At 37.7% G+C, this 63,200-nt stretch overlaps 2 protein-coding genes and 1 long non-coding RNA gene across 3 annotated transcripts; 2 read left to right on the top strand and 1 right to left on the bottom strand.

The window, feature by feature from the left end:
- Positions 1-11,495: 11,495 nt before the first annotated feature.
- On the bottom strand, positions 11,496-13,481 carry LOC136846385 (uncharacterized). The gene is made up of 2 exons (XR_010855363.1): positions 13,280-13,481; positions 11,496-11,715 (listed from the first exon to the last, which is right to left on the bottom strand). It is a non-coding gene; the product is annotated as an uncharacterized lncRNA (long non-coding RNA).
- Positions 13,482-41,722: 28,241 nt separating this feature from the next.
- On the top strand, positions 41,723-42,469 carry LOC136846276 (uncharacterized). Its single transcript, XM_067117082.1, has one exon. The coding sequence runs from the start codon at positions 41,723-41,725 to the stop codon at positions 42,467-42,469; it is 747 nt and encodes a 248-aa protein (XP_066973183.1).
- Positions 42,470-43,193: 724 nt separating this feature from the next.
- On the top strand, positions 43,194-60,522 carry LOC136846275 (golgin subfamily A member 6-like protein 25). The gene is made up of 3 exons (XM_067117081.1): positions 43,194-43,520; positions 56,970-57,063; positions 58,961-60,522. Exons 1-3 carry the CDS (start codon positions 43,194-43,196, stop codon positions 60,520-60,522), a joined length of 1,983 nt encoding a protein of 660 aa, XP_066973182.1.
- The last annotated feature ends 2,678 nt before the right edge of the window (positions 60,523-63,200 follow it).

The following is a 63,200-nucleotide window of genomic DNA, read 5'->3' as shown; positions in this document are numbered from 1 at the left end:
GACTGAAGGTGCTAGAATCAGAAGAAAACTTACTTAGGCTGCAGATACAGGCTGATAAAGAAAAAGAAGAAGAGAAAAAGCAAAAGAAGAAAGAGAAAGAGCAAGGAGGCAAGAAGGAGAAGAAAGAGAAAAGGAAAAAGAAGAAAGAAAAAGAACAAGGAGGCTAGAGGAAGAAGAAAGAGAAAGAGCAAAACATGAAAGGGAGTTGGAGTTAATCAGAGCTCAATCCATACTACCTGTAAACCCATATAACTATATCCAAGGTAATGCAGACCCTGTGTTTGATGTAGCAAGAGTACAGAAGTTAATTCCAAAATTTACAGAAGAAGCTCCAGATGAATTTTTTGATCACTTTGAAAAAGTGGTTTCAGGTATGGGATGGTGTTACGAACCCATGAGTTCGTATTTATACATATATTTATATATGTTGTTTGTTTTCCTGAATTGGTATTATCTGCCTTTAAGGGTTTATTTGTTGTCACTTGTCAATGATAGTTTAGTCACTCGTCAACGATAGTTGGTTGTTTATCAGTTGTTGACATCCGTATATTTGTTGCTGCAGTGGTTATTTAGCTGCTTTACTTTCATAATCATGGCAGTTTAACCCTTTTGACTAATTGTTCATTGATGGCCGTAAATTATTTATTAATATTTATTATTCTCGTTTAGTTGTTCTCTCGTATAATTGGCTGGTTAAGACTGATACTTATTTCTCCTCTTTGGTGGTTGGTTGATGGGCAACCGAGTTGATGAGTGGCCTGGAACTGCAGTTGGATGCAGAAGTCACCTACTTACTCCCGTGAGGAGAACTTGACTGGATTTTAGAGAAGTCACCTACTTACTCCCTTGAGGAGAACTTGGCTGGATTTGAGAGAAGTCACCTGCTTACTCCCGTGAGAAGAACTTGACTTGGATTTGTATCTTGGACGCAGTGCAGACTTTGAAGGCTGTGATTTTGGTGGATCCCTCGTGGTGGCCTCGAACTGGATCCTGCCCTTGCTGGAAGTTGTTCCTGAGTTTCCCCTGATTCTGAAGGTGGCTTCCCGTCGTAATTGCCATACGACGTAAAACATCACGACAGAGCTCGCTATCGAACTACTGAAGACCCAGTAATGGAAGATCTTGGACCTATCCATCGTCATCCAGATATCTGAAGACCATGTGACAGAAGATCCTGGACCCATCCATCGTCATCCGGATACCTTATCTATCTAAGGTCCTGTATCGTCTTACCAGCCAAAGCTAATTATTATTGTTATTATTATAATTTATTTTTATAGTTATTTATTCTTATTATCCTTCACTTCTTTCTTGACGTAGCCCTGGGATCCCAATTGAACCCATAAAATCCATTCAACATCTTTGGGTTTTAAATTAAACAATTTTTGTTACTGCCTTCGAGGCTGATACGTAACAAATGGCATCCTCAGCGGGATTATCCAGTGCTCTTCAGGTTTGAGGTGAAGGATAGAATTTAGGAGTTAGGGTTTAGTATTTTTTTTTTTCTCCATCTGGTTCTTTTTAAAAAATGGCAGTTCTAACCAGTATCGAAGATGTACAACCATTTATAAATAGGGAAACATTGGAGGTTGACATTGAATCATTAAAGAAAGATGAACTTTTATTAATAGCAGAATATGGTGGGCTAGATGTAAGTAGAGCTGATAGGAAGCAAGTAATCAAGTCGGTGGTTATGAAATATCTTTGTTTAGAGGCAGATTCTATTGATGAGGATAAACCAGTTCCAGATAGGAAGGATGAAGATCCTAAGCCAGTTCAAAGTAGGAGAGGTAGTAGAGGTAGCCGAAGTAGCCTTGTGGAGGGTGATAATGTTGATGATGATGATGAGGTCAGTGAGACTGGTAAAGATAGGGATGAAATAACTAAATTACAGTTGCAGATTAAGTTGAAGCAATTAGAAAATGAGGCTAAGGAGAAAGATAGAGAGGATAGAGAAAAGGAAAGGAAACATGAGGAGAGACAGAGGGAACATGAGGAGAGACAGAGGGAACATGAGGAGAGACAGAGAGAGCACGAACTTAAACTAGCTCAATTGAAGTTTGGAGGTAGGAATAAGGGAAGTGATGAGTCTTTTGATTTGATCCACAATATTAAGTTAGTGCCTAAATTTAGTGAGAGAGAAGTCAGTAAGTTTTTTGCCAGCTTTGAAAAGGTGGCTAAACAGATGAAGTGGCTGGTAGAAAACTGGACTATAATGTTGCAGGTAGTGTTAGTTGGGAAGGCCCAGGCAGCATATTCAGCTTTGTCAGTTGAGGATAGCGCTAATTATGAATTAGTGAAAGATGTTATTTTGAAAGCATATGCCTTAGTGCCTGAGGCCTATAGGCAGAAGTTTAGGGAGTTAAAGAAAGCAAGTAATGAGACTTATTCAGAGTTTGCTAGATGCAAAGAAAGGTTATTTGAAGACTGGTGTAATTCTAGGAAAGTAGGAAATATGCAGGATATGAGGGAGCTAATTTTGTTGGAGGAGTTTAAAAACTGTGTACCAAAAGATTTAAAAGCTCATTTAGAGGAAACTCAAGTAGAAACATTAAAAGTAGCCGCTAGAACCTCAGATGAATATAGTTTGACCCATAAGAAAGTGTATGAAGGGGAGACAAGAGTTGAGGCAGGAAAAAGTAACATGTCCCTTCCTAGACATTTTAAGCCTTCGTCTCCTCGTAGACATTTTAAACCTCCCTCTCCCAATAGTTATAATTTTTATAGGAGAAGTAACCTACCCCCTAGGGAGATAGTATGTTATGGGTGTGGTATGAAGGGTCACGTTATGGCTAGGTGTTATAAGTTAAAAGGTAATCTTCCTAGTAAGAAAACGATGTTAGTTGGGGCAGATAAGGGTTTTAGGCTTAGAAAAGCGAGAGAGATAAAGGATAGGGAGTTATTGAAGGATTTCGGTCCTTATGTATCCCATGGTACAGTAGATTTTATGAATAAGCCAGGTAGTGAGGAGGAAGTAGTAATTTTAAGGGATACTGGTGCAGCTCAGACATTAATGTTAGAATCTGTGGTACCCCCAGATGTTGAGATTTGTGAAAATGAAGTAGTATTATTAGGTGGCTTTCCTGATAGTGTTGTGTCTTGCCCATTGATTACTGTTAAACTTAAGTGTAGTATAATAGAGGGTGAGGTAAAAGTGACAGTGGTTAAGAATTTACCTATTGCAGGAATAGGATTAGTGTTGGGTAATGATTTAGCCAAAGGTAAGGTGGGAACTGATCCCTTATTAATTTGTAACCCAGTAGACAGTGAGTTTGAGAAACCCTTAGACTTTGTAGATGAAGTTCTTCCAGTTAGTGCTGTTACCAGAGCTCAGTCGAAAGAGTTAAAAGCTGAGGAGGAGTGTGAGATAGGAAAGTTTTTTGAGGACCAGGAGAATGGCAAAAATGAGTTAGAATTAAATGGTGGAGAAGTAGTATCTAGTATGGAGGCCGATGAATGGTCTAGGGAGTCTTTAGTTAGAGAGCAGAAAGGTGACCCTGAGGTTAGTCGTTTGAGAGAAATAGCAGAGAGAGGAGGTGAGGTAAGGAAGGAGATTTGTATTACTTGAAGGAGGATATACTGTTTAGGAAATGTAGTTCTGGAGAGTGGAGGAGAGTTGACCAGATAGTAGTGCCTGAGAAATTCAGAAGTCATATAATGAGAAGGGGACATGAAGATATATTTGCAGGACATGTAGGTATAAGCAAAACTTTAGAACGTATCAGGCATAACTTTTATTGGACAAAAATGAAGAAAGGCATTGCTAGGTTCTGTAAATCATGCCACATATGTCAGTTGACTGGTAAACCCAATGAAATAGTGCCCAAAGCTCCACTAATACCTGTTCCTTCTATTGGTGAACCTTTCCAGCACATCTTGATAGACGTGGTTGGCCCGCTACCAAGAGCCAGTGCTGGCAAAAGAATTCATTTTAACTATATTGGATAGAGTTTCTAGATATCCAGAAGCCATTCCATTGAAATCAATTAAGGCTCCCGTAATTGTTAAATGTCTGGTAGATTTCTTTTCACGTTATGGTCTGCCTAAAACCATCCAATCAGATCAAGGCAGTAATTTCATGTCTAAATATTTCAAGGATCAGATGAAGCAGTTAGGAATCAAACATATAGTCTCTACAACCTACCATCCAGAAAGCCAAGGAGCTATTGAAAGGTTCCATCAGACTTTGAAAAGCATGATTAAGAAATATTGTATAGATAATCATAGTTCTTGGGTAACAGATCTACCATACTTATTATTCGCTGTTCGATCAATGCCTAATGACTCTCTAGGTTTCTCTCCCTTTGAGTTAATTTTTGGACACCATGTAAGGGGCCCATTAGAGGTGCTTAGAGATAGTTGGGAAAGTGAGGAACCAAATTCCAATATTTTAGAATGGGTGTCAAATTCCAGAAGTAGACTTTTTGCAGCTTGGGAATTAGCTAAGGATACTATAGTTAAGTCACAAAGAAAAATGAAAGAGGTGTTTGATGTGAAAACCAAGTGTAGGACATTTAAAGAGGGAGACAAAGTCTTGATATTATTACCTTTAGTTGAGAATCAATTGAAATTAAGTTCGTGGGTCCTTATGAAATTGAGAAGAAAATTAATGACTCTAATTATGTGGTTAACACACCTGATAGGAAAAAGAAACAGTGGGTTTGCCATATTAATATGCTTAAATTATATTGTGAAAGGAAAGTAGAGCCTAGTATGTTAGTTCAGAAGAAAGCGGAAGAGAGTGGCGAGGAATTTGTGGAAATAGGATGGACTAGTAGTAATCTAGAAATATCAGAAACTGCATTGTGTACATCGATGACGTAGTTCTCTATAGTAATACGTGGACTGAACATATGCAACAGATTAAAGAATTTTTTGAAGCTATTCGAAAGGCTAATTTAGTTATTAATCTGGGTAAATCTGATTTTGGTCATGCTAAAGTCACTTATCTAGGGCACGAGGTAGGCTATTGTAACATACGCCCTAAACATAGCAATGTGGAGGCAGTTATGAGTTTTCCAGTGCCAAAAACTAGGAAAAATGTTATGCAGTTCTTAAGGTTAGCTGGGTATTACCGAAGATTTGTGTCAAACTTTTCTGATATAGCTCAACCACTGACCAATCTATTAAAGAAGGACGTTGCTTTTAGTTGGAATGATTCATGCCAGGATGCTTTCAATAAATTGAAATCTATTCTAGTTAGTGATCCCATTGAAGTCTCCTGATTTTTCACAACCATTTAAATTAGCTGTGGACGCATCTGATGTGGGTATAGGTGCAGTATTAATTCAGGATAAAAATGGTAGTCTACATCCTGTAGCTTACTTTTCGAAGAAGTTGAATCCTCATCAGCGGAAATACTCAACGATAGAGAAAGAGGCTTTAGCTTTAATTTTAGCTTTAAATCATTTTGATATTTATTTGTCCCCCAATGTAGGCAATATTGTAATTTTCACAGACCATAACCCATTAACTTTTTTTAAGTCGTTTTAAAAATAAAAATCAGAGGTTAACTCGTTGGAGTTTGATTCTTCAGGAATATAGTTTGGAAATTAAACACATCAAAAGCAAAGAGAATGTAATACCTGATGTTTTATCGCAGGTGCATGAATACATTTTTGCAGTCCTTGATAGATAGTTGTTTGAATAGATGTTCTGGAAGTCTTATTGGTCGGTTGAATCGTGGTTACCCCGTCTAGCCTACCAATGGGACTTTTAGTAATTATTATATTAGAATAGGTATTTTATTTTTAAAGAAAAGAAATTTTTTTCCTTTTCTTTTCTTAAGAGGAGGGTGTTACGAACCCATGAGTTCGTATTTATACATATATTTATATATGTTGTTTGTTTTTCCTGAATTGGTATTATCTGCCTTTAAGGGTTTATTTGTTGTCACTTGTCAATGATAGTTTAGTCACTCGTCAACGATAGTTGGTTGTTTATCAGTTGTTGACATCCGTATATTTGTTGCTGCAGTGGTTACTTAGCTGCTTTACTTTCATAATCATGGCAGTTTAACCCTTTTGACTAATTGTTCATTGATGGCCGTAAATTATTTATTAATATTTATTATTCTCGTTTAGTTGTTCTCTCGTATAATTGGCTGGTTAAGACTGATACTTATTTCTCCTCTTTGGTGGTTGGTTGATGGGCAACCAAGTTGATGAGTGGCCTGGAACTGCAGTCGGATGCAGAAGTCACCTACTTACTCCCGTGAGGAGAACTTGACTGGATTTTAGAGAAGTCACCTACTTACTCCCTTGAGGAGAACTTGACTGGATTTGAGAGAAGTCACCTGCTTACTCCCGTGAGAAGAACTTGACTTGGATTTGTATCTTGGACGCAGTGCAGACTTTGAAGGCTGTGATTTTGGTGGATCCCTCGTGGTGGGAACTGGGTCCTGCCCTTGCTGGAAGTTGTTCCTGAGTTTCCCCTGATTCTGAAGGTGGCTTCCCGTCGTAATTGCCATACGACGTAAAACATCACGACAGAGCTCGCTATCGAACTACCGAAGACCCAGTAATAGAAGATCTTGGACCTATCCATCGTCATCCAGATATCTGAAGACCATGTGACAGAAGATCCTGGACCCATCCATCGTCATCCGGATACCTTATCTATCTAAGGTCCTGTATCGTCTTACCAGCCAAAGCTAATTATTATTGTTATTATTATAATTTATTTTTATAGTTATTTATTCTTATTATCCTTCACTTCTTTCTTGTCGTAGCCCTGGGATCCCAATTGAACCCATAAAATCCATTCAACATCTTTGGGTTTTAAATTAAACAATTTTTGTTACTGCCTTCGAGGCTGATACGTAACAGATGGCCAGAGGATAAATGGTCAGTCTTGTTACAGAGTGTTCTCATTGGTAAAGGAAGAAGTGCCTATTTAGCCATATCAGCTGATCAGTGTAAAGAGTACAAGGTACTCAGACACAATGTGCTACAAGTTTACCAGATGACCCCTGAATATTACAATGAAAGATTCAGATCTTTGAAGAAGGATGACAAGATGACTTTCATGGATTATGCCTACAAAGTAAGGAGATGTTTTAGACGATGGCTGGAGGCGGCTAAAGTCAAGTCTATGGACGAACTAGAAGAATTAGTGGTCTTACAGCAATATTTGAGAGAGAGAGAGGTGAAGAAACTTGATAAAGCTGCTACTCTGAGTGAGGATTATAACATAATATCCAGCAAAAAGAATTATAATGTTAAGTACCAGAACCAACAATTCACAGGTTATAGGTCTCAGTCCAGTTTTAAGAACAGTACTGTGAGAAACCCCTCTAATAACTATACCAGTACGAAGCCAGGATATGCCCCACAGCAGTGGAATGTTAAACCCGCCCCTTCTAGTCTATTCTCAAGACAGATGCAGAAAACTAATGTTGTTTGTTACAAGTGTGGAAAAGTAGGACATTATAGTCGAGATTGCTTCAAGGTGCACCAGCAGATTAAACCAGTTGGACAGGTGATAAGAGGTAACCAGGTAAAGCCAACTACAAAGAACAGTGTGGGAAAAAATGAAACCAGACAAGCAGAGTGCTTAGCAACCAGTGGAAATGCAACTTCCAGTAGTGAGTGGCTGAACAGTGAGGAGGCTTTTAAGCCATATATCTATGAAGGAATGCTGACAACTCCCTCTTTGAGTGTACAGGTACCAGTGAAGATATTACGTGGTACAGGAAGTAACCATAGTGTGGTAGTTCTTGGTGCTCACCCACAGTTGGAGAAGAATCTCACCGGAGATTCGGTTATTTTAAAGGGCATAGGAGGAGAGGAAGTAACTCCTATATGCCGCTTACATTTGTCATGTGAATTAGTGACAGGAAACACTGATTTTGCAGTAAAGGACTCACTAGCTGTTGAAGGTGTGCATGTTTTACTGGGTAATGAAGTTGGTGGTGTTCCCTTCATTCCTTGTCCTGTAGTGACAGACAAACCGTTAAGGATTAGTCCTACAATAGAATTAGAGAAGAAAAACCCTCACCTATTTCCAAGTTGTGTAACTACCAGGAATATGAAGAGAACTGAGCATAGAAGTGAAGAGACTGAAGATTTACTTGCACCAGAAGGATCAAGTGAAGGATTCTAGAGCTTAGAAGAGCTGTTCCAGGAAAGTGAAGTTTCCCCTAGTGTTAGTAATGAAGAGATTTCCGAAGAAGAAGAGGATCGTGTTTTTATTAAAGAGACTCCGAGTAGTCAGTGTTCCTGAAGACAGTAGTGAAACTACAGAAGCAGAGTTAACAGATATTGAGAGTTCAGCCCTTGAAGTTGGTCAAGTGACTAGAGAGAAGCTAGTGGAACTGCAGAAGAGGGACACAACATTGGCTGATCTGTTTTTCAGAGTTGTTGATCAAGAACAGATGCAACAAACTTCTGCCTGCTATTATCTAAAGGAAGGATTGCTAATGAGGAAGCATCGACCTGCAGATATACCAGGAAATGTTGAATGGTGTGAATATCATCAAGTTTTGATTCCATATCCATTGAGGAAGCAAGTGGTAGCAGTAGCGCACGAGTCTGGACATATAGGAATCAGGAAGACTGTTGAGAAGGTTATGAAGTATTTTTCTTGGCCTGGACTTCACAAGGATGTTAGCAAATTTTGCAGAGAGTGTCATACATGCCAGATAGCTGGAAAACCAAATGAAACTATTCAAACTATTCAAAGAGTTCCCCTACAACCAATAGAAGTTAGAGGAGAACCCTTTAGCAAGGTGACAATAGATGTGGTTGGTCTGCTTCCGAAAACGAAGAAAGGACATGAATATCTGTTGACGTTAATGTGTCCCGTAACAAGATATCCTGAGGCGATTCCTGTGAGATGTATAAGTGCAAAGGTAATTGCTGAGAAGTTGGTGGAATTTTTCTCCAAGTTTGGAATTCCAGAAATTGTACAAAGTGATAGAGGAACGAACTTTACCTCAAAATTATTCCAGGATGTGATGAACTTGCTAGGAGTGAAACAACAGTTATCTACCGCTTATCACCCAGAGACTCCAGGATCCTTAGAAAGGTTCCACCAGACTTTGAAAAGTATGTTAACCAAGTACTGTAATGAGTCGGGAAGAGAATGGGATGTTGATTTACCCTTAATGTTATTTGAGGTTAGAAATACTTATCAAGAAAGTATGGGATGTTCGCCAAATGAAATGGTTTTCGGCCGAGACGTGAGAGGTCCGTTGAAAATTCTTGTAGAGAACTGGGAAGAAAATCAAGAGGAATTCCATGGAGAATATGTGAAGAACTTGAGGAAAAGGTTAAAAGAAATTAGGAAAATTCTCCTAAGAAAATTTGAAGACAAGCCAAAAGAAAATGAAAAGAAAGTATGATGCTAAGACTAAGCTAAGAAATTTTAGTGTTGGACAGCAAGTTCTAGTGTTTTTACCAGTGAAAAGGTTTCCCCTTACAAATAAATTTCAAGGTCCTTATAGGATAACAGAAAAGTTAAGTGATCGAACTTATGTGATTGAAACACCAGGGAGAAGGAAACGACAGAGCAAGATACATGTAAATCTTTTGAAACCCTACTTCTCAGAGACTAGAACTGAGGTTATGTCTATAACCCAAACAACTTCATCTACAGAGGATGATGATGGCTACGAGCTGGGAGCTGAAAACAAGATGAACAATTCCTCAATATTAGATAATTTAGAAAACAAACTAAAACATCTAAGTGTTGAACAAAGCAAAGAATTAACTGAGTTGATTCAAAGTTTCCCTGAGATTTTTACAGACATTCCTAAATGTACCGACTTGACAAAGCATGAGATAAAGGTCAGAGAAGATGCTAAACCATTCAAGCAAAGAGCTTACCGTGTATCACCCTTTCATCGAGATGTTTTGAAAAAGGAAGTTGAATATTTGTTGCAGCACGGATTGGCAGAGCCCAGTTCAAGTCATTACAGTTCTCCTTGTGTGTTAGTGAAGAAACCAGATGACTCGTTTAGGATGTGTTTGTAGCTGATAATTATCCCTTACCTCTTATTGATCAATTGCTTAATAATATTGGGCAAGCCAAGTTTGTTTCCAAAATAGACCTATTAAAAGGATATTATCAAATTCCCCTAGATGAGGATGCCAAACTGCTGTCAGCTTTCATTACTCCTTTTGGACTATACCAATATACTGTCTTGCCATTTGGACTGATGAATGCCCCTGCAACTTTCCAACGAGTGATGGATCAACTACTAGGGTCAATCGAAGGAGTGGGTGTATACCTTGATGATATTGTGATTTATTCCAATACCTGGGAAGAACATGTAAGGGTTTTAAGGAAGGTCTTCAAGAAACTACGAGAGGCAAGATTAACAGTCAACCTACAGAAAAGTGAACTTGGGAATGCAACTGATCAGTATCTAGGGTTCGAAGTTGGAAAAGGCCTTCTCGCTCCTCTTGACGCTAATTTAGAGGGTATTCGTAAAGCTGCTCCTCCTACTACTAGAAAACAACTACAAAGAATTTTGGACATGGCTGGATTTTATCGCCGCTTTTGTCCAAACTTCTCAGCTGTGGTAGCCCCGTTAACTGCCTTAACAAGTCCAAAAACCAAGTTTGTTTGGACCCCAGAATGTCAAGAGTCTTTTGAGAAAGTTAAAGCTATTTTAACTTCAAAACCAGTGCTGTAGGCTCCAGACTTCAATAAAAAGTTTGTGATACAAGTTGACGCATCTGAAAGCGGAATTGGGGCTGTTCTTCTTCAGGAAGATGACTATCAAATTATGCACCCTGTGTGCTTCATGTCATCAAAACTAAAGAAACATCAGAAGAATTGTTCTACAATTGAAAAGGAGACATTGGCATTAATTACAGCTCTCTCATTATACCATTTTTTCTGTCTGACATCAGGATTAGTGCTCTGTTTTAGTTGTTCAGGTTGAATGGAATTCAGATCTGGTTGATCTGGATTTCCATCAACTATTGGACCACCATATCTCAACCCAGGGCACTTGATAGGTGCCCATTTATACTATCGGGCGAAGGAATAACTTACATATACAATGGTTTGTTTGGATCTTGGATGTTCTTGACTCAAGATAATACTATGATCTAGATGAAGTTCTTGAACACCTGCACACTGAATAAGATACATCACTATGTTCATAGCCATCAGTGCCGTGGGTCTTATTTTTTATTTCGACTTCTATCAGTGCTGTCACACAAGCACAGTCCACTTTGCATCAAGAACTTTGGATACGAAAAATACTCAGTTAATGGTGGAAAAATTTGTTAGAAAAAATTTCGAGATCACTTCTCTTTTGCAAACGGACTGATTTCAGTCAGTACAGTACTCGAGTCTGGATTCGATACTCAAAGAAAATGGTCCAAACTTCTCTGTCACTTCAGTAATCGAGAGTCTTCTTCATATTCTCAAGTACACAGATCTACACCAAATGATGTAAAAACCAGTATGAATAAAGCTGTAAAGAGATGCTTTTTGAAACAGTTACTTAAGTATAAGAATAGGGATGAAATCACAAGGAGTTACTTTGCATGCTAGATATATTTGCAGAATAATCATAGAACATATTTCAGAAATAACAAAAGTCTTCAGTTTATGATTATGATGAAAAGAATGTTTTCAATCAATTTAGGAATCCTAATGGTCTCAGTTTAGCAGGGGACAAAGCCAGTTCTCATTCCTCTGGTTGCAAAGGTTAGCCACTTTCGTTTGGAGATGGGTTTGAAAATCCTGAAGCCTCTCCTGAAAAAAGATAAGATCAAAGGCTTCAAAAACATGACGTCAAAGAACAAGAAAAATTCTTAAAAATAGGCATCAGTCATCGCTACAAGTACAGTACGATTCTTTGATTAAACTCTTAGAAGGATTTCTATACTATGATACTTACCAACCAAGTCTGATAAAAATCTGCTAAAAAGAGGAAAAAAAAAGAGATTAAAAAGAATGGCGATAACAACAACACCAATGACTTACGTCATAAGCAAATGGTAACGACCCAAGAGGGAATCTTGAATGAATAGCCATAAGAAGAAAAGGTCCCGTGACCACCTGAATAAAGCAGTGCTTTTCATTTCAAGGCCTAATGGAAAGAGTAGAATGAAGGGGAGGGATAAGGAGTGGGAATTAAACTGGGAGGAAGTGGTAAGGGAAAAACAGAAGACTAAGGGTGGGGAAAATCAGAAGCAGTAAGAAATACCGAGGCAGTTGAGAGAAAGAAATTCCCCAAACCATACAATCCAAGTATTGTTTATTTCCACTCAGTAAAAGTGTGAAGCGGTGGTTTGTTGAGTCGAGAACATCAATTTCTGATAAGAGGGAAATCCTCTCATGAGTCTCAAGAGAATGGATGCTGCCAACAAGATTCCCTTTAGGAAACTGAAAATAAGACCTCTCGCAACAAAGGAGAGCAAGATTTAGAGAAAGGTTGACACATGATAGAAATCAGGACCTAGAGGAGAGGTGACAAGGACACTAGGACCTTCAGAAGAAGTGACAAAAGAAAGTATTTCCTAAAAAGAGGTGACAAAGGAAAATAAAGCCTAGACACGACTTGAGGCAAGACCAATGATCACATGAACTACCTTTCATTAAATCCTGTTAAGAAGAGGATAAAGCTTTAATGACCGGATCGAAAAATATAGATCTAGTAGTTTGAGGGTCAGGAAAAATTGATTTCAGGGTTGTCTCTTTGACCCTGAACTTTGACATCAACATTTGAATATGCACTCAGGATCCAAATTCAGATTCATGGAGTAGGAAAAGCCAAGTCAAATGCAAGTGCGGTTGACAGAAGAAGGAAAGAAGTGAGAAGGGTTAAATCACCAGGGGAATGTATGAACAGAAGTAGAAGATTGGGAAAACCATTCGCAAAGAGGAGAGAAAGAGTATTTGAAAGAACCTACCCATGACGATCACCGCTAACAGCAATCAGAGTGGAGATTTTGCGCTTTCAACCTCAATAAAAATAGCAGATAGACAGAGAGTCTCTATTATTCTTCAGAAGATGAACCCTATTCATATGGAACAAGCCCACCAAAGGGGTCATTGACTTGAAATTCAAGCTTCCAAAGATTGTTATGGTGTTCATTAGGAAGAGGTAAGAGGAAGTAAAGGGAAATACTGAAAGAAGAAATCTCACTAATTAAAAAAAGAAAAAATAAATTAACAAAAAAATAAATAGATCAAATCCTATGCAGTCACACAGATGAACTGCAACAGAATGTTTGGTGATGTGGTTAAACAATCTCTCTTAAATCACAGTGGTTCTTCTCAAGACAACAAATCAAGAAAAAGAAAGTCTTCTTACCATTACTAACCGCTACCGTACCCTTTCCCGCTCACGGTTCCGTTCTCGTTCCCATTATCGTTGCCGTTCCCGTGAGGATCCACGCAACATAGACAGTCCCCCTCACCACACAATTTGAAGACCTCCCCTGGGCACATGAGGGAACCGTCTGTTTGGAAGCAGTACCCTCCAGCAGCAGTGCAATTATCCGTCTCGTCGCAACCTTTGATAGTCGACAAAAAAGAAATATTTGTCAGTGTTATTATTATTATTATTATTATTATTATTATTATTATTATTATTATTATTATTATTATTATTCATTATTATTATTCAGCAGATGAACCCTATTCATATGGAACAAGCCAACCAAAGGGGCCACTGACTTGAAATTCAAGCTTCCTAAGAATAATATGGTGCTCATTAGGAAGTAAGAGAAGGTAAAGGGAAATAGAGAAAGAAGAGATCTCACTTACTAAAAGGAAAAACATAGATTAACAGATTAATGAATAGATAAAAATGTATTAAAATGCAAGGAGGAGAATAGCATTAGGGTAGTAATGCATTGCATCTTGGAGTGAACTTTTGAAGAAGTTCCAATTGCACGACATCCTCAGTAGGGAGACTGTTCCACAGTCCAATGGTGTGGGGGATAAAGAACCTCTGGAACTGTCATATGAATAATTAACTGCATGCTTTTACATTATAGAATGAAGAGCATATCGTACAGTACAAATTACTTATGATCAGGTCATAACTTGATCTGAAACAAGCAGTTCCACCCAAACCTATATTATTCAGATATATATATATATATATGTATATATATATATATATATATATATATATATATATGTATATAAATATCTGTCTATCTATCTATCTATTATTCAGTATATATATATATATATATATATATATATATATATATATATATATATATATATATATATATATATATATATATATATATATATATATATATATATATATATGTATGTGTGTGTGTGTTTGTGTGTGTGTGTGTGTTGAGCAAAAGATTCACAGTTTTATCAGTGCAAAGCAGGGTTTGTTTGTGACTTCCAGTATTTCAGACTTCTTCAAAGATCTATTGACAATTGTAACAAAAATGGTACTAGAAAAGAAAGAGCCAAGCTGAAACACTCCAGTTAAGAGAAAATCTCTGTTGCCTTGATGCAGCTTGTCCAGATTAGGCTTAGGAAACCTATTTCTGGATCATCAAGGTTATTAATCAATGATCTTGGCCTTTTTGAAAATAAGGAAGAAAATTCGTGAATGCGAAAGACAACAATTTTCGGACAGATAATTAATTATTTGAAGCATTGGTTAAGTAAGGAAAGTCACTTACCAGCAATGCAGCAAGTGCAGGTTGGGTCTGGGCATCCTGTATCATAGGAAGTGCCGGAACATCCATTCGTTATATTACTGCAATAGCCACCATATCTGTCACACTCCGTTCATATTCTGTCTCTCATCTTACTTTTCTCAACCCTCCCCAACAATTGATTCATAGTGCAACAGTGAGGTTTTCCTCCTGTTACCCCTTTCAGACCTTTTTACTGTCAGTTTCCGTTTCAGTGCTGAACATAGGTCCCAGCAATTGGCCTTTGGCCTAAATCCTATACTCTATTCTAAGGAATAAAGGAGAACATTCCCTGAAGCTATAACCGACTTGGGCAAAGCACAGAGACACACGAGGGCCTTTTCATTCGAGAAAGCAGCAGCATTTTCAGAATACTCAAAGGCATCAAGTATGAGATCCTGTTGGACTGTCTGAGGAAGAAGACATTCGCTCACAATCAAAATTTGCTGTCACACCTTTGCCTAAGACTATCTGCCCTTCTCGTATCAAGTAAGTTGTACTTCTTATAAAGAATAGCATCGCCAGTTGTAACCTTTTGTAAACCATAGCTGTAGCCCCTTTCATTCCTTTTACTGTACCTCCATTCATTTTTCAACTTACTTCCCTCAACCCTCTCATAACAATTGTTTCATAGTGCAACTGCAAAAGGTTTTCCTCCTGTTACATCTTTCAAACCTTCTTGCTGTCAATTTTCCTTTCAGCGCTGAATGACCTCATAGGTCCAGTGCTTGGCCTTTGGCCGAAATTCTACATTCCTTTCCTGTATATTCCTTATTTTAATCACTGTAAGAATGAATAAATTGACCTGTGTTCCTGCAGTAAACGAAAGAGAGTTGGTTTTAAGCAAAGGCCTCTCCACAAGGACGAAGAGAGTCAGTCAAACAGAAAAAAGACTGAGAAGTCTGCAGGTTTCAACTCACAGCTTTGTCTTCGAGTTGTAGTGATGTCCTTGATTAGACACCTGAGTTACTTACCTGCAGTCTGAAACACAAAAAAAGTTAAATAAATAAATAATTAGTGTCACTTGGTATTCAGACAGTTGTTGTCTCAAGCTAACATGAAAATAAGGATGTGAATTATATTCAATATACAACACAATTATATTCCCAGTATTTTTTGTTTATGAAACTAAAAAAAAAAAATACTATTATTATTATTCAAAAGATGAACCCTATTCATTCAGAACAAGCCTACCACAGGGCCCATTGACTTGAAATTCAGACTTCCAGAGAATATCAAGGTGTTCACTAGGAAGAAGTAAGAGGAGGTAAGGGGAAATAAAGAAATAAGCGATCTAGATTATTAAAAAAGAAAAGAAAAAAAGAGAGTAATAAATAGATGAAAATATTAAAATACAAGGAGAATAGTATTAGGGTAATAATACATGGCATATGAAAGTGTGACAAAGACAGAAGAGAAGAAACCGGACGTAGCAGAGATGAGAATGCTAAGGGAGGATGATAACAAGAGGAATGAGTATATCAGAGTGTCAACAAAGGCAGCCGAAATATCAAAGAAAGTGCGGGAGGGGAGAGACTGAGAAGGTTCGGACTCCTTTGACTGAGAAGGGAGGAGGACCATATCGGAAGGCATAAATGCTCTCGAGATGGAAGTGCAGGCAGAAGGTGAAGAAGAAGAAGAAGACGACGACGAGGATGAAGACCAAGAGAGATGGAAGAAGAGACTGTATGAGGGAGAGAGAGAGAGAGAAGGACTTGACGAAGCAGAAGCACGCCACAGAGGTGGAAGAAGGAAGAGGCTCATCCAAAACGGCGGCCCCCTATAGAAACAGGACTAAGCTGAGAAGAAGAAGAAGAGATGAAAGCTTTGTCTTTTTTCCCAGTGAATGAGTAACTTTCATTCAGTTATACATTATATCATGACACTAATGTGAGAATGTTGTGTTGAAGAAATCACATTCAATTCGAAATTCCATTTCTCAAGCTTTTAATTCTTCTTTTCTTTCTATTCTGACATTTTAACAACAATTGTGTTCAAAATCTCAGTTAAGAAATGTGCCGAAAATTTCGTATCAGAAAAAAACCCGACGCTGTATCCCATGACATTTTTACACTGTGCAAATGAATGTAAAAGATGTTTACATTTCTTTCATAATGGGTTCAAAGGATGAAGCGTTTGTGAAAAAACCTTATGCTTAAAAGCGACGCTTTCAAGATTTCTACACACACACAGAGAGAGAGAGAGAGAGAGAGAGAGAGAGAGAGTGACTTGAAGGGTTAATTTATTCTATCCACTATATTTTATTCTTGTCTTTGCAGTCTAAAGCAAAGGAAATTTACCTGTAATGTTTCTCCCCGTTAAAGTTAAAATGAGTCGATAGAAAAATTCGAAAGGGAAAATAAATTATTGATGAAAAAATGATTCATCGACAACTTATTTCCTCTTTCGGTTTTTTCTATCGGACTCTGTTCCACTTTAACGGGGAGAAACATTAAAGGTAAATTTCCTGTGCTTTCTTAAACGGCAAAAACAAGAATAAAGTAGAGTTCGCTGAGAAAAATAGCCCTTCAAGTCTCTCTCTCTCTCTCTCTCTCTCTCTCTCTCTCTCTCTCTCTCTCTCTCTCTCTGTGTGTGTGTGTGTGTGTGTGTCAAAACCCTCAAAGTATTAATTTTAAGCTTATGACTGTTTCACAAACGTGTCATGTGTTGACCCGTTATAAGACAAACGTAAACCTCTTTTAAATTTACACACTTTAAAATCAGCTCTTATCTGATTTTCTGGATACAGAACTGGACGGTATATGAGAAGAAGAAGAAGAGTTCTTTACTAAAACTGACAGACAGACAAAAATACTACCTGACAGACGCAGGCAGGAATTAGCAGGATCGCGAAGACCACACAAACTTTCGAAATCTCCATCGTTGGAACGAAGAAGAAGAAGAAGATGAAGAATGACTTGACTGATCCGGCTGGACTCAGAGGGAGCTTCGGTTCTTCTTCTTTGGTTTCCCGGAGAAGGCGAGGAATCACTCTCGACTGACGGCGATATGCCCTCTCCCCTGGTTTTTATAGCCCTTCTGCACCGCAACGGTTGACTGGCCTTCAGAGTTCAGCCCCAACGTGGCCCTGGTGAAATCACCTGTGGCGGCTGATGAGCATTTTAGTCAGCGGGAGGGGGAGAAAGTGTGGTGATTCATAATAATCATAAGGTCGCTTTATTTTACACGTGTACCGTTGGCCTTGAAGCGATCAACAAATAACCCTATCCTAAACTGAAACGGAGATAGCAAACAGAATTACAGAATTATTTCGTGGTATTTTTAAATTCTGTTCTGTCAAAATTCATACTATTTCATTCTAACATACTGTTGAGCTGAAGGCATATAATAGGTGGCCTTATGCTCATAATCAAATAAGGTGAAAAAATAACCTAAACAGGCTCTGATGCTAATGTAGACACGGGACCCGTTAAAGCTTAAAGAAATTAAAATGCTTTCTTGTGTTTTTGAAACATTCGAAAAATAAATATTATGCACTCAAAATGTAAGCAACTCACAAAAATAAATAAAAGCTTATAATATTTTTTTTTTAAATGTTAGGATCAAGGAATTGTTAAATGGAAATAGAAGTACGGTACTGAATCAATTTCATTCGATTTCAATAAAACTTTTGAAAAATATTTCACTCTAATAACTCACTACAGCAGCAGTAACACCAGCCCTAAATTACACGAAAAGAAAATTGCTCTGTATTTTAGAATGGCCCCATATCTAGTCCTCATGACATGATGCTATCCACTGAGAGAAAAATATATTGAGAACATTTTCAGAACACTTCTTCGGATATGAATCATTCAAATGATCCCCTCACAGAGCAATGATATCCTTGAAATGGGTTTTAACATCCTCAAGAAAAGGAGGCCTTTATAGCAAACATTAATTGGAAGTCTTGTATTATTATTATTATTATTATTATTATTATTATTATTATTATATTATTATTATTATTCAGAAGACGAAGAACCCTATTGATATGGAACATGCTCACCAAACGGGGCCGCTGACTTGAAACTGAAGCCTCTAAAGAATATTAAGGTGCTCATTAGGGAGAAGTGAGGGAGGTCAATGGAAACACAGACAGAGATCTCTTATTTAAAAAAAAAAAAATAAATTAAAAACGTTTCCCTTTCCCCTTGTCATTGTTTTATAGAAAGTGGCTGTATTTGTTCCATATTCCTTTTTATTTGTTTTTATATTTTAAAACATTTAAGGTGGAAAAGATACTTTACACTTTGAATAGAATCACAGTCGTTTCAGATTGACTGAATCATTTCAAAGTATAATGAAAATTGTCAGAAAATTCACTCAGCAAATTTCAACAGCCCAATGAAAGAAGTTTTGAGTTACCCAGAAAGGACACAGATACAAAAAGGTCTGAAAGATGATGATGATGATGATGTTATTGGGGAAAGTGTCACAATCCAGAAGTGAGATGCTACTCGAAACTTGTTCTTTGGCTGATGAAATAATCTGATGAATTAATTTACTAACAATTACTTTATTGCCCTGAAATTTTTCAGTCTATCTGAACCAGCTGTAATTCAATGAAAGATATACAGCAAACCAGCCTTTCCAATTAGGAACACTTAAAAATACAAAAGCAAATAGAGAGAAATATGGGAAAAATGGAACCACTTTCTATAAGAAAAATTACAAGAAAAAAGGGATACACCTACAATGAGGCACAAAATGTTTTGTTAGGAATCTGTTAAAGGTCTCTCTCTCTCTCTCTCTCTCTCTCTCTCTCTCTCTCTCTCTCTCTCTCTCTCTCTCTCTCTCTCTCTCTCTCTCTCTATACCTGGCTGATTTGTCTTCAGTAACAACCCGCGAGGGTGGAGATGGAAGAGAAATATGTTTTGAAAAGTGACAATCTCTTACTTTCCATTTAATCACTGGGGACGATTGAGTATTTATAGCCTAGTTTGGGCAAATAGTTTTCCTCACTCTTTTTATTTATTTATGTTAGTCTTGCTCTTTCTTTCATATAGGTAGGTTGTTTTAAGATTTTAGTGAACTCCTTTTATTTATTATTGACTTGTCTTGGAATGAGGTGTTTTCTTTTAAATATTTTTACTACATAAAGATCTGTTGCCATTGCATTAATTTGGTACTCATGTTCATAAATTATATTATATTTTATAGCCTTGAAAATGCGACTTGGAATTCGTTGAAACGTCGGCATTGGAAAGTAAACTGTAGATGATTAGGATTCCTTTCCCTACTGCTATATCCTTCATATGATGTATATATATATATATACATATATATATATATATATATATGTATATATATACATATATATAAATATATATATATATGTATATATATATATATATATATATATATATATATATATATATATATATATATATATATATATATAATCACGAAAAGGTAGAAATGTGATGATTATACGAACAAAGTTAGAGCCACAAAGGAAAAGTGAAGCAACTGAGATGCTGCTAAGTACTTTCGTTTTATTACCAACTGAAAGAGCACAAAAGCACAAATTTCTGATCTCGGATCATGGGGTGTACTATTATAATAGTAACTATTATAAAAAATAAAAAAATGAGAAAAAATAAATTAATAGATGAAATCAGAAAATAAAAAAATAGAAAATTAGATAAAAATGACAAATCAAAACTGTAAAGAAATTTATAACTAAAACAATAAAATCAAATATAAATATAAATAGAAAATAACTATGAAAAGTATGATTGATAAATAAAATATAGTAAATAAAAACAAAACAAAAAAAATAAATGATTTCAAAAATATAATACTAATACAATTATAAAATGACATAAACAGTATTAAAATATAAAAATCAATGTCAATGAAACCAAAATCTGAGGTATTTATATAAAATAAAAAAAATCCCGCTTCTAATTCCCTTTCGCCTGTTTATCTATTGGCATTATTATATATTGAGAATAGCATTTCATTTATTTTGGTTTTACCTTTTTTTGTAGTGTTTCTGGTCTATTTATTTTTCATATTCTAACTTTTTTACATATTCTAACTTTTTTTATGAATAAATTTTGTTATAACATTTTGAACAATGATTCAAATAAATAAAGTTACAAAAATTATAAATGTAGAAAACAACGGCACTACTACTACTACTACTACTACTACTAATAATAATAATATGGTAAATAGAGAATAATTCACAAAACTGTTATGCAGTAAAGGTTAAACTAAAATCCATCATTAAAAGAGGAAAAACTCCTAGAATATTGGATATTCAAATTGCAACGTATAAGTAACTCTTCAGTGCTTTTTAAAACTTTTTCTTCGTTACATTAATTTTCCTGTTTTTATGCGATTTTTTTTTTGCTTACATCTTGATTGTCTTTATTTTTAATTTTTCTATAACTGAAAAATTTTAAAATAAAAATGATTTAGTATTACAAAATAAAAATAAAATAAAATTTAAAAATAGATTTCCCATATTTTTAGGTAGTTTTATTGAATTTTAGTTTAATGTTTTTTTTTAGATTTTTGTATAACCTTGTTTTTTTTATTTTTAAATATTAGAAATGTGAATGATTTTTATATATTATAAAAAATTAATATATTTCTATTACAATAATAGTTTTTTCTTTCATTAAGGGTTTAGTGTCATATACAGTTTATTTTTAGGTAGTTTCATTTCTATGTAGGTTTGTATTTTGTTTTTAATTTTTTTAATTTATTGGTTTCGTCATAATTATTTTGTTTCATTCTTTTCTTACGTTGTATTTTCTTTACAACGTCTTAGTTGTTTTTATATTTTACTTTCTTGCTTTTCATATGATTCTTTGTATTTTTCTATATTTATGTTAATTTTTATTTATTGTTTTATGCTAATTTTTTTAGATTATGAAAATTCTATTTTCCATCATGTTCATATTGTTTATCATATGCAACATATTTGTTTAACTATATTTTTATATCATTATCATCAATTCATTTTTATTGCTGTTTTCGTGGTTTTATTCGAATTTTTATTATCTTTATATAATCTCCTCAATCCTAAGTATATTCATTGGTAATCGTAATTTTTCAAGATTTACTTTTCACTATCATTTTTAATTCTTTTTCATTTGATCCTATCTTTGCTTACTTTCATATTATTCATTTTCATTTTTCTTGTACCTGCCTTTTTATTTTTATTCTTTTTGTTCATACTTTTTATTTACTATTTTCTGTTTTTCGTTTTTTTGTTATTTTTATTCTCATGTTGTTTTCTAGTATTATTTTATTCATTTCATATTTTGTTATTGATTTTTTGTGTATTTATTATTTATATTACTCTATATTTGGATTTTTAATTATATTCTTTTTTCATTTTCATTTACCTTTAATTCTATTTCGTATCGTTATTGATTTTATTTTCATGTTATTGTCTTCTTCGAATTCTTCCATTTCTTTTTTAAATTTTTCTTATTTTGAAATGAAACACTCTGAAAATGTTAAATTGTAATGCCATTTTTACGCATTTTCTTTACTTCCATCTGTTAGGTCTGTTTTCACATATTTTATGCATATCTATACACTGAATTTTTACACTTTTCATTCGTTATTTTCCATCAAGCATTCTCAATTTTATGTTATGGGGTATCTTTTAGTCTGTATTCAGGAGGAATCGTTTTCAATCTTTAGAATAAAAATTTTGACAGCGTAATAAAATGTATATAAAGAAAATAATAAAATTGCGAAATTTGTGAAATAAAATAATTTTAATAAATATTGAAAAGGTAACTAAATATAATTGCAATACAAAATCAAATAAATTTCATTATTAGGAAAATCGAAAATAAAATTGAAAATAATACAAATAACTTGAATTACGATCTTTATCTTTGTTGTATTTTTATCGTTATAATAATAATAATAATAATAATAATAATAATAATAATAATAATAAGCGATTTTTTATTAGCTGTCGAAGCCGGAGTGGGGTGGGTGCTCCCTCTGTAAGGTGGGAGCGGAAATGACTCATCCGGCAGTGTCTAGCTAACCGGCGAATTCATTGAACACTTGGCTTCTGTTGGTGGTTCTAACTATTGTTTTGCATGACTAGTGATGATTCACCTTTGTGAGACTAATTTCATTTTGATTACTGGCGAGAGAGAGAGAGAGAGAGAGAGAGAGAGAATTTGTTTCGTGTCTGCAAAACAAAAATGAATTTTGCGATGCACATGACCGTTCAGTTGAAGATAAGGGAGTGAAAACTGGTAATTATGTCGTTGCTAGCCGTGAAGAATTTTAGTTTGAATATGGCAGTCAGTGCCTGCTGAAATAACAGAAAACATTAAAATACTTGTGATCTCTATCTCTCTCTCTCTCTCTCTCTCTCTCTCTCTCTCTCTCTCTCTCTCTCTCTCTCTCTCTCTGTTTAATGGGTGAGTGTTGTTGCTGATTCCCACATGTCTAAGGAACAGCTGAGTTGTTCAGTAAGAAAACCAAGAGTTCTGTTAAGGAGAAACATCTTCAAAGTAGAAAATGTCTGGGTGATACCTGAGTGGAATGCATTAAAAAAAAATCCACCCTCTTTTTGTTTCTATTCCATTATTTTTATCATTAACAGAGTGCCCTGTTTTAAGCACTATGAGAATATATAGATTCACCCGTGTTCCTACAATAAACAAAAATAAATTATTCCAAGAGAAGGTTTCACAAGGGAGAAGAGAGTCAGACCAGGAAAAGACTGAGAAATGGGCACAGTTCAACTTGAAGCGTTGTCTTCGAGCAATGTCCTTAGAGACTGCATTGACTGAATTACAGTACGGATTACGAAAAAAAGAAAAATCAGCCGCTCCTGGTGTTCAAGCAGTTACTCTCTCAAGTCAGATGGATAGAGAAAAGAAAAGGTAAAAATGAATACACTAAATGACATAATCATATTCTTATTATTTTTTCCATGAAACTAAAAAAAAAAGGTATTCGACAAATCTATATGAAGGCTACTGGCTATCTTTTAGGAAGAAATTAGAATATCTAGAGAGAGAGAGAGAGAAAACCCATACCCACACAATTGGTCTCCCCCTGTTCAATACAAACTGCTCACTTAATTTAGACAGTTACTCAGTTGCTTTAGACAGTTATTTAATTACTTTTGTGAACCTGATATCATTTTTGGTGGTTTGATTTGGCAGTACAATTTGGCATTTAAATACATGTTAATGATATGAAAATCCGTCATTGTCAGTCATTAATAGCCTTTATTTCTAATCATTATCAGGACAATTGAGTAAGTAATATGTGTAAAATAAAAGTAAAAAAGGTTCAGTCTTTGACTTATTTTTTGTTGCAGTGAATTAGTAAACATCATTCAGTTCTGAACCTGATCAAGGCTTTGAAAACTCCTCAGAAGAATCTCACTCCAAGAAAACAGAAGGTGAGAAAAGTGAGGGATGTCGAATAAACCCAGTTGAATGCCATTGCCATTTCTCAAGCTTTTCCTTTTCTTTCGTTTCTTACATTTTAAGAACATAGTTGAGATTAAAATCTCGGTCAAGAAATGTTAAGAATTTCTTATCAGACAAAGACCGATGATATTTTCCGTGATGTTTATGGATTCAATCATTTTTTCGCCAACAATTTATTTCGAAATTTTCCTTCGCCTCAGTTTAGCTTTAACGAGGAGAAACATTAAAGCTATATTTCCTTTGTTGTAGACTACAAAAGACAAGAATAAGAGATAGTACAGTAGATTGAGAAATACCTCTCTCTCTCTCTCTCTCTCTCTCTCTCTCTCTCTCTCTCTCTCTCTCTCTCTCTCTCTCTCTCTCTCGAGTGTTCCACAGGCACTTCATTTCATTGACCATTGTAAAGGTTCAGAAAGGAATGTAAACGCCTTTTGAATTGACCCAATTAAAAACCAGCTCTTATGAGAAAAGTTCTTTACAACTGACTGAAAGAAATACTGCCTGACAGATGAGATAGAAAATAACAAGGAAAAGAACACTAGAAAGACGCTCGCTTCTTCGTTGGGCTGCTGAAATTTGATGAATTCATTTAACGACAATTTTCATTACCCCTGAAATTATACAGTTTGTCTGAAACGGCTCTAATTCTATAAAAGATGCCAACTAGCCTTTCCAACTTGGAATATTTAAAGCCACAAAAATAAATAGAGAGAAATATGTGAAAAATAATACCACCGTCTAAAAAAAAATTACAAGGGAAAGGGATACACCTACAAAGAGGCATAAAATGTTTTGTTAGGAATCTGTTAAAGAACCTCTCTCTCTCTCTCTCTCTCTCTCTCTCTCTCTCTCTCTCTCTCTCTCTCTTCTCTCTCTCTCTCTCTCTCTCTCTCACTGATTTACCTCCGGTAACAACCCGCGAAGGTGAAATGGAAGAGAAATATGTTATGAAAAGTGACAATCTCTTTCTTTCCAATTAATCTGTTTTCTCTGCAAAACAACTGAGTTTCCTTAAATACTTATTCACCCTTGTATATATATATATATATATATATATATATATATATATATATATATATATATATATATATATATATATACACACATATATATATATACTGTATATCAATACAGAAAAGAAAAAACGCGTGCTTGTGAATATCACTAAGTCCACGTCGGAGGGTGAGTGAAAACGGGGACTTTGAACAATTACTTTCGTAGTTTATTCTACGTTTTCAAGTTCACACTGAATACAAAAGAAGTTTACAGAGATTTATATACAAAAACTGAAGTTTGGGGGCGGGTTTACAGTTTGTTAGTCTGGGCAACATGCTCTTTTGTATTCGACATGAACTCGAAAAATATAGAATAAACTAAAAAATACTTGTTCAAAGTCCCGGTTTTCTCACCTTCAAACATGGACTTAGTGAATATATATATATATATATATATATATATATGTATATATATATATATATATATATATATATATATATATATATATATATATATATAATATGTGTGTGTTAGTTAATTTGAAAATGTACATAAATAAGTAACTAAGTAAATATATATATATATATATATATATATATATATATATATATATATATATATATATATATATATATATATATATATATATATATATATATAATAATTTATATTTATAAATATTACTGCTGTTCGCCCTCTTTGTATTTGTTTGTAGTAATATTAATCAGACTGGCGCAGACAGGGAAAGTCGTTGTCCAGCGGGGGCGCATAGGCAATTCAAACTTTAACGTTCGTTTGTTGCAAAGAACTCGGTAGCATTAGGCATTTAACCCCAGAGGGAAAATTTCCACAATCAGCCTTACGATATGTGGCCTTAAGCTTGCTTTACCTGTTCTCTTTGGCGAATGTTTTTGACAAAGTTTCAGACCCCGAGGGCATGAACGGCCGTCCCTGTTTTGGTCCAAATTAGTTCGGACCAAGAGAGAGAATCAGGCCTTCACAGAGAGCGCACGAAATGCGCTTCGGTCCTCCAACCTTCTGTCTATTGTCTTATATTAGTGAATTGTGAAGTGGCGAATTCGTTCCAGAACTTCCAATCATCCGTTGTATGCGCAACAACTAGTTGTCCAAGGTAAAGTCTGTGTTTTGTTCAAAACTTCGTCAATTACTAGTTTTTTTTATTTCAGTATTTCCGTTTTCCTTTGTTTCCTCCTTCACCGCCACCATAATTATTAGATTACAAAGCGACTTGCTTTTACGAAGTCTAGATTAGGCCTAATTTTTATTGTTTAGCGACATTCAACCATTCCAGTGAATTAACTAGGAAGTAGGGTAGGTAAGCAAATCATTTTAATTCTTTATGCAGCCTTGTGTCGCATCTATTGTTCGGAAGAGCCGTTGTGTTTCAATACCATATTAACGAGTAGAGATTGTCTGTGTCCGAAGTTGGCGACGTTTATCGTAAAGTCTTTATTCATTGAGTATTCTTTGCCGAGAATAGCTCCTCGGTTGGCGACCTTTCTTTGAGGTTAATTTGTAGCTTCATCGACGGGTTACATGTGTCCTTGGCATGCAGGGCCTTGTAAGAATTACGTAAATCAAGTAATAAACTCATCAGCCAAGTCTCACGTTTAACAATATATATATATATATATATATATATATATATATATATATATATATATATATATATATATATATATATATATATATATATATATATATATATATACATACTGTATATATACATATAGCCTATATATGTGTGTTTGCGTACGTACGCATAGGGTAATTGGAAATTATCTGTCTTTTCTATTTCAGCATTACTGTGATGTGTGTGAAGACCACGGTTCCCATCAGAATGGCTGAACTGAATCAAAACACAAGACTAACAACAAAAGGAGAAGCGCAAAGCGTTGCAGACCGAAAAAAGGCCCATGAGAGTGACCTGGCTCCCGAGCGTTGAATGGCGACGACAAAACAAAGAAGATAAAACAGAATGTGGCCGACGTCGGGGGAGTTGTGAGGTCATGCATCGTGCAGAGGACCAGTCTGATATTCAGCACGGTGACACCGGCTTCATATTCATCGATTCTAACAAAAGAAACGCGAAAGATTTTGTGCGGCTAAAAATTCTGTGGATTTTAAAACGCAGTCAGTGAGAAGGTTAGCGCATTCAGTGGAAAGTCTGGAAATCGGTGAGTAATTTCCTAATTTTCAGTTTACCTTTTATAAGCTTTCTAAATATCATTTATGGATGAGCGTCAGTGAACCAGTAAATAATGCTTTTGTTCAAAGGTCTTGGAAAACCAAATTGTTTTGACATATAAGGGTGAAAGGTGCTCAGAGCTGTGGTAAGTTCACGTCTGAAAACTGCGATTATAGGACATTTTAGACACCTGAAAAAGAATTAAAGGATTATTATTATTATTATTATTATTATTATTATTATTATTATTATTATTATTCAGAAGATGAGACCTATACGTTTGGAACAAGCCCACAGGGACCACTGACTTGAAATTCAAGCTTCCAAAGAATATGGCGTTCATTAGGAAAAAGTGAGAGGAGGTAAAGGGAAATATAGGAAGAAGAAATCTATTTATTAAAACAGGATAAATAGATTATTAAATGGATATTGCCGATAAGGTGCGAGGGAAGGCATTTGTTTCAAAACCTGCCTGAAATAAAAATAGATGTGGATTCCGGAATTAGAATTAAGGAAGTAGGTCGCTGAACATATTTTTCTGCGAACCCTGCACTACGTTTCATTCTATTGACGTCATCCATTGCGGCACGTTGTTAATTGTCCACAACACCTGCGATATCAGGGTCAGTGATTTGATTGAGCAAGGAGTCGCAGGTTAGGGGTGAAATACCCCCGTGGGGTAGCCTAACAAGTGGGGGTAACAACACCTGTGTAAGTTACAAGGCACAATAAGAACTCTTTTCCATTGCTCTGCAATCGATAAACCTGTTAATATATTCATTTATTTATGTATTTATTATTATTATTATTATTATTATTATTATTATTATTATTATTATTATTATTATTATTATTCAGAAGATGAAACCTACTTGTATGGAACAAGCCCACGGGGACCATTGATTTGCAATTCAAGCTTCCAAAGAATGTGTTATTCATTAGAAAGAAGTAAGAGAAAGTAAAGGGAAATACAGAAGTGAAAAATCTTGCTTGCTAAAAAGAAAAAAAAAAAAAAGACAAATTATTAAATTAATAAATGGATAAAAAATGTATTAATATGCAAGGAGAATAGCATTAGGGTAGTAATGCATTGTAATTTCACCTGAACTTTTGAAGTTCCAATTGCACGACTTCCTCTGAAGGGAGACCAGCAGTGTGAGGAATAGAGCACCTCTACAGTATTTAGATGCCCTCAGTCAGCAATAAAAAGGACCACAGGGATATTTAGACTGTGGTTGAATGAGACGTTGCAAGTATTTCGTACCAAAAGGGACTAAGGGGCGTTACAGTGGAACTGGTCAACGCTGCTGCTTTAGGCGGAGAACAAGAGACATGTGGAATGAGTCTGTGTCTGAGGAAGGGGGATTATTTGCCTAGCTCTAACCCATTCAGTTATTTCAATGTTCAAATTCATTTCAAACGTTCCTCTGGATATCTGTCACAGCAGTTCAGTGAATTAGCAAAGGAAATCATGGAAGAAAACCGAAATAATTTTATAAAAATTAAATTGAATTACATTTAGTTTTTAAATGATCTTAAGAGAGTTTTCCTTAAAAAGGTCAGAGGTATTTAAAATGAATCGTCGTCGATCTATGCGTCCCAAGGCCTTGTGTGAGATCATGTCAACTCTTCAGATGACAAATCTCTTCATAGGGAGAGGTTCGCAAGTCTTTTCCTATGAATTATGGATTTTATCAAGGATTAGTTTCTAAAAGGAAATTATATATATGTACTATATGTATATATATATATATATATATATATATATATATATATATATATATATATATATATATATATATATATACATACACACATTTATATACATGTATGTATTATATATATATATATATATATATATATATATATATATATATATATATATATATATATATATATACATATATTTATATGCTGACTTCCATTATGGAGAAAAATGAGATTTAGAAGGAATTCATCTCTCTCTCTCTTACTTCCTACGTATTATGCTTACTTTCGCCATGGAGATAAAATTCAGATTTTGAAGGAATTTCAGAAATTAACTCTTTTAATTTCTGTTACTGACGCACTGATCATGAACCTTTGTGTATCTGGATGAAAGGCTGGCGGTGTGGAAGTTGCCTCACAGGGAGTTCTTTCACCATTAAGAAGTATGAACGAATCAGTAAATGTTCTCTTGCTTTCCTTGAGAGCCACCACCCCTTGTTGTGAGGAATGGCCTAATGTTAGAAAGGTACAAATACACACACACAAATATATATATATATATATATATATATATATATATATATATATATATATATATATATATATATATAAATATATATATATATATATATATATATATATATATATATATATATATATATATATATATATATATATATATATATATATATATGTTAGGAACAATCGTTTGCCGATTGTTCCCTTAGTGGGTTGTTGCCTCCTTTGTGTTTGTTTGTTTTTTTTTACTGGTGAGCTGACGTCTGTTGAATGGCGTCAGACTTCGTCAGTCAGGTTCGTAACAGCAACAAGCCAGGTTCGTAACAACAAGAAGTCAGGTTCGTAGCAGCAACGAATAGGGTCTAAGTTAGCAGCGAGTCAGTTGGGGTAGCAGCAGCAGGTATCCGTACTTGCGAGTCAGGTCCTGGCAGCAAAGCAGCGGAGAGTGTCTTGGAGGACGAGATGGTTGCCGTGTCGGCTCTGTCATGGTCGTCGTAATTGGAGGAGGACGTCATACGTTTCTTGGAGAACGAGATGGTTGCCGTGTCGGCTCTGTCATGGTCGTCGTTATTTGAGGAGGACGTCAGCAGGTCTCATCAGCGGAGAGTTTTTTTTTTTTGCCATGATGGTTGTCGTATCGACTCTGTCATGGGCGCCTGGAGTTGGAGGACTGTGCTTGAGGGCTAGATGGTTGCCGTGTCGGCTCTGTCTTTGTTGTCCTGCAGTTTTCCTGTGTTGCAGCTTCGTCTTTGGATGTTTATGTAACTCTGGCTGTAATGATACTTAACGTATTATTTCTTATGCTGCTTGTATATTTATTGTTTCATTATTATTATGCTGCCTGTGTATTTATTATGCTGCTTGTGTATTTGTTTCATTATTATTATGCTGCCTGTGTATTTATGGTGCTTGTGTATTGTTTCATTATTATTTTGCTGCCTCTGTATTTGTCATGCTGTCTGTCCATGCTATGTTTATGCTGCCTGGTTATTGCCCAAGTGTTGTTTGTTAATTTATTTTCAGTTTGTTTACTGGGCTTTTATATCACTGAATCATTTATGTGTGCTGTTTAGTTTCTGAACCTGACTCAACTGTACATTATGTATGTAATTTGTAAATAAATTAATTTTAAGGTCACTTTTTGGTATTGTTCAGCTCCTCCCTCCTTTGCTTGTCACCTCTCTGTCATTTCAGCCCAATTTCTTATTATTTTGAAGAACCTGTCGATCTCGAGAGGCGAGATCGTAATAATACATATACACACACACACACACACACACACACACACACACACACACACACACACACACACACACACACACATATATATATATATATATATATATATATATATATATATATATATATATATACACATACATATACACGTTTGTGTATGTGTCTTCATATATGTATATATGCAGGTTCGCCACAAGGAGGAGAAAATGAAAAACCAAGTATCAAGTACTTTCGTGTAATTGCTACACATTTTCGAGGTACAATGAACAAATGTATGAGTAAAGCAACATCAGTATAGTGTAAGATCTTTTCAGTCTTCCAGTGCTACATTTTTGCATAAAACTAATTTTGATCATCATATTGATCGACAGAAGTGCAGATCGATAATTGCTTGTAATGAATATACAAAACGTAACATCCTAGAGTCTGCTCTCGTAAAGTTTTGTCATGGGAACATAATGAACATTAGTTCTGGTGTTTTCAAGTTAGGTGGTTTTATTACTGAAGAATCTGTTGAGCGGTTGTGTGCAAATGTTTCGTGAATAACTGTCAGTCCTTTGGTTATTTGCTTTTTGACTATAATTAAGATATCGTTTCTTCGTATGTACAGTCATTTTTTTGAGGCTTGTTGTCTAATTTTCGCTTTAAAGTGATGTTTATTCTTTTACTGTAATCAGAAGGATCAGTTTGGTCGTCTGTTCTTAACTACCAATCTTGTTGTTAGGTTTTGAGGTGTAGGAGACTTAGCTTGTTTGTAGTAAGGATGGACTTGCAAGATTGTTTTGCTGTTACTTATTCTAATTGCTGTTTTGCTTTTAAGTGATTTTCTTCTTTTTCTTATGGAAAGTTTTCTTACGTGCAAAAATTCCTTTACTTTGTTCATTGTACCTTGAAAATGTGTAGCAATTACACGAAATACTAGGTACTTAGTTTTTCGTTTTCTCCTCCATTTGGCGAACCTGCAAAACTGATATAAAGGAAAGTTTTGTGATTAAGGTGCATATATATATATATATATAATATATATATATATATATATATATATATATATATATATATATATATATGTATGTATGTATGTATGTATGTATGTATGTATGTATGTATGTATGTATATAATTATTTATATATATGTGTGTGTACATATATATATTATATATACATATATGTATATATATTTATGTATGTTATTTGTGCATACTTTCTATCTCATATGTAATTCATATTAAAGTTAATGGCATCATTTGCAGAGACTATCTTTTCATCTAGACTTGGAATCAGTCTCTACTTCTTTCTCTCGTCAGGCAAGATTCTTAGGAATGACGAAAAATGTTTCAAATTTCTTTCCATTTAATTATTATCGTGGTAGACTCCCCCATCTTTGTTGGGGGGGGGAGCATGCTATTTCGCATTACAAGGCTACTGACCAGGTTTGGGGGCCACTAGACTCGTAAGGAGATGCCCTCATTATGATTTGTAGGCGTGGCACTATCCTTTGCATGGTCGTGACCTTATCCTGAAACCGGCTATGAGATGCCACTTCTATAGTATAATTGGATGTTTCCTGGTGAGTTAGACGCCGTCTCTGGTGTGCTGGCATACATATCCAACTGTTGTCGCGGACAACCTTCTATTAGGTTTGTTAGGAACAATCGTTTGTCGATTGTTCCCTTACAGTGGATTTAGCCTCCTTTTGTTGTTTTTGTTTTCTTGCTGGCGAGCTGTCGTCTGGTGAATGGCGTCGACTTCGTCAGTCAGGTTCGTAACAGCAACAAGTCAGGTTCGTAGCAGCAACGAGTCACGTTGAGGGCAGCAGAGAGTCCGTTGGGGTAGCAGCAGCAGGTATTCGTACCTGCGAGTCAGATCCTGGCAGCAGAGCAATGGAGAGTTTTTGAGGACGAGATGGTTGCCGTGTCGGCTCTGTCATGGTCGTCGTAGATGGAGGAGGACGTCAGTACGTTTATTGGAGGACGAGATGGTTGCCGTGTCGGCTCTGTCGCGGTTGTCGGTACTGGAGGAGGACGTCAGCACTGTGCTTGAGGACGAGATGGTTGTCGTGTCGGCTCTGTCGTAGTTGTCCTGCAGTGTTCCTGTTAAGCAGCTTGAGGGTGTTTCGACGGCTCTACTGAGTTCGTCTGAGGATGTTTATGTAACTCTGGTTGTAATGTAACTAGTAGCATGCTGCTTACGTATTATTTATTATACTGCTTATGTATTTCATATTATGCTGCCTGTGTTATTTTATTTTGCTGTTTAAGTGTTTTTTATCTATGTGAGGTTTAATTATTATGCTGCCTGTGTATTAATTAATTTTGCTGCTCAAGTGTTTATTAATTTGAAGTTTAAATTACTTATATTGTATTTTGCTGCTGTTAAGTAATTAATTTTGTTAGTAATGCTAATTTTAAATTGAACCTTGACTCAACTGTACATTATGTAAATAACTAATTTGTAATAAACTAATATTAAGGTAATTTTTTTGTATTTGTTCTGCTCCTCTCTCCTTTGTTTGTCACCTCTCGTCAGTCATTACAGCCCAATTGCTTGTTTATTTTAAAGAACCTGTAGATCTCGAGAGGCGAGATCATAATATTGGCGACCTTAGGCCAGGATTGGTTCTGTTTTGGCTGGCGGGGGTGTGGCAGCATCGGGGGAGAGTATTTTGTTTGTAAAAAAAAAAAAATTTTATTGTAATTTTTTTTTTTCTGTTAGGTGGGGAGGTGTTAGGAACAATCGTTTGTCGATTGTTCCCTTGGTGGATTGTAGCCTCCTTTTGTTGTTTTTGTTTTTCTTGCTGGCGAGCTGTCGTCTGGTGAATGGCGTCAGACTTCGTCAGTCAGGTTCGTAACAGCAACAAGTCAGGTTCGTAGCAGCAACGAGTCACGTTGAGGGCAGCAGAGAGTCCGTTGGGGTAGCAGCAGCAGGTATTCGTACCTGCGAGTCAGATCCTGGCAGCAGAGCAATGGAGAGTTTTTGAGGACGAGATGGTTGCCGTGTCGGCTCTGTCATGGTCGTCGTAGATGGAGGAGGACGTCAGTACGTTTATTGGAGGACGAGATGGTTGCCGTGTCGGCTCTGTCGCGGTCGTCGGTACTGGAGGAGGACGTCAGCACTGTTTCTTGAGGACGAGATGGTTGTCGTGTCGGCTCTGTCGTAGTTGTCCTGCAGTGTTCCTGTTAAGCAGTTTTATTTTTGAGGGTGTGTTTCGACGGCTCTACTGAGTTCGTCTGAGGATGTTTATGTAACTCTGGTTGTAATGTAACTAGTTGCATGCTGCTTACGTATTATTTATTATACTGCTTTATGTATTTCATATTATGCTGCCTGTGTTATTTTATTTTGCTGTTTAAGTGTTTTTATCTATGTGAGGTTTAATTATTTGCTGCCTGTATTATTAATTAATTTTGCTGCTCAAGTGTTTATTAATTTGAAGTTTAAATTACTTATATTGTATTTTGCTGCTGTTAAGTAATTAATTTTGTTAGTAATGCTAATTTTAAATTGAACCTTGACTCAACTGTACATTATGTAAATAACTAATTTGTAATAAACTAATATTAAGGTAATTTTTTTGTATTTGTTCTGCTCCTCTCTCCTTTGTTTGTCACCTCTCGTCAGTCATTACAGCCCAATTGCTTGTTTATTTTAAAGAACCTGTAGATCTCGAGAGGCGAGATCATAATATTGGCGACCTTAGGCCAGGATTGGTTCTGTTTTGGCTGGCGGGGTGTGGCAGCATCGGTAGAGTATTTTGTTGTAAAAAAAAAAAAAATTTTATTGTAATTTTTTTTTTTCTGTTAGGTGGGGAGGTGTTAGTAAACAATCGTTTGTCGATTGTTCCCTTCCAATGGATTTTTGCATCCTTTTGTTGTTTTGTTTTTCTTGCTGGCGAGATGTCGTCTGGTGAATGGCGTCAGACTTCGTCAGTCAGGTTCGTAACAGCAACAAGTCAGGTTCGTAGCAGCAACGAGTCACGTTGAGGGCAGCAGAGAGTCCGTTGGGGTAGCAGCTGTGAATAAGGTATTCGTACCTGACTATAAGTCAGATCCTGGCAGTCAGAGCAATGGAGAGTTTTTGAGGACGAGATGGTTGCCGTGTCGGCTCTGTCATGGTCGTCGTAGATGGAGGAGGACGTCAGTACGTTTATTGGAGGACGAGATGGTTGCCGTGTCGGCTCTGTCGGTTGTCGGTACTGGAGGAGGACGTTTTCTTCTTTTTCTTGAGGACGAGATGGTTGTCGTGTCGGCTCTGTCGTAGTTGTCCTGCAGTGTTCCTGTTAATTACTTGAGGGTGTTTCGACGGCTCTACTGAGTTCGTCTGAGGATGTTTATGTAACTCTGGTTGTAATGTAACTAGTAGCATGCTGCTTACGTATTATTTATATTATACTGCTTATGTATTTCATATTATGCTGCCTGTGTTATTTTATTTTGCTGTTTAAGTGTTTTTATCTATGTGAGGTTTAATTATTATATATGCCTGTGTATTAATTAATTTTGCTGCTCAAGTGTTTATTAATTTGAAGTTTAAATTACTTATATTGTATTTTGCTGCTGTTAAGTAATTAATTTTTGTTAGTAATGCTAATTTTAAATTGAACCATTTAATGACTCAACTGTACATTATGTTAAATATTTAATTTGTAATAAACTAATATTAAGGTAATTTTTTTGTATTTGTTCTGCTCTCTCCTTTGTTTGTCACCTCTCGTCAGTCATTTTTATAGTATAATTGCTTGTTTATTTTAAGAACCTGTAGATCTCGAGAGGCGAGATCGTAATTAGGTTGCTGTCGTAACCGTTATTAGTTGGGAGCTGCCTAACACGTTTCAGCTCCATGTGGGTCATCGGTTGTCTCATGTACGCGGCCGCCACAGACCATTGGTAAGTGCCAGGGCACTCCCCACGGGCGCTAAGGCGCCCACCCACATTAGTCACCTTTGGTTTATTGCACTCGTCTCCTTTCTTCTCCGCATTGTCATCCAAGAAGGAAGGTCGGCCATGGACGCCATAACAAAAAGGAAGTTTAGGCTAGAGCGTATCTTTGAAGTGTACGATTATGGACATACATCACAAAATCTTTATATAAAACACCTTTTACTTTATGTTCTCTGCTTTTGTCATTATTTCTTATTTTAAGAAGCTTCTTGTACCAATTATTTATATCTCATATCCAAGTTGCTTCCTTTTTTTCACTCATTTCGTTTGTTGCTGCTGAGAGGCTTATGTATTATGTATTTGAGATCTATGTGATTAGCAGGTTATACAGAAATGTGGTAGGTGAGAGAGAGAAAAACAGAGAGAGAGAGAGAGTAGCCCTGCTACAGTGCATTTCTTGTATACAAGAAGAGAGATAGTGGGGCTATTAAGAGAATTCCTTCATCAATTATTATTGAAATTTTACACTTATTTACATCAAATGAGGATTCGTATGGTTATACATACACAAGCATACACACGCATACATGCATTCTGTATCAACTTAGACCTCCCTTGATGGCCGTGTCGTTTAAGGCATCACTGTAGCCCTCTTCCATGGTTCGAGCTCACGAGACGACAAACTTATTATCAACTAAAAAATTCCTCTTCAAGTAACATATATGAAAGTATATTATTTCTGAGGGAGAGCGAATTGGATATTAAAGGACGTTTGTAGCTTAATGCTTGTACATGAATCACGGTGATGTGATAAAATTCATTCATAATATGGCTGCGTGTGACAAACACGCTGCATGGCTAACATGGCAGAGGTGGGTTGATATCGATTCTAATTACAAATACCTGAGTTCGACAGTGATTTGTAGGTGGGAGACGGTATCAACTTATACCTCCCTTGATGGCCGTGTCATTTAAGGCGTCACTGTAGTCCTGAGTTCTTGTCCTCAGTGGTTCGAGCCCACAAACCGACAACTTGTTATCAACTAAAAAATTTCCCTTCGGGTAACATGTATGACAATATATTATTTCCGAGGTAGAGCAAGTTGGATATTGAAGGACATTTGTAGCTTAATGCTTATACACACACATGTATAATATATATATATATATATATATATATATATATATATAGAAATAATCAACATACATATCACGTATATACATAAATAAATTTCACACAATCATTGTGGAACAGAAATAGGGATTTGGAACGACCCAGGTCTCTCAGGTGGAAGGCAAAGGCGCTATCCACTAGGCCATACAAGTCTAAAGAAGTTGGAACCTGAGAGCAACTGCACCCAGGAATTACCTGGGCAAGCTAACTGCTTGCATACCAGCGAGTTTTCCCAACTTCCCGACTCAGCAATGACCCAATAGACAGCTGAGTCGGGAAGTTGGGGAAAACTAGCTGGTATGCAACAGTTAGCTTGCCCAGGTATTCCTTTAGTGCCTTGCTCTCAGGTTCAAATTTATCAACAGATTTTGACTTTTATGGCCTAGTGATATTTGATCCTGACTTTGCAGAAATTTATATCCATATATTATATATATATATATATATATATATATATATATATATATATATATATTTATATATATATATATATATATATATATATATATATATATATATATTAAAGAATATAACAAATATTAAAAGATCTCACAGAGTGTACAAACAATTTTAGAAACGGTCTTTCGTAATATTTCCAAAGACTTTGGAACTCATCCTTTTTGTAAAAAGACTATAAAATTAACACCATCAAGTAAGACAGATTCCAGTGTCCAGGCCAAGCACTGATTATATACTTAATTGTTAACAATGACTTTAGTGTCCTTATTTTGTAAAGCGGAACAATGGAAGCACATTGAAAGAGATATATTGGACCATTATGGACCTACAGGAAGCAATGCATTAGCGACACCACAATTGAATCTTATTCACCTTTGTGAGACAAATTTCATTTTGATAACTGGTGAGAGAGAGAGAGAGAGAGAGTTTGTTTCGTGTCTGCCAAACAAATATCGATTTTTACGATGCACGCGATCGTTCAGTTGAAGATAAGAGAATGAAAATTGGTAATTAGGTCGTTGCTAGCCGTGAAAAATTTTTTTTGAAAGTGGCAGCCAATGCATGCTGAAATAACAGAAAACAGTAAAAAATACTTGTGATCTCTCTCTCTCTCTCTCTCTCTCTCTCTCTCTCTCTCTCTGTCAGAAATCTTGAAATCTCTCTCTCTCTCTCTGTCGAAATCTTGAAAGTATTCCTATTAAGCTTACGAGTGTTCCACAGGCACTTCATTTCTCTGACCATTGTAAAGGTTCAGAAAGAAATGTAAACGTCCTGTGCACTGGCCCAGTTTTAAACCAGCTCTTATTTGATTTCTGGAGACAGAACTAGACAGAATATGAGAAAAGTTCTTTACAACTGACTGACAGAAATACTATGACAGAAGAGTCAGAAATACTACCTGACAGAAGAGAAAATAACACGGAAGCAAACACTAGAATTCATTTAACGACAATTTCCATTACCCTGAAATTATTCAGTTTGTCTGAAACGGCTGTAATCCTATAAAAGATGTCAACTAGTCTTTCCAACTTAGAACATTTAAAGCCACAAAAGCAAGTAGAGAGAAATATGGGAAAAATAACGCTTTCTATAAAAAAAAAAAAATTACAAGGGAAAACGGATATACCTACAATGAGGCATAAAATGTTTTGTTAGGAATCTGTTAAAGGACTCCCTCTCTCTCTCTCTCTCTCTCTCTCTCTCTCTCTCTCTCTCTCTCTCTCTCTCTCTCTCTCTCTCTCTCTCTCTCTGCATGACTGATTTGCCTTCAGTAACAACCGTCGAAGGTGAGGATGAAACAGAAATATGTTATGAAAAGTGACAATCTCTTTGCTTCTGTTTAATCTGTTCTCTCTGCAGAACAACTGAGTTCCAATAAACCCTCGCTAGATACATACATATATATATATATATATATATATATATATATATATATATATATATATATATATATATATATTGTAAAGATTAGTGCCAAAATACGCTATGAAAGCGCCTGCCTTTCTGCTTTGCTTGGCCAATAGGTAGGCCTCTGTCTATTTTGAACCTGTGAGAGGTAGTGAATTCTGGTTCGGGTTAGTTTCAACCAGTAGAAGTTGGGTTTATGAGAGACACTCAAAAGCTGTAATTCTCTCCTGGGGCAGTAAACTGGCTTGCGCCGTTTTATTTGGTACAGAAGCGTGACCCGGTCAGGACATCGCCCCCACACCTGTCCAGAAGCAATAAAAGGTCAGGTCAGGGTCGAAAGGAGGTCATGGGTGCAGACCTTGCCCCCTTCTTTCCCTCGTCGCTGTGTGATATACCTCCAAATGTCCATATTCATTTGTTTACTAGTTATGTAATGGGTGGTTCGATAATTATATTGTAATGGTAATTGGTTTCGAATGTAAATAAACAAGCGAGAGTTCTGTAAATACTTTTCTTTATATGTATGTAACGAATATGGTTAGTCTCTGTTTAGCCGTCAGCTTGTACAGTAATCTCTTATTAAAGAGACATATCTTTGCTCGTGTTTCTTTGCCAGCCTACAAGAGATCAAACATGGCGCAGTGAGTAGGATCTGTTCTGCTGGTGGAATGATCATAGTCAGAGGTGATTCAAAATTTAAGATTTGATTGACACGATGGAAGAGCAACTACAACAATTGACGGAGCTGCTGGCGAAGCAAGCGGATATGGCTCAGAAGAGGGAAGAACATTTAGCTACGATGTTAGAAACCATGATGAGCGCGCAAAAAAATGTCAACGAAATCAACGAAGTGGAGGTGCTGAAAATACGAAAATCGTACCGGTATAAAACTCCCCCATAGTGCCACACCCGCACCTCACCTGTGTCTCTTTGAAGGAGTTCGATGCTTGGTGGCATAAATTTGAAGGGTATGCAATACTGGGATCAAAATGATGCTGAGCAAAGGTCGGTACCGGCTTCTCTTTTAGATGAAGACTAAAACATTACGATATGGCCTCTCGTTTTCGGCTGATGCAGATCTTGAAACTATACTTGATGCCATGGAAAGTCACACCCGTCAACGGAATATCATCGTCGACACTTAGAAACAAGAAATAGGTGAGAGTTTCGACGATTTCCTTTTGGTATCCTGGAAATTGCAGCATTCTGTGATTTTGTTCTTCGATGTATGGACAATAGATTGAAGACTGTATTGTTGTTGGCACTTGTGATGAACAAGCTCTAAAACGTATGCTAGAGGAGGAGGACCTGAATTTGCAGAGGGCTGTAGATATTTTAAGCTTCTGAGAGTGCTAATGAGAATTTTACAATACGAGGAATGATCCCACAGAGTATATCAAAAGTTTCACGGTACAAAAGAGACTACAAGACAGCACCCAACAGTTTATACAAAATGAAAAATGCTTTAGATGTGAAAAGATTGACATTCTGACATGAATGTTTGTAATCGACAAAGGACAAAAAGCTGTCAAATAACTAAATTTAAATGGTAGACTTAACAGGAATGTACATAAGATCATAAGTGATGTGCTGGTACCCATCCTGCAGGGAACTCTTATATACTATGGACACCGGATTCGGGAGCAGAAGCAACGGTGATGGGCCTCAACAAAGGAGGTCTCTTGGTATATATCCCTATATGCTTGAACCTTCTAAAATTGAAAAGCTTTGTTCCTGGTTATCAGACCCTTAACTGTGTGGGATTTTTACTTCACACCTTTTTAGTGATCAACAAACTCAAGCTGAAATAACTGTAGTGAAAAGAAAGTAAAAAGAGCTTTATTAAGCTGGTTTGATTCTATTGCTTTGGGAATTCTACCGGAGGATTTTTCCTGCTCAAATTAATTCTCTTCCGTACGACTGTCTGTAGATCCAGATGAAGAGAAAAAGGACTACAAAGAGAAAAAAGACAATACTTGTCATGTAGTTCATACTCCTGTTGCACTTCCAAGGTGGCCTTATAAACGTGATCCAGCTGAAGAAGAAAAGGCAGAGCATGCTGCAGCTTTGGTATCAGCATTTCCTCAGGTATTTGGTGCCACAAAAACACTGAGGGAGATACATGGAGGTCCCATGCATATAAAGTTGTCTGAGAATGTGAGACCATTTGCTGTGACAGCCCCGCGCACTATACCATACAGCTGGAGGTCGGAAACAAAGGATCAGCTTGATGAACTTTGGGATAAAGATATTATCTGTAAGGTTGAGCATCCAACAGAATGGTGTCATCCCATAGTGCCTGTTGCTAGAAGCCAAATGGAATAAGATTGTGTTTCGATCTGACTAAGCTTAATAAGTATGTATGTAGACCCACTTATCCTGTACGATCACCACATGATGCAGTAGCTTCGATTAGCACCGGGGTAAGGTGGTTCTCTACACTAGATGCAAAAATGGGATATTTCCAAGTCAAGATTGCAGAAGAAGACCAGGATCTCACATGTTTACCCCATGGGGTCGCTATAAATTCAAGCTAAGCGGTAATGGGACTTATTTCTTCAGGAGATGAATATAATCGAAGAGGAGACCAAGCTATTGGTGATATACCACAAACTGTAAAGATAGTTGATGATGTTCTTGCATACGATTATTCTTATAAGGATCATCTAGCCCATATTATTTCTATCTTGCAAAGATGTGATGAGTATGGGATAACTCTTAATCCTCAGAAAATTTGCTTCGCAAAACGTGTTGTTGATTTTTGTGGGTATAAAATCTCGAGCCATGGCTACACAGTTGATTCCCACAAAGTTTTGGCTATTGCAGACTTTCCTGTACCATTAAAATATAACAGATCTTCGATCTTTTATGGACTTATTAATCAGCTTGGAAGTTTTCTTCAGTAATTGCACATGAAGCACAACCACTCAGAGATTTACTGAGGCAGCGTAATGAATGGTGTTGGACAACACAGCATGATTTGTCTTTTGGGAGAGTGAAGAAGCACTTACTGCACCCCTGTACTTGTACATTTTGATGCAACTTTGCCAACCATGTTGCAGACAGATGCATCGCGACTGCGTGGTTTGGGATTTGTTTTACTTCAAAAGCATGGAACGGACTGGAAACTAACGCAATGTGGCTCAAGATTCCTTTCAGATGTTGAAACGAGATATTCTGTGATAGAGCTGGAAATGACAGCTGTATTATGGTCAATAAAGAAATGTCATACTTACTTGGCTGGATTACCTCATTTTGATGTTGTGGTAGATCATAGACCATTGATACCAATTCTTAACAGTAAGTCACTTGGTGAAATTGAAAACCCTAGACTTCAATGCATGAGGGAGAAGCTAAGTAATTTCAGTTTTACTGTCCACTGGCAGAAGGGAAGTTTTCATTGTATTCCAGATGCTTTATTGCGTGCACCAGTTCAGGATCCTACGGAAGAAAATTGTTTGAATGAGGATGGATCCACTGATCCTTTGCATGTTGCAATTGTGAATGCCCTTGACATGCATGAAAATGGTGTACTTCTGACACCCCTAAAGGACAAAACACTGGAAAAGGTACGTGTTGCTGCTGAACAAGATGCAGAATACAATTCACTTCGGAAAATTATAATGAAAGGTTTTCCTGAACACTGCCATAATTTGGAAGTAGAACTCAGGCCTTTCTGGAATATACATGATATGCTTGCTGTAGATGATGACCTAATTGTTTATGGAGCAAGACTTCTTATACCCAAGAGTCTTCGACGGGAAACTCTTGAATGTCTTCACGATGGTCATCAGGAATAGACCGCACAAAAAGAAAAGGCGCGACAGACTGTTTACTGGCCTAAAATTGACAGAGATATTGAGAACATGGTTTCTTCTTGTATCAAATGCCGTCCTCTTCTACCAAATCAAAGAAATGAAGATCTACCAAGTAGAGTTTTTGAATCCGTATCTGCGGATTATTTTCATGTCATGGGTGGTACTTATCTTGTTTATATTGACAAGTTGTGTGGATGGCCTTGTGTATCTTCGTGCCAGGGTATAGCTTCTGCATCCAATCTAATACGGTCACTGAGGGTTATATTTTCAGATACTGGTGTTCCTGTTTTGTTGAAAACTGATGGAGGACCACAGTTTGCTTCGTCAGCTTTGAGACGTTTTTATCTCGCTGGGGAGTAGAACATCGCATTACTTCGCCATATAATCCGAAGGCAAATGGACATGCAGAAGCATCAGTGAAAATTATCAAGAAGCTGATTATGACTACTGCTAAGGATGGGAACCTGGATGGGGATGAATTTGCCCGTGGAATGTTGGAGCTTAGGAATACACCTCGTGCTGATGGCAGATCACCAGCTCAAGTTTTATTTGGTCATCCCCTCAGGTCTTTTATTCCAACACATCGTCGCTCATTTGCCAAAGAGTGGCAAAAGAAAGCAGAGGAATTTGATGTTAAAGCAGAGTATTTTTAAGTCAGGCGAAGCAACAATACGACAGTACTGCCAGACCCCTTTCTCATTTGAAAATGGGTAGTTATGTTGATGTTCAGGATCACACCACAGGACTTTGGAATCGGCCAGGTGTTGTTGTCGGCATTGGATCAAGGCGAGATTATCTCATAAAGATGGGCAGTGGGCGCATTTTGTGGAGGAACCGAAAGTTCCTGAGACCTCATCGACCTTTTCTACCAATATATGGATCAAGCCTTGATGCAACTGATACTCCCAGTAAACCAAAGGATGTGGAGAAGCCACGAGATAATTCTACTGCTGAGGTTATTAGCAAATCAATCTTGCCTACACCAGCTCCACGTCGTAGTTTGCGGCATAGGAAAGAACCTGATCGTCTACAAGTAAAATGGAAGAAAAATACATATGAATAAGTAGGATTTTCAGACGCCAGGGATTATAATATTATTACCCTAGACGTCTTAGGGCGAGGTGTGTGATATACCTCCAAATGTCCATATTCATTTGTTTACTAGTTATGTAATGGGTGGTTCGATAATTATATTGTAATGGTAATTGGTTTCGAATGTAAATAAACAAGCGAGAGTTCTGTAAATACTTTTCTTTATATGTATGTAACGAATATGGTTAGTCTCTGTTTAGCCGTCAGCTTGTACAGTAATCTCTTATTAAAGAGACATATCTTTGCTCGTGTTTCTTTGCCAGCCTACAAGAGATCAAACAGTCGCCACGTGGAATTTAAATGCCCTTTGCTCCGTACCCCACCCACGTGGCCAGCAAATAGTGCAAGTGGGGTTTGCAAGTCCCAAAGCGAGCGGAAACTCACCTGCAGCCTTTCATCATCCCAAGGGCGCCCTTTTCCGCCCCAAACCTACGACTTGAAGGCAGTTCCTTGTTGAGGGAGGCCCTTTGTCGACACACACACATGAACCCTGGCAGAAGACGCCGCTGGACGCTGACGTCAGCCTTACGCCCCTACAATTTGGTAAAATACCTAAAACGAGTTGCTTAGTCACGGTAAGTTCGCCCTTGTGCATTTATTAAACTTTTGGGCCTATAACTTGGTATTCCCTGAGTTTCTTTGGTTCAATCCTGGGCCACGTGTTCACTGCCTCCTTGCCCTGAGTCACAAGTCAACCCTCGGGGAAGTCCTTGGCGCCCTCAGCGCACACCCGAGTAATTCATTCCCCAAATTCCAGCATTGGATTGTAACCTAAGTCCTCATATCGTTTCAGAAGGACGATCGTAGCAGAATTCTCCTTGGTCCGTGTTCCTGGCATTCCCAAGCTTTTCCCCCCACCTTCGGGAGGACTTCTGCAGCAGCAATTTAATGTGTTTCAGTTCATTTTCCCTTTGATCTTGTGTGTCATGAAAATATACCTATTTTTGTATCCACGTGTGTCACTGACTTCCCTTTGAGAAAGAGCCCTCCGCTCCTTGTTTAACTCCTTTTTCTTTTATTTTTTATGTCCTGGTTATCTTGCAAGGCCGTTTTAGAGTAAAGTACTAAATGTGGAGTCTTAAGAACCACCTGCACCAGGAAACATATAAAAATGGCAACCTGGCCAGTGATTCTCGTAATGATTGCATCCCCCCTCCCCCTTTGTTGTTTGTGTTGCAATTTGTGAAATCAGCAATTAGCTCAGCTAAGCTGGATACGAGACAGATTACGAACCTTTGAAAAGCCAGCGCAACAGGCCAAGGAAATTCTGTGTAAGTAAACTGTGTTTATTTAGCGTAGGACACTTTAGCAAACGTGACTAAACCTAGGAATTTTTTTTTATAGTAGGGCGCATGTCAGGGGAAAACGAGAGAGATGATTGTCGAAATTTAGCTTTGGAAGCCTTTGCACGTGGCTTGCATGCCATTCAATTAGGTTATTTAGGTGCTAACCCATTAAAGGATTAGTGCGCGTATTCCACTTGTGAAAACCTGTGATTTCGAAACCGAATCCTTAAATAGGCGCGAGAAATCGACTGCAAACACGTGTTCGAAAGTCAGACTAGCATCGCTGACTCATTTTACTCTCTCTCTCTTGTTTAGAAATAGGGCAAAATCGTAAAGGCTAACACGGACGAAAAAGGTCAACAACTGTTGTCTCGTTCCCTCGGTCTGGGGAAGTCCTGGGTTTGTTTACTAACATTAACTTCGTTTCATTCATTCGGCGCAGACGGCCTGTAAGATAAACACCGGCAGGAGAAATGACCTTGACCGGCATTCGTAGCTCAGTTAGGAATGTGTAAAAATTTGTTTGTTTGATTTTCTTCGCTCTCCCTCGGCTCGCTCTACCAAATTGTTTTGCATTATTGGGGGTCTGACATTATATGTTCTGTATTGTTCTGCTTTTTTTTGTGTTTTGTTTTGTGATTTTACTACGGCTGTGTGTGTTGCCTATCTGTTATGAATTTGGGATTGCCACCCACCTAATTGCCCTGGAGAGTAACACTTCTCCCATAAGTAAGGAAAACTAGCGCTCTCGCTAATCAGACCTTGTCTGTGCGGGAATTCTTGGGAGACCAATCATTTGCTCCTTACAGTCCCCAAATAAACCCGTTCATCGGTACTTTGGTGAGACCAATTCATCTTCAATTCAGTCCCCAGACAAGCCCGCCTCGTCGGTAATTCAGGAGACCCATATATATTTCAATCTAGTCCCCAAATAAACCCGTTCATTGGTACTTTGGTGAGACCAATTCATCTTCAATTCAGTCCCCAGATAAAACCGTTCGTCGGTAATTCGGGAGACCCTTATATATTCCAATCTAGTCCCCAAATAAACCCGTTTGTCGGTACTTTGGTGAGACCAATTCATCTTCAATTCAGTCCCCAGATAAGCCCGCCTCGTCGGTAATTTGGGAGACCCATATATTCCAATTTAGTCCCCAAATAAGCCCGTTTCGTCGGTAATTAGGGAGACCAGAAAATTCCCATTCCTAATTCCCCATCGTAGCCCGCTGTGCCAGGGCGGGAGATCATTCATACATCCTTTGGGGAAGATTCCAAATTCCCACAGCGCTGGGAAATTAATTCTGTGTGTTACTTGCATCCTCTCCCACTGCAAAATGTCGACACGATCTCAGCATAGCGAGGATTTCAAGTTCTTCATGTCCTCCGGGAAGGAACTCGGCCTTTCCGGGAGAGAGCTAAGAGAATGGGTACAGGAGAGGATGGACGCAATACAGGCAGAGAAACAGGCTCAGGAGAAACGAGAAGAAGCAGAGAGACAGGAACGAGGGGCAGAGAGACAGGCTCAGGAGAGATGAGAAGAAGCAGAGAGACAGGAATGAGACGCAGTGAGACAGGAACAAGAAGCAGAGAGACAGGCTCAGGAGAGACGAGAAGAAGCAGAGAGACAAGCTCAAGAGAAACGAGAAGAAGCGGAAAGGGAAGAAAGGGACAAGCAGCGTGCCTATGAACTCGCGATGCTGCAACGGTGTGGCCCTTCGCCTCCCCCTGCCACCCAGGGGATGAGTGCCTTCAGCCAGGCTCTCGCCTGCATGCCAAAGTGGATGGAGGCCGAGCCTGAGGTGTGGCTCGACAGCGCCGAGACAGTCTTAAAGGCCTGCCCCCTGAGTGCAGCCGAACTCTCCCTGGTGTTTGGCAAGTTCCTTGAAGGGAAGGCCCTTATTACCTACAAAGCCCTCCCGCCAGAGGAGCAGGAAAATTGGGAGGTTGTCCGCCATACTATCGCGAAGGCGTACGAAATAACCCATGAACACTGGAGGAGGTGCTGGCGAGGACAAGTGAAGGAAGTAAATCAGACCTGGGCAGACTGGGCCTACCAGTCCGAGCGTGCCCATGCCAAATGGTTCGAGTCCGTGGGGGTTACGACCCTCAACGAGGCAATGGAACAGATGAAAATAGAACACTTCCTACTCTACGCCCCTCCGGCCCTCGCCACTCACGTCGCCAAAAAGGACCCTACGACGTTGGTGGAATGCTGTCGCATCACCGACTCCTGGGATACCCATCATCCCCAGGAGAGCTCCTTGCAGTGCAAAATTACTCCACCCACCTTCCTTTCAGGTGCCCCTCCGCCGAAGAATGGGCAATCACAGAGACTGGTTGTGTGCGGGTTCTGTAAAAAGATTGGGCATTCCAAAGAACAATGCCGAAGTAAACCACCAGAGCCTCTTCCTCCCGGACAACCCACTAATAAGTCGCCTGCGCCCTCTGCAGGGGCAGTGCGAAGAGATTTCAGCCAACCTTTTGCACGGCGTGCAAGGTTTGTGGCCACTCTCCCTCATGGGCAAAATGCCCTAGAAATAATAAGTCCGGTAATCCTGCCGTCGCCCTGGCCGTTACGAATCCCGAGTCCTTAGGCCCTCCAGCCAAGGGTCCCATATATGTGGCACCTCCTCGAGGTAGATACTCAGCACGCCAGGTCAAGGCATTTGAGGACTCTGGTGCGCAAATTTCCCTCATAAGGAAAGACAAAGTTCCCTATAGAGCTATAATAAACCAAAGCAAGCTCGTCACAATTGAGGGCATCAACGATTTTAAAATTATCCTCCCTACGGTCCAACTGAGGGTCACCCGACCCCACAGAGCCAGGACCCTTCGTCTAGCCATAGCGAAACACACTCCAGGAGGCTATGACGTCCTCCTGGGCCAGGAATTTACGTTCCCCTCCAAACCACGACAATTCCAGGGTCCAAATTCCCCAACTAATCCTCCAAATCCGAGTCCAGTGCCCGGCACAGCATCAGTGCCAGTGCCAAGGCCTCAGCCAGATCTCCCTTCAGGAGAATCTCGGCTATCAACTCCTCTGCCAGTGCCACTTGGGCGCACTGAGCAGTGCCAGTCTCCATCCGTCCAGACAGACGAGACCACTACCACATCGCAACCAGCGCCAGTGCCAATGTCAGTGCCAGAGCACGCCCCTGATCCCCCTCCAAGGGATTCAACTCCAAACCCCACCTCTTCAGCCCGGCCTGGTGCCGCTGCCAGTGTCGGTAACAAGAGAGACGGGTTCTCCTGACCCCAGCGGAGGCTCACCTAAAGGCATGGATTCGCAACCCGGGCCTGAGCTGGTCACCACTGCATGCGAGTCAACCCTGCCCCCTCTGGCCGTCCCCTCTCTCTCGCCGCCCGCCGCAGATTCCTTCATGAGTCATGATTCTGCCCTGCCTGCCTGGGCCGATGAACTCTGCGAACTGTGCCGGTTAATGTCCGAGATGGCGAACAAAATTCCTGTGTCAGTTGTCGCAGCAGCTGACCCAGATGGCACCCCTTGCCGCCCTTCGGCCTCGGGCCTTCCGATTCCCCGGCCAAGGACAACGGTCCAAGGAGGAGAGGTTCACAGTGGAATTACCACAGGTGTGGGCGATTGCAGGTAGTCCACAACAAGCTCCCGAGCTCTTCTGGCCCCTGTGCAAACTTGGCATAGGGCCACCTCTTTATCTTTTGAACGTCTTGGCACCTTTCATCCAGGAGAGGATGTCAAGGCCTTCCGCTATCTTCTTCCTTTCCTTTGGAATTTCTATCCCTCATCCTTCTCTATTGATCTTTCCTTTACACTGTCCCTTAATTACCACCACAAGCGGCAGTTAACATATGGGATATCATCCCCTTTAAAATGCATTAATCATTTTAACCTTGAAGCAGTAAGAGAGACAGAGTGGGAAGTGGCACGCCCTTATGCCCGTCCCTTGACACAAGGCAGGCGTGTCAGCTCTTCCTGAAGGGGTCGCGCCCTTTGGGTTTCCTTTCCCAGCCCTTGGGCTGAGAGTTATCTCTGACTGTCGTCTATTGGCGATGGACGTTAGATTAATAAATAAACAATAAATACCTCACTCTGTTATCCTTCGTTTTCTGTGTATATTATTTACTCTTTCATTTAATCTTTTTCTCTATTTGTTAACGAATCTCGAGTCACAAGACTCCTGCCTTGCGAATTTTAACGTTACCCTTTTGATACCAGCGGTGTGTCCCGCCCCTCAGTAAGAAGTCACGTCCTTCGTTTGTCATTCTGTATAGTTTTTTTTTTTTTGTATTTTTTATTGAGTTATTTTTTTTTGTGGAGAATTCTATCCCTGTCCAGTTCTTCCTTATTTGTTTATCCTCCCATTCATACTTTGAGCGAGTAGCTATTTATAATTTACCCCGAGTTGTAGGCCCCGGACGTAAAAAATTTAGCGTTGTTTAAGTTAGCTAATTAAAACCTGCGAATGATCTCTTTGCCTTGCCGCTGTCAGACTACTGTCACTTCATTTCAGCACTCGCGGGAAGTATTAGCTACTCATTGAGTTTGTGAACAATTATTGTCCACCGATTGGAAAGAGGAATTGAATTTTGTTATTACAATTTCTAGTAAAGGGGATATCATTTAAAACCAACGGTGTATTGCCATTCATATCGCCTCTTCAAGGCACAACTAATCGTATGCATGTAATTCCAGGATAGCAGTAAGAAGTTGGTTGATTTACATTTGTTTTCCTTTTACATCCTGCCTTGTATGTTTTATTTTTTTTGTTGTTGTTTTGTAACTTTGAAGTGTTCTTTGTTTATTTTCTTTTGAGCGTCTTATTACCCCAGTAAAGTAAAGCGAGTAAAGAATGGGTAGAATCAGTACTTATGAAGTATTTCAGCAATAATTAATTTGCAAGTAAGGGCACCTTTTATTGTATATTCTAAATTGCACTCTGCACCTAAAGTAAACCTTCAGTTTGTTATTGATCAGTATGGCAGCAGAGTTTTGCAAATAAAGTAAAGTAACAGTTGTAGCAAAGCAGAAGATAGAGTAAAGTCGAACGTTTTCTTCACTCATTTTTGCTGTTATCAACATTCGCATCCGCTTAAAGGTGTAAATGTCATCTTGCTAGGTGAGCTGTAAAGATTAGCGCCAAAATACGCTATGAAAGCGCCCGCCTTTCTGCTGTGCTTAGCCGATAGATAGGCCTCTGTCTATTTTGAACCTGTGAGAGGTAGTGAATTCTGGTTCGGGTTAGTTTCAACCAGTAGAAGTCAGGGTTTATAAGAGATGCTCAAAAGCTATAATTCTCGCCTGGGGCAGTAACTGGCTTGCACCATTTTCTTTGGTGCAGAAGCGTGACCCGGTCAGGACATCACTCCCCCCTACACCCATCCAGAAGCAATAAAAGGTCAGGGCGAGAGAAGCTCACTCTCACACACAGTCGGTAGTTTTAAGAAAGGAGGTCATGAGTGCAGACCTCGCCCCCCCTCCTCTTTCACTCGTCGCCACGTGGAATTTAACTGCCCTTTGCTCCGTACCCCACCCACGTGGCCATCAAATAGTGCAAGTGGGGTTTGCAAGTCCCAAAAGTGAGCGGAAACTCAACTGCAGCCTTTCATCATCACAAGGGCGCCCTTTTCCGCCCCCAACCTACGACTTGAAAGCAGTTCCTTTGTGAGGAGGCCCTTTTGTCGACGCACACACGTGAACCCTGGCAGAAGACGCCCTCAGCGTCAGCCACCTAGAACGAGTAATTCATTCCCCCTTGTGCATTTATTAAACTTTCCAGCATTAGAGCTGCTTTGGTTCAATCTCGGCCCACGTCCTCATATCGTTTCAGAAGGACGATCGTCAGCGCACACCAGAATTCTCCCAAATTCCGTGTTCCTGGTCATATCGTTTCAGAAGGAGTAGCTTTCCTGGCATTCCCAACCTTCGGGAGGACTTCTGCAGCAGCAATTTAATGTGTTTCAGTTCATTTTCCCTTTGATCTTGTGTGTCATGAAAATATACCTATTTTTGTATCCACGTGTTTCACGCACTTCCCTTTGAGAAAGAGCCCTCCGCTCCTTGTTTAACTCCTTTTTCTTTTATTTTTTATATGTCCTGGTTATCTTGCAAGGCCATTTTAGAGTAAAGTACTAAATGTGGAGTCTTAAGAACCACCTGCACCGGGAAACATATATATATATATATATATATATATATATATATATATATATATATATATATATATATATATATATATATATATATATGTATATATATATATATATATATATATATATATATATATATATATATATATATATATATATATATATATATATATATATATATATATATATATATATATACACATATTCCACAGGCCACCTTATTTGACAGTAAGAAATTATTCTTGTGTCTTTTCTTATTGATTATGTATACTTTTTTAAACATTTAATGTGTGGTTGTCTTTCCATGTCTTCAATATAATTCCATTGTTGCCAGTGATTTTGCAAAGTACATCACTCTTCAACTGAGAAATGAAGCACCGTATTCCTTATTTGGCTCGGCCGCTGGTATAGCAGTTAGTGTCGTGGCATGCCACTCAGATTTTGCGGGTTCGCGTCTCCCCACAGGGCGATGAAAAATCACTGGCTCTGTATCATGATCAGTTACTGCTGCAGTGTGCAGTCTGTAGTGGGAGGTTGAAACCAACATTCTCTGGAAGCTTGAATTTGAAGTCAATGGCCCCTTTGGTGTGCTTGTTCCATGTGAATAGGTTTCTTCTACTGAAATAGTAATAATAAATAATAATAATAATAATAATAATAATAATAATAATAATAATAATAATAATAATAATAATAATAATAATAATAGGGACAACGTTCACGACCTTCAGTAGATAAGAAGTCTGTCTATGACCTCGTTTTATTTTGAACATTTGTGATTTAATGTAATTAATGAGAAATGAATATGTAATCATTAACTTATGATGAATAAATGAAATGATACACTGACAATGGAATAGAAAATAAATAGAGGAGTGAGATGCTCTGAATATTTCCTGCTTTAATCTTTGAATATAAAGAAAGAATAAAATTAATAATGTGGTGATGGGTATATTGTTTACATACTAATAATAAAAGAAAGTAACACTATTAACCTTCATTTAATTAATGTAGCATGTTTCCTTAGGTTCACTTAGTATTTAACAGCTTTTAACCAATGATCACCCGGCCACCCCCACCCACAAAAAAAACAAAAACACCAATTGACTCGATTCGCTTTTCAAACTCATTAAGGACCCGCCATTAAACTGCAGCTCGAGGACCAGACGTGGATTTAAAGTGAAAATAAATGAATTCATTTGAATGAAACGTTAAAATAACATTGAAATATTGTGAATACTTTTAAAAGTACCTTCTAAGCAACGATAATTTATTACGACCCGTAAGGACTGAGCAACAGAGACTGATATATGCATCCGTATAAGGAATTTTGTCAAATATTCAATTTATGGGAGTCTTCTGAAGAGACAGTGAATCACAATCAGAGCTCGAAGGAACAAGAAACAATAGAGTGAGTGATTTATTGGGATTATGAATTATATATGTAAACATTTCTACATATAATGAATATTTATAGTTGATCTGACAAAATTTTACATGGTTTCATTTGATAAGTTACTGCATTCACAGAGTAAAAAAATAAAAAAATGGATACATATTAAAATAAATAATTTAAAATAAACGAATGATGGAATATACCTTTCAACAAATAAATCAAACGAAATTGCAAAACGAATGCATCCATAGGTTTCCATGACTTATAACACATTCCCTCTGCTCAAAAATGTATCTTGGAATAGCAGAAGGATTTCCAGGAATCAAAACCCTTTTCCTCAGAACATAATTATAACTTGGAATCAGGAAAAATCCATTGAACGGAAAATTTGGCAGAATCAGCATCGCGAAACACATTTGGCCACCCAGGGGCTAGTACTAAACATGGCAAAACAGTGTAGATGAATGACTGTTTCGCCGTGTTCAGTACTAGCCCTCGGGGACCAAATGTTCCTGACCGAATTGGTCATTTCATATATTCCCTGTAAGCATATATATTTCCGTGTGAAATCATTCCCAGTGGAAATAATTTCGAGCGTTTCCATTAACGCAGAGGCGTCGAGATCGCGACTTTGTATCAAAGAGTTTCTGGGAGACCAAACTTTTGAGAGATGCAGTTTTCATAAGTGCGTGTTTTCTGCACGGCTGGGCCAACACAGACACCAGGATTTCTGCACCGACGAGTAAGCCTTCATCTGATATTGTGTTTACAAAGAACGGGTCCTCAATATTTGTCCTCTCTCTTCCATCACAGACAGACAGTATTGTGTGACATGACAAATAAGCCTGCTCGTTACTCATTCTTACAAAGGTATATAGGAAGATGACTTACCACGAAAAAAGTTAGAAGGTGAAAATAGATGGGTGAAGAAAGATGGAAAAAATGAGTGAAAATAATGAAAATAAATGGGTGAATATCAAAAGGGTGAGAAGAAATGAGTGAAAATAATGGAAATAGAAAATAATGAAAATAGATGAAAATAAATTTTAAAATGAAATGGGTGAATGAAAAAGAACTTTAAAAAAGATTGAATATAAAACAAAATGGAAGTGAATATGCAGGAAGAAAAATTATTAACATGGAAGTAAATGAACCTGCAAATGAATCTGAGAACAGATGATGCACATGGAGAGATGCTGTCTGTAGAGAATGCTGCAGTCCTGATTCGTTCGATGAACTGAGTATTTTGAAGATTTGTTGACGGGGAGGTTACAAGGGAGTCAGAATTTCATGTAGGTAGAGAAGAAGTGGTTAGTACACTTGAAAATAATCACAGAACTGGCTGCCGACATAAAGATTGACAAAGGAAGGGGTGTGGGTTTAGACAAAGAGGAGGCTGGGGATACCACGTTTTAGTTTTCTGTAAAGGAAAACTATCATGCCGGCTTTGTCTGTCCGTCTGCACTTTTTCTGTCCGCCCTCAGATCTTAAAAACCACTGAGGCTAGAGGGCTGCAAATTGGTATGTTGATCATTCACCCTCCAATCATCAAACATTCCAAATTGCAGCCTTCTAGCCTCAAGAGTTTTTATTTTATTCAAGGTTAAATTTAGCCATAATCGTGCTTCTGGAAATTATGTAGGATAAGCCACCACCGGGCCGTAGTTAGAGTTTCATGGACCTCGGCTCATACAGCATCATACCGACACCACCGAAAGATTGATCCATTTTCGGTGGCCTTGATTATTCGCTGTAGCGGCTTTACAAAAAACTCGATTGCGCCGACGAAAATTCGGCGCATTTTTTACCTGTTTGTTTTGTAAAAGATATGTGAGAAATATAGAAGGTAAAACGCTATATGAGGCATATACGACCACCGAAAAACCTTAAGAAAGAATAAGAGAGAGGCAATGTTGAGGGTGATGAGGGTGAGTTACAGAGAAGGGAATTTGAAAGTTCACATAATTATAATGAAAGCAAAGTTTACATCAGAATATGCAGAGGGCAGATGTGAAAATTCTGTTTAAATGTGGACCTGAGACCAAAGTGTGTCATGTTACATGTCTGTTCAATAGCTTTATGGCTAGAGAGAGAGAGAGAGAGAGAGAGAGAGGTGAAATTAGGTGCAAAATAATTTGTGAATGGACAGTGGAATGTCTGACTTTTGCAGAGGTTGCGATATAGACAGGATATAGTGAAACTAAATTGCAGAAACTACTCAAAGACATAAACTCTGAAAGTGTTTCCATGAAAAAATAAGTTTTCCGAACAGCTTATGAAATGATGTATGAAACTCTCAGCCACGGCCCATGAAACTCTCAGCCACAGCCCATGAAAATTTCACCCACTGCCCGGTGCTGGCCAGTGTTGTTGGCACCTATAGCGGTGCCAGACGCACGATCATGGCTAACTTTAGCCTTAAATAAAATAAAAACTACTGAGGCTAGAGAGCTGCAATTTGGTATGTTTGATGATTGGAGGGTGGATGATCAACATACCAATTTGCAGCCCTCTAGCCTCAGTAGTTTTTAAGATCTGAGGGTGGGAGGACAGACAAATAGCCATCTCAAGAGTTTTCTTTTACAGAAAACTATAAATGTTTATTGAATGAGAGCAACAAAGAATGTTTACATGGATGGTTGAAGAATGGAAATGACTGATTCCTCTTGGCTCTTAGGAGTAAGCAGAAGAGATGGCAGCGGGACGAGAAAGAAGCGAGGTTTCAAAACAGGCAAAGCAAGAGATCCCAGGGTACGTGCACAAGACAGGGAACCCAAGGGCTGAATGTATGAATGAACTGTTGAACCAAGTCTCCTTTAAGGAAGTAAATAAAGGAAAAAAATGTAGAAACTCTTATGATACGAACTCTGCATAGTACGTCTCTATTAGGACAGAAAGCATGAGAAATGTGGAGAACCATTAATTGAGAGGTGAACAGGTCTCTAAAACAGATGAAAGGAAGAGTCAAGTCACAGTGTTTTGAGACGGTTCCACATGCGAAAAGAATAAGGTGCGATAAGTTACTGAACAGAATGTGTAATTACACGTTCTTAGGAGAGAGAAGGAGAAGGAGTAGAGGAAGACCTTGAAGCAGATGGAGAGAGGGCATGAAAGCAGTAGTAGAAGAAAGGAAGGCCCTGTACTACATGAAGGAAGCGCAGGATTGCGTGCAAGAATAGAAGTGAAGGAAGAAGCACGCCAAAGGGATTTAAAGGTATATGAAGCGTTTAATGCTGTCGATATTTTCTGTATCGGGGACTCATCCAGGATTCAGCAGTTTAAGTTTTTTTTTTTTTCTTTTTCTCTTTCTTTTTACTCAGGAGCCACCTCTTGTCAGGGATACGAATTGATGCCAAAGTAAGTTAATACCTTAAGAGTATGTATTGCACCGTAAGAGGAAATTTTTGGCAGGTAATCTGCAAGCCACAATCCATATCAATTATATATATATATATATATATATATATATATATATATATATATATATATATATATATATATATATATATATATATATATATATATATATATATATATATGTATGTATGTATGTATGTATATATATAAACATATAGTAAAAAGAGAGAAATAAAAATGGGGGACAGAAAATCAGCTGAGATAAAAAAAAAAAACATTAACAATACATAGAAGTAAATGTCCCCTGTTATGTCAGCTGAAAAACACCCCATTTTTCGCAAAGCATTTCAATTAAGCTGATATTTTGTGATGGATATTTATTGTGGAGAATTTAGTTTATTCACAGATTTCTTTTTGACATTTTCTAAAAATATTTTGATAATATTTTAGAGATCAGATTGTTGTGAACTACAAAACCGAGATTCTCAGTGTTGGGATTTTAGGAAATAGATAAAATTGATTGTATTTTGCATCCATAACTGTTTATAAATTCATTGAATTATAAACTAATAATGTTTATAGAATAATAAAATAAGTGGATGATAATTATTTATAAATTATTTTATTAAAATGAACATTAATTTATTGAATCACAGATTTCTAAACTGAAAAGAGCGTGTGCTATTACTGGATTCTGACGTGACAATTACTTATTGATTCTTTGAATTATGAAGCAAAAATCATGCAAAAATCACCAATAAAGGTTCTGGAATCACTGAATCGTAAATTGATAATTACTTGATGGAATCATTTATTTATAAATTATGCTTTTGGAATCAATGAATTATGTTTCGATATTGTTTTTGGTATAGCCTAAGTGAGTTCTGAATTGAAAAAAAACTTACAGAATCTATAATTTCTTAATAATATTTCCACATCTCAAAAACTTCTTACCATAATTAATGCATAATATTCTTTAAAAATTATGCAAAGCCTCTAACTGGTAATTGTCTATCGAATCCTTGAATTCTGATTTGACAATGAATTATTTTTACAAAGACGATGTTGGTCAAAACAGCAATGATAATGAACACCTGTATTATTTAGGAAAGCTACAAACTCGAACTGACAAAAAGGTTTCCAGCCTGATGGATAAAACGAGGTCCCATGGGAAACACAAAATCTAAAATGACCTCACCATTTGTGCTATTTTTTTATTTTCCAGAATTCATCTAAATTGGGTGCAATTGTACCCCTCATGTCATGTGAACTGGTTCCTTTTATAGCAAGCCATTTTAAGGCCTTGGCCTCAAAGCACGGTAAATCAGCATTGATCAGCATTAATTAAACTCTCTCCTCCCCCTCCCAGACTAACCCCTACACCTCCCTACCCCCTCCCAAAAACCACCCCTAAACTCCTCCGCCTCCCCCCACACACACACATACCCCAACCACACCCTGTTTAATTCCAATATTTGGTTTCCATTAAGTTTCAAACTGGCTAACCAATGAGTTGCTCCCAGTGACGGAACTTAGGTCCTGTGTTCGTGTGTCTGTCACAATTAAGGCACACAAACAGAACCGATTCCCTTTGTTTTTGCTTGTGGAAAATACACAAGAATGGGAAACAGAAATCAAAATAAAAAAATGACTGATTTTAGGTGCTGAAGATAATGAATAGTGAATTTAAATAGTACAGTATATTTAAGGAGTATATTTTCACTTTATATTATTGAATTAGTAGAGCAATGGTACTCGATTAATACTATCATATATACTTTTCTTATTTAAAACTGATTTTCCTTATTTGTGCCAACGTAAAGAGGATATTTCAGGTCTATCATAAACCTGCAATTTCTACAGTTAGAACGAAAACGAGAGAGAGAGAGAGAGAGAGAGAGAGAGAGAGAGAGAGAGAGAGAGAGTAGAAAACGAAGGCTGAATAAGTGACATTGCCTAAAGGGAAACGGGCGTAATTTATTTTTGTAAATGAAAAAAATGAGCTTGGAAATTCCAATTCAACTATTTTTAATTCAAAATTGACGCGGGAAATTTATCCTTTTCTATCTTCTTTTTTGTTCTTTTTCTATCTTACCATTTAAAAAACATTGTCATGCCACTTTTAGTAACCATAAATCAATCAATCAATCCTTTTTAACAACAAAACGTGATAAAAAGTGAAAAGTAAATGAACTTCAATATCGTCTGATGAAAATGGAATTTGGCCTCTCTTTGCCGGGAATCGTTCGAGTGAAGAGGGCCTCTTCAGGCGTCGTCTGGCTGGGAGAAGTTACACTTTTCTAACTGCTCAGTCTGATCATTGGGAGGTTGGGATTACCTTTTGCTGGACTAAGTTCTTCATTTTATTCTATTATTATATATATATATATATATATATATATATATATATATATATATATATATATATATATATATATATATATATAATATACATGTAAGTATATCTATATAGTATATATATAATATACGTTATAATATATATACACATTATATATATATGTAAAATATGAATGTGTTCTGTTGTGCATCTTTAGATATAAACTGAACGCACAAAACACACACACACACATACACACACACGCACACACAATTCCACGTTTCCCTCAGCTAAATTTGGTGTAATAACTTATTTTTTCTATATTTCAGTTCTATTTTCTTTTTATTTTCATTATTTTCATGTATGCCTGACATAAAAAAAAAAAATCTCACCTACTATACAGCCACTTGCGCGACGGATAAATTGATCTATTCGTCTTTACAGTACTCTCCATTTACGCGATTTCTGATGTCGTCAAGTCTTCAGGAGCCGGTTATTCCATTCCTTCGGCTTCGCAGCTCCTTCCGAAGGCTTCGACAGGAATGTCCGGAAGCAAAGATCTTTTCCGGGATTTCCGCCGAAGCTCAGTGGCTTTTTTCAGTTCTAGGCTTTTGACCAGGTGGAAAGAAGGGCAACCATGTTTTCACACGTGAAAAGCATTACTATTGTTCAAAACGTATTGGCTCTAATCCTACTTGGATTAGTGGTATTGTTTATAATTGGATCCGGAAATTTCGGATATATTATTGGTAAGAACTTGGTAGCTTCTCTTCTAGGAGGGTTGTTGCTTACTTATATGGAAAATACATCACCGTGATATCTGACTTCGCTGAGGAAAAGGAGCTACTGTTGCAACAGCTGGAAGATGCCTATTTAAGAGCTCATTGACGATGGCAGTCATCAGGAAGAAATTCTCTTCGAAAGGAATGAAGGTCTGGCTAAGGATTTAACCGAAGAAAGATATCGCGTTGACGAGCTTTTCAAGGTTATTGACGAATACGAGGCGAGGCTCAGGAAAACCGAGAGCGAAAATGAAGAGCTGAGGAAGAAAAATGAAAACTGTCAAGACGCGATAATCCAGAGAAATCAGGAACTTGACGATCTGAAGGAACAATTGAAAGAAAAAGGCGCAGAATGTGCAACGAACGCAGAAGTAATTCAGGACCTGAGGAATGAAATAACGGATAACGATGTCTACTGTGGTTTTCTCGAAGAAAAAGTCAAACATCACGAAGGAGAAAGAAAGAAAATGAAGCAGAAGCTTTCAGACCTAGAAGGAAATCTGCAAGAGTTGCAAAAGGAAGGAAATGTTCTTCTCGACAGAAACAGTGATCTTCGGAACAACCTGGAAAGAGAGGCCCAAAATAATTTGGCCATGGAGAAGAAGATGGAAAACCTCGAACACCAAAATGAACGCCTCCGACGGGATTTGACTGAAAAGGAATCTGAAATTGTCGCCTCCATGGAAACGCTAAGCCTTCAAAAAGGGAAAAACGAGATCCTGGCTGAAGAAGTTCTAGTGATGAAAAACTGGATCACTGAATTAGCTGGTGAAAAAGAAAAACTTAACGATTTACTCGTCGAAAAAGCGTTGAAAATTAGCTCAGTGCGCCAGCATATGGAAGACGAGAAAGAAAAAAATCACGTTCTGGCTGAAGAAGGTAAAGTACTGAAAAATTGGATCGCAGAATTAGCAGGAGAAAACGCAAGTCTTAAAGATAGATTGGCAGAAAAGGAGATGGAAGAAAATGCGATGACGAAAGTTTCAGAAATGCTGGAAATGACAAAAGAAAAGGTGAGTGAATTGGAAAGCACCTTGAGACAAGTACAGGAACGACTTAACGATGCAGAAGAAAATGAATGTGAACAGGACAAGGAAGATCATTCTCAAGAAGCAGACGCTCCGGATGAAGTTAATGAAGTGGAGGCTGAATTCACCAAGGTAAATGAAGGACATTCTGAGGAGGAAAACGGAGAAATAGAAGACTTAGAACGGGAAACAGGAAATCAGGAGGACTTGGAAGTCGCACAGGAAAAGAAAGAAAGCTGCGAAGAAGAAGGAACTAAATTAGAAAATGAAGAAAGTCCCAAAAATAATGAAGAAAATAATCAACGGAGGACAAAAAAGAAACGTGGGAAGAAAAGGAAAAAGCCTGCAAGACAAGAGGACAGTAGGTCGTCCGTCGTCCAATCCGTGGCCCTTCAAACGCACAGCGAAAACCTGCATAGCATCATGTTGCCTGCTGAATTTCAGGAGGTCCTGCAGAAGAAGGAAAAGGGCCTCGCCTTCATTACATATAAGAACAAAGTCCTCCTGAACTTCATGCATCATGACAAGGCCTTTGTCCGTGCTGTGCTCAGCAGGTGCTCAAGATCCACTGCTGAGGAAGTTCTCGTCGATCTGCAGAAACTGGTTCTGAGTGCTCTCACAAAGGATTAGGATTCTCCCACCGAGGATTAGGATACGCCCACCCAGGATTTGGATTCGACCACCCAGGATTAGGATACGCCCACCCAGGATTAGGATTCACCCAACCAGGATTAGGATTCGCCCACCTACTACAGGACCGAGCAGACGGTTGGGTTACAGTCAGCGGGAGGACTGGTGCCCAGAATTGTGACTGGCCGCGCCTTGATGCTGTTGCGTCCTGTCCCGGAGGCGTCGCGACCTTCTTGGCCTTTTCGATGGGATTGACTGCAGGATGGATGTTTGCTTGTGTCTGGGTCCCCCCACCCAGACAACGGGAGGTTCCCCCACCTCCAACGCACCCACCCTCCAGTCAACCCCATCGACGAGACCAAGAAGATTGCGACGCCCCCGCAACTTGACGCACCAGCACCAACACGCGGCCAATCACAATTCAGCCCATCATTCCAACCGCTGTCACCCACCTGACTGCTATATATTATACCTGTTCACTTTGTATCTTATTTCAGGCACTTTTGTAACTTTTGTAATTCATTCAGTTTTGTAAGTCCTTTGTAATTCATTCACTTTTGTAACTCCTTTGTAATTCATTCACTTTTGTAAATCCTTTGTAATTCATTCACTCTTGTAACTTTGTAATTCATTGTTTTGTAACTCCTTTGTAATTCATTTACTTTTGTAACTCCTATGTAATTCATTCGCTTTGTAACTCGTATGTAATTCCTTGGCTTTTGTAACTCCTATGTAATTCATTTACTTTTGTAACCCTCTGAGAAAATAAAGCTACCAAAATAAAAATAAAAAAATCTCTACTTAACCTTAGAAAATCTAGGCTTAGATACAGCTGTGACCGAAGATGAGGTCATAGAGGTCATACAACGACCTCTTTTTATAACAGCTCCCCTCCACCAACCATTTCCTAAAGCCTGTATATTTGTTGTTAAAAGTGACTTTCAAACCGTTCCGGTTTTTGTAAGGGTCATGTTTCCAACTGTGGTTGACAGGAGAGCTGGTTATAAAAAGCGGTCGTTGTCTGGAGGAAGCAAATCTTTCACGCAAGATGATGCATTGACGAGTGACTGATATGCAAACAGTATATCAGACGTTTCAAGACTAGTATTTTGAATTCAGCTGACAGCCATTTAGCCTCATCTGATGCTGCTATTGCTGTCTCTCGTTCTTTCGTTCAGGTGACACTTTTGGTTTCTCTCCCGAGAACGATGGTGTTGCCTGAACTACCAACTGGCTTTCTTCAAATTACGACCTGTTTTCTTCGGTCAATTACTCAAATTATTTATTTTTTCAAAACTTGTTGCCTCCATGACTGCTTTAGCTTTTTAGTCAGTGTGAGAAGGAGAATCGAGCAGGTTCTCGAAAGCTTTCGCTTGTATGTTTCTTATACATATATACATTTGTATTATCGTGGATTTCTTGACCAGTGAATGAATAGGTAATAAAATGCAGTTCCTTCACTGTATATTACGCATATAATGTTGTTAGTTTAATGAAACATATGTAAGTTAGGGGTCTCCTTAATAATAATAGTAATAATAATAATAATATTCTCGAAGACGACCCTCTTTCAAACAAACCTCATTAAAAAGAATGGCCGTCTGGAAGCCACTGAGTTTATATACTTCAAGTTCTCAATCTCACGGACGAGGTCTATTTGTAGCAGCAGGTAAATCACATAAAAGCTATGCAACATTCATTTATTCTCCTTAACGTTTCGGTAGTTCATTCTACTGAAACGTTAAGGAGAATAAATGAACTCTGTATAGCTTGTATATAATTTACCTGCTGCTACGATTAGACCTCGTCCGTGAGATTGAGAACTTGAAGTTTAAACTCAGTGGCTTCTAGACGGCCATTCTTTTTAATGAGGTTTGTTTGAAAGAGGGTCGTCTTCGAAAATATTATTATTATATTATTATTAAGAAAGAGACGCGAGGGGCACAGGCATGCCGCACTTATACCCTTAATTGGGCTTGCAGTCAGTCAGATAATGTCCCCTCACTCCCCACCAAAAAAAAAAAAATCTGCAAGCCCGCTTGAGGGTGTAAATACGACATGCTTGTGCTCCTCGTGCCTTTACGGGCTGCCTAGAGCAAGAGCCCGTGCCAGCATAAGTCTGGCCTAATCTAATTTACCCAATGTTACGAGAAATGCTTGACAACCTCATCGGCATCCAGAAGTTCATTCTTCTTAATAATTAATAATAATAATAATAATAATAATAATAATAATAATAATAATAATAATAATAATAATAATGCATTAAACTCTGGGAAATTACAGAAGCCAGGCTGCAAATTACATTAAGGCAATTACGCAGTTATTTTGAATGAATCCTGTACCAGTGATGGTCGCAATCACAAAAACAATAACAATAAAATTGTTGAAAAAATACCGTACTTATTTTATTCATCAATTTATTTGTGTATTTATTTTATTGTTTCTTTCCCACCACAACTGCCACAGTTCTTCAGGCTGTGTCAGTACACAGAAATGCTTCCTTCAGAAAGCAAAACTTTTATTTTTCTCTCTCAGCGTTCAGAGACGATGATTTTCATCAGGGATTATTATTATTATTATTATTATTATTATTATTATTATTATTATTATTATTATTATTATTGGATGGAAGTAGTCCCTCTCTCAAGCAAGCGCTGGCAAACGTCGGTGATATT

The sequence above is a fragment of the Macrobrachium rosenbergii genome, chromosome 15 (genome assembly GCF_040412425.1).
Source record: "Macrobrachium rosenbergii isolate ZJJX-2024 chromosome 15, ASM4041242v1, whole genome shotgun sequence".
NCBI classification, from domain to species: Eukaryota; Metazoa; Arthropoda; class Malacostraca; order Decapoda; family Palaemonidae; genus Macrobrachium; species Macrobrachium rosenbergii.
The sequence above is the reverse complement of the archived record's forward strand: the minus strand, read 5'-3'. Positions and strand labels throughout refer to the sequence as shown.

Coding starts and splice junctions, on each gene's coding strand:
- LOC136846276 (XM_067117082.1), top strand. CDS start 41,723: ATGTTGCAGACAGATGCATCGCGACTGCGTGGTTTGGGATTTGTTTTA.
- LOC136846275 (XM_067117081.1), top strand. CDS start 43,194: ATGGGTAGTTATGTTGATGTTCAGGATCACACCACAGGACTTTGGAAT. Junction 43,521..56,969: donor AAGAACCTGATCGTCTACAA/GTAAAATGGAAG, acceptor TTTATTTTCCAG/AATTCATCTAAATTGGGTGC. Junction 57,064..58,960: donor GGCCTTGGCCTCAAAGCACG/GTAAATCAGCAT, acceptor TGCCTATTTAAG/AGCTCATTGACGATGGCAGT.